We start from the raw sequence: 72,089 nt of genomic DNA on the forward strand, positions 1-72,089 counted from the left end.
ATCTCCCTGTTGTTCAGGTATGTCTCTAACCAGTCTATTGTGAGGGATTGTGTGAGTAACTGCCCAGCTCCAGTTTGGGAGTTCTCTGGACAGATTTTGGAGATGGCCAGTAATTTGGAGGTCATGGTGAGGGCCAGTCACACTGTGTCTGAATTCAGGCATTTCCTCAAAACCATTTCCAACAGCTTTGCTGCCTGCAATATGGTGTGTTCACTGATTCGAACATGAATCGGCTGTTTACTACAGTCACTGAATTGTGTAATATTTAGGTGTGCGCTCTGGTATTTCAATTATTGTTCACTTCAATTGTTTTCAAATGAAAAATATTTATTCTTTGGTTTATTTTAAAATATGTAAGAAATAAAGTGATATTAACTCTTCACTATACAAAATGTAAAATTGACCTGTTGCAAATTTCCCACAGACTAGTCAAACAACAATCAATATTGTCTGTAAAGCAGGATTCTGTGAACAGAACTATGTCCCATGCAACATCAGCACCCTCTCTGGGAGGTTCTGTCCCACTAAAAGAGCACAGCCAGCCAGAAGAGGGCAGGTCCTTGGCATATAGGGCAGCATGGCGGCTCAGCAGTTAGTACTGCTGCCTTACAGCACCAGGGATCCAGGTTTGATTCCAGCCTTGAGCAACTGCCTGTGTGGAGTTGACACATTCTCCCCGTGTCTGTGTGGGTTTCCTCCCACAGTACAAATATGTGCAGCTCAGGTGAATTGGCCATGGTGGTGGGTTGCTCTTTGTAGGGTTAGTGTGGATGGGTTGGGCCGAAGGGTCTGTTCCCACACTGTGGGGAATCTATTCTAATCATAGTGCTCAGCATTGATGCTGGATCCTGTGGCTGCAAGACTGCTCTGCAGCAGGTTTTGCGGGAATCTACAAAAAGGAAACCTATAATTGACCACATTGTCACCATTCTGCCTGCTGCAGATACACCTCTTCATTTCATATCTGTAAGAATGGTCACTACATAGTCCTTACAGGGAGCAAAAGGCTATCTTCACATTTTGCAGAATGGTACAGACTTTAAACCGGTAAAGCAACTAATGATGATGCATCAATGAGGTACAATGGCCCTTTGGCGGCGGCAGCAGCATCGTATTCTGTACAACTCATACAATCTGCAACTTCCTGGAGCGACATACCTCCCACTGTACAGTAACCATCACAGCCCGATATACCTCTCACTGTACAGTAACCATCACGGCCCGACATACCTCCCACTGTACAGTAACCATCACAGCCCGACATACCTCCCACTGTACAGTAACCATCACAGCCCGACATACCTCCCAGTGTACAGTAACCATCACGGCCCGACATACCTCCCATTGTACAGTAACCATCACAGCCCGATATACCTCCCACTGTACAGTAACCATCACGGCCCGACATACCTCCCAATGTACAGTAACCATCACGGACGGACATACCTCCCACTGTACAGTTACCATCACAGCCTGACATACCTCCCACTGTACAGTAACCATCACGGCCCGACATACCTCCCAATGTACAGTAACCATCACAGACCAACATACCTCCCACTGTACAGTAACCATCACGGCCCGACATACCTCCCAATGTACAGTAACCATCACAGCCCGACATACCTCCCACTGTACAGTAACCATGACAGACCAACATACCTCCCACTGTACAGTAACTATCACGGCCCGACATACCTCCCACTGTACAGTAACCATCACGGCCAGACATATCTCCCACTGTACAGTAACCGGCTCGACCCAACATACTTCTCACTGTACAGGCGCAATCAAGAGCGGCATGGTGGCTCAGAGTTTAGTTCTGCTACCTCACAGGGCCAAGGTCCTGGGTTCTAATCCAATCTTGGGAGATAACTGTGTCCAATTTGCACATTCACGCCGTGCCTGCATGGGTTTCCTCTCACAATCCAAAGAGGTGCAGGATTCAAGTGAATTGGCCATACTAAATTGTTAAGTGTCTTATTCAGAGGGAAACGGGTGTGGGTTGGGTTACTCTTCGGAGGGGTGATGTGGACAGGTTAGGCCAGAGGGCCTGTTTCCACACTGTAAGGAATCTAATATATTCTCCATGGTTCATGTCAGGAATATGATGGAATAATCACTTGTCTGAATGAGTGCAGCTCCAACAGTACTCTAGTATGGATTTACTAGCAACAGGCAACACAGTTGCGTGGGGAGGATCATGTCTCACAAACTTGATTGAATGTTTTGAGGAAGTGACAAAATTGATAGATGAGGGCGAGGGGCTGAACCTTAGCAAGGCCTTTGATATGTTTCCTTATGGCAGGCTCATACAGAAGGTGAAGTGAAATGGGATCAGCGGTCAGTTAGTAAGATGGATAGAGAACTGTTTGGCCATAGAAGACAGAGTAGGGGTGGAACAGTGTTTTTGTGACTGGAGATCTGTAAATCGATTGGTGGAGTTGCAGATTGTGAGGATGATTGCCAGAGAATACAGCAGGATATAGGTCAGCTGCAGACTTGGATAGACAAAACACAGATGTAACTTTATTTGGACAATTGTGACGTGATTCATTTTGGAAGGTCGAATGCAGGAGAGCAGTATACAGTGGATGGAAAAATTACTGGCCTCATCAACATCCGAAGGGATCTTGGTGTACAGCTCCATAATTCCCTGAAAGTGGTAACACGGGTGGAGAGGGTGATCAAGAAGACTGACGGCAAACTTGCAGACAGGCATCAGAGCATGCAGTATGAACATTAACAGGTCATATTGCAGCTGTAGAGAAACTTAGTTCGGGCACATTTAGAATATCGCGTACAGTATTGGTTGCCACACGATGTGGAAGTGTTGGAGAGGGTACGGAAAAGTTTTACTAGGATGTTGCCTGGTTTGGAGTGTATTACCCAGAAGGAGAAATTGAACAAACATGGTTTGTGTGCACCTGGGCATCATTGACTATGGGGCTACCTGATAGATATTTACACAATTATCAGAGGCATAGACAGAAGGACAGTTTCCCCCCCCCCAGAGTAGAAATATCAATTACTCAGGACCGTAGGTTTTAGGTAAAAGGGAGAAAGTTCAGGAGATGTGATCGGTAAGGGTTTTTTTTGCTGTTCCAGACAGAATGTGCAAGTGCCTGGAATGCACTGATAGAGGGGAAGAAGCCAATATAGCAAGGTTTCAGAGGGATCTTGACACAAGTATGAGTAAGTAGGGAATAGAATGACATAGAAAGTGTCGGAGTAAAAACTTTTGTTTTAACTTTATAAGGGTATCATGTGTCAGTGTGGGCTTGCTGGGCTGAAGGACCTTTTCCTGTACTGTACTGTTCTCTAAGACCAGATTTGAGCGCGGGAGTGGCAAGATGCTCACTGAATGATTACTGATTACCAACAGCCATATTATTGTGGATCCCTCCCCTCATCAACTTGCAGCTTCATATCCATTCCCACTGTGGGCAAACTCAATATTGAGAATTTGACATGAATGTCAGAGCTGGTACCTGGTGACGCCATCTTGACCCTCGCTCCTGCGGCCTTCTATCTTGGATACCAACGTCTCAGGGGACACTGCACAGACAGATGCTGCATGTACTCCACACCCACCAATGCTGTCATCTGACACATGCCAGCCTCACCATGCCATCCCAGCACATCTCTGACCCACAGACAGTACGCTTCTGTACTTCAATGCTGCAGCTCAGGGTGCACTGACAGCTCTCAATGCAATGCTGCTGCAAGGACACTGTGCTCAGGGACACACACCCAGCTCATGGCCTATCCCTCTAGGCTGCTCACTCCGTACTTGTACATACTCAGTGCTGCTGCAAGGACACTGTGCTCAGGGACACACACCCAGCTCATGGCCTATCCCTCTAGGCTGCTCACTCCGTACTTGTACATACTCAATGCTGCTGCAAGGACACTGTGGTCAGGATCACACACCCAGCTCATGGGCTGTTTCTCTGGTCTGCTCACTTCGTGTTTGTACACACTCACTATGAACTGACTTAAACGCTCACAGAATTATAGCCTTGCCTTACACTGCCTTTAGCAGCGCTTCCCCTAAGCCAGAGCTGCCAGGCTCACCCGCCTGCTGTATTGTCTTGGTGTTTAGCACAGACACAAAACGACGAAGCCTGATATCATTGCCCACAGTCAGTCACTGTGCCCAGCACAGTGAGTCAGGGGGAGACTCAGATCCCAGTCCAGGTGCTTGGACACGGTCTGTCAGCCTCTCGTGGTTGTTAGCTTCAGGGTCCTTCCCTTGTGAGCGGGTGAGGAGATGAATGTTAGGCTGCCCCATATCTCTCTTCGCTCTTTGTACCCTAGTGTGGGATGGTTCCTTTCGGAATGTGAGAATTACCAAGAAAGATTAGGGAAATGGAAGTGGTTAGTACAGCTGTTAGTGCTGGGACAGCTGGGGGAAAGCTGTCGAGGTGTGCTGCGTGAGTGAGTGGGCAGCATAGACACCAGGCAGAGTTGGGCAGAGGGGCAGAGAAGAGATTACACAGAGACTGAGTGAAGGTGCTGCATTCACTGAGGGTGGGAGAACATGAGCCTTGTTGCGACGTGGGTGCTGTAACAGAGATAGAGTGAGGGAGAGGTCACAAATTGCAGATGGTACCACTTACCTGGTGGAGTGGAGAAGGTCACTGACCTCCTTCCTACATTGTTGGGCACTCACCCAGAAGGCTGGCACCACACTGACCCAGGGGTCAGCTTTGGACCAAGCTGGAAGGGTCTGGTGTCATAGCTTCCCCTGCCAGCCCTGGAGGAAGATAATGACCCTCTCATGCACCATGTCATGCACCAGGACCAGGGGCTTGGGCACAAAGTGAGGGATTCTGCCATGTCCAGGCCAAATTTAGATTCACAATCCAAGAGTAAAATGACTTTTTAAAGATGTCTCCTGGAAACAGGGAGGCCGGTGCATTCTGGGATATCCAGGCAGAGGGCAGTTGTTATGACAAAGGGGAAATCATCGTGTTAGTATCAGATGAGAGGAAGACCACACGGGCAGGGAGGGTAATTAATGAGGCAGATTGGGGGATGGTATCAGGAGAAAATGCAATTCACCTTGTGGAGAGTAACCCTCCATGAAACCCGAATAAAATGAGACTTGACCAAATCGTAAGATGGGTTAGGCCTCTGTCTGCCCGAATCAAAATAGGGATGAAATATTGGGAGCAACAAACTTGGAGCGGGGAATTATACAGGAGATTCAAATCCTTAAAACAGGATAATACAATGTTCCAGACTTTTCAAAGGAGCCGGGGAAAAATCTCCAATCCTCACTGGATGCAGGGATGGTGCCGGAGGCCTGGAGAACAGCTAATACCGCAACTTTGTTTAATGTGACGCAAGGGACTGACTGAATAGGTCGAGGCTGGAATTCTGAGACAGTGGATAAACGGTCACTGAGGAAGTCCCAGGGACTCCAGGACAGTCTGTCTGGATTTGTTCAAGGAAGATTGCGTATATTAATCTGACTGTCGGTTTGAGGCAGTAACTTGTAACTTGTAACATGTGAATTACTCGGATTTGACAAGAGATCCCATGGCAGACTGTTTACAAACAGAAACTATGGGGTCCAGGTGAATGGAGCAAACAACCCAGAGAAGTGCAAGGCAAGGCATTTGGGGACACCACCAACAGAGAGGAATGGACAATAAATGAGAATATGGTCAGTGTGGGCAGGTAAATGAAGGTAGCTGGAAACATCATTAATCTCGTTAATGTCGCAAATGGCATCATTTCCTTTGTCAGCCAAAGGGCAGAATTTCAGAGCAGGAAGCTTATGCTGGAACTGTACAAAGAATGAGTTCAGTTGCGGCTTGGTGACTGTGTGCAGTTCTGGTCACCCCATCACATGGAAGGATGGAATTAGCCTGGAGAGGGTCCAGAGGAGATTCTTCACCCTGTGACAGTGGAAGTGTAGTTATGGGGAAAGATTGGAACAGAGGATACTGAGAGGAGATTTGATTGGGGTGCACATATTGTCAGGAGCCTGGGTAGAAAGGGAGAGAATACCTTGTTCCTATTGGAGACCTCAGTTACCAGTGGCAAATATTTAATGTAATTGGTTGAAATATTAGAGAAGTGATGAGGAAAGATATTTCACGCAGTTTAGGGTTGGGAACTGGGAGTCACGCTTGGAAGTGGAGTAGAGGCAGAAACTCTCAAACCATTTTAAAAAGGTGCCGGGATCGGCACCTGAAGGCCTACACTATCTGGGGAGAGAGAACTAGGGCTTTAAAAAACAACATTACATCTTGTCCAATGCAGACAGTAGACAGAGTCATCTCCTCTATACTGTGCTATTTTCTGAAGTTTTCAAATGTTACCAATATCTGATAGGATCAATACACAGGGATGAGGGGTGAGGGCAGGGAGGAGCAGTGTGTACATTGATGAGCATCACAATAATACTGATCTCATCCTTTGTACACAATGCTACTTCACTGTGTTGGCCTGTTTATCCTTCCTGTAGAAATGGGGAAAAGATTTGATTATCCAGGTCTGTTGTGATCACACGACAGCCCCATCTCCATCTGACCTGGTTCACACTATTTAAAGCTACCATTTCACTGGTCTTGTTGAAAAGTTCCCAGCTTCATTCTTGCCCCATTGAAGGCTGCTGTCAGTCAACTAATTGTTTCTCTCTCTCAATTATTGCATGTCATTCTCTACCATCATCCTGAACTTTACAATAAAATGATTGCTGCACCGCAAAACCATCCCCTACTGACACTGGATCCGCTTGCCCCACCTCTTTCCCAAGGACCAGATCCAATAGTACATGCTCTCTTGGGTTGGATACATACTCCTGCAGTGAGCTCTCCTCCATGTAATCCAGGAACACTTGACCCTCGTGACCTTTCACCATCAGTATCCCTGTCTATATCTGGAAACATTAGGTTTCTCAGCATAACTAAATTGTAGTATTGTCATTGCTCTCAAATGATCCTGCATATTTATTCTCCATCATTACTTTGGTTGCTGGCTGACAGACTGCACCTGAAGGTGTAACTGTATACTTGTTCTGTAGCTCCAGCCAAATTCATTCTGTCCTTTGACGGATCCTCTTTCTCTTGGACTCCTTAACTAATGCTAATCTAAACCAATACTTCTACCTTCATCCTTCCCCTTGTCTTCTATCAGTTTGGAATCCTTTATACTCAGCAATATTTAACACCCAGTCCTGCCATTCCTTGAGCCAGCTCTCGGTGATCAGTCCATCAGATTTCCACACACCAAAATGCATCTAGAAATCCCCACACTGAGTATTCACGTCTATGCAGAGTATCTCAGATTAAGGCTTTCTTTCTTACTCCATCTTCCACTGATGAACATGTTGTTGTAAATTAATACCAACTGCATTTCCCATTATTTTGAGAATCCTGGTAGTCTCCTCTACTAATCCTTTTTGTATCCCAACCACACACCAAGTTATGTTCAATCCCTCCCAAACACCCCGTAAGAAAATCAGTCCCAGCTCTGTCACGTTAGCCCATCCAGCTTGTACAGTTGCTGCCTTCCCCAGAACCAGTCTCAATGTCCCAGGAATCTGAAGCCCATCCTGCTGCACCATCGTTTCAGTCACACTCTCATCCACCTAAAACTCAGAGTCCTGCTCTCACTTGGACACGGAACTGGGAGTATTCCAGGGATTGCTGCATTTTCAGACCGGCTTGCTAACCATCCACCGAGCTCCCAAAATTCTGACTCCCAGACCACATCACCCTTCCTACCCAGGTCATTCTAACCAACATGGACATGACCTTTGACTGCTCACTGTCCCCCAGACGAATATCCTCCAGCCACGGTGACATTCTTAACCACACTATCCTGGAATTACATAGACGCTTATACCTTCTTCACTTTCCTGTCTCCCCTGTGACGATTGCTCCTCCTTCCTTCTCCCTCCCCTCCTGTACAGTTAGGCTGCTTGTGGGGTCACAGACATGGCTCTGACTCCCTCCCTTGAGTAGTCTATACCTTCATCAGCTTCCAAACTTGGAAACTGAATTGGGAGGGAGACACCAGGATATTTTTGTATTCCCTGACTGTTTCTCTCCGATTGCTTAGTTCCCCAGACCCTTCCTTCTTCCAGACCGTCATGTCTGCAGGGTGATCTGCTCTGCGTGTGTGCTATCCACCTAACTCTCAGCATCACAGGTCTCCCATAGAGTCTCTAGTCACTGTCTGAGCTCCCTGACCCAGTGTCCATCTAGGACACGAGCAGGGGGCTATGACTTCCCAATGTAACAGAACACATTTTCCATCTGACAAGTATGTCTTACCATGTCTTAAAATACAACATGTCTGGAATAACTTAATTAATTACTTAGAATGAAGTTAACATTCGGGAAATAGCAATATGGTTAAGTCCCTTATTCAACTGTGGCTTACTGAGGGTAATTTATTATATTGGCTCACAATTTCACTTGTCCCTCTTATTTCTGTGTTCAACCCTTATTTCAGAAGTTGAAAAAAATAAATTTGCTGACTTACAACAATTAACTGACAGTCACTAATAACAGTGTATTTATCAGCCAGTGACTTTACAGCCTTTTCTGTGATGGCTCTTGCATTTCTTTCAAACTCGGTGCAGGCAGGTCCCAGCAGCAGAAAGTTATCACTGTGACTCCCAGGTACGTGTAATCCTCCAGCTCCCACTCCACCCTGCTCCCTTCACAGGGTCACCATCTCTGTGACTCCCAGGTACGTGTAATCCTCCAGCTCCTACTCCACCCTGCTCCCTTCTCAGGGTCACCGTCTCTCTGACTCCCAGGTACATGTCCTCCTACAGCTCCCACTCCACTCTGCTCCCTCACAGGGTCACCGTCTCTCTGACTCCCAGGTACGTGTAATCTTCCAGCTCCACCTCCATTCCATTCCCTCACAGGGTCACCGTCTCTGTGACTCCCAGGCACGATAAGGCCATGATCCTCAGTGTTGATTTATATCCTCCCACTTTGCTGCCTCTGTAATTCCCAGGTGTGAGTGAGCCTCATGCTCCTGCTCCAAGTTGCTCCCTCACATGGTCACTCCCTCTGTGACTCGGTGCGGATTTTGAGCCTCCTGCTCTGCTGCTTCTCCAACTCCAAGTCCCAGTCGGCCTCGATCCTCGCTGCTGATTTATATTCACCCACTCTGTGCTGCTCTCTCTCAGGTTCTCTGTCCTTGTGACTCCCAGGTAATGGTAGGCCTTAAGCCTCAGCTGAGATTTATAACATCCCATTCTGTACTGCTGCCTTACAGAATCGCCGTTGTGCCTGGAAAACAGTGGAAAAGAGGAAGATTAGAACGAGCAGAGGGCGTTACAGTGATTGAGCGAGCTGTAGGGGATGGAACAGGTTATCTGGGGAGCTAGGCAGACCTGTAGTAACTAAAGACGTTTATTGAAAGATACAGTGAGAGTTTCAGACACTGAAGAAGGCAAAGGAAACAGAGACCTTGTGGCTTGTTCATGACAGAGCTATGCAGAGTCTAAAGGGGTTTTCTGAACTGGTTACGGTGATGTGCAGACTTCAAAAAAGGAAATTGACATCCAGCAAGTGTTGTCTGGTCCTGGAGACGTGGATGGAGACATGGATGTGACAGACTTGGATGTGACAGAGTGAGAAGACTTGCAGTAACTGGTGGGAATATAAACCTTTAGGGCACTGGTGGTTTTCAACGACCCTCAGAACATGAGGAGGTGCAGAGAATGGGAGCGTTCCAAATAGTGGGATTGTAGGGGCTGGACGTCCTGAGATGGATAAGGAGGATGAAAAGTTCCAATTTAACACACGCAACCATTGTAATTATAGAGATTTAAGGAAGGGAACCTGTTCTATCATTGATTACAGTTATATGGAGAGTAACAGAAACGGAAGGAGTTACAAATTTAAAAAGGGAGAGATTTTGGGTGATCAGAAGTTTCAACAAGAATAAAGAAATTTTAGTGATCTCTAGCACAGGTGGGAATGGAGGAGGTGAGATATTGTGAGGAACTGTCAGATTTATATGGCAGGGAGGATGTCAGATATGAAAGGGAGAGCTGCATTCTCTTGATGCAGTTACAGACATGAGGAGTGTTGTAGCGCCTGCTGGAGGGGACACAGATAACAACAGCAGTGGCTCAGGAAGGCAGCTCCCCACCACCTTCTCAGGGACAACTCAAACTCAACAATAAATGCTGGAACAGCCAACAAAGCTCATGTTCATTAATGAATGAAGCAATAAAAGATCTACAAGTAGCACTGAGGTCACTCAGGAAGGGTCTTTCAACAGCACTTCATAAACCCGGAACCACTATCCCCTGGAAGGACAGGAGCTCCGGGTGCACGGGAACACCAGCATTTCCAAGGTACCCCCCAAGCCATGCTCCATCCTCCCAGCTCTGTGTCTGTCCCTACACCCAAAGGACTGCAGTGGGTCAGGAAGGCAGCTCCCCACCACCTTCTCCAGGGAATTACAGATGGGAAGGTAATGGGGAAACTCTGCTGTTTACAGCCAGACAGAAAAATAAATCCAGCAATGGGTGTGAAATGAAATTTCCCTGTCAGAACAACATGCTGAGCATGGATAGAGGATTTGTCTGATTGGCACAAGGCAGAGAGTGTGAAGAAAGGGGTCTTTTTCACGATGGGAACTGGTGATGGGGGAGCTCCGCAGGGGTCAGTTTTGGGACTACACTCTACACGTTATTCATTAAGAGTCTGAACAAAGGATGTGAAGGGGTACGAGAAATGGGTTTCCAAGAAAGATTTCAGGGATGAAATTCGTGTTTTATGAGGAGCAGGTGAAGTCTCTGGGTCTGCACTTGATGAAGTTTCAGAGGCAGCGGCAGAATCTCATTCAAACTTACAGAATACTGAGGGGCCTGGATGGAGTGGATGTGGGCAAGATGTTTCCACAATCAAGAGAGACTAGGGGCCAAGGGCACAGCTTCAGGGTGAAGGGACGACCTTTTAGAATAGAGATGTGGAGGAATTTATTCAGCCAGAGGGTGATGGATCTGTGGAACTCACTGCCTCATGGGGCTGTGGATGTTAAGTGATTCAGAGATAAGCAGGTTCTGGATGAATAAGGAGATCAAGGGTTACAGGGAGTGAGAGAATGGGGTTGAGAAACAATTCATACACAATCGAATAGTGGAATAGACTTGATGGATTGAATGGTCTAATTCTACCCCTATACATGATGGTCTTATGGACTGCGCTTATTCCATAGGTTTCTAAGTGTGCAGTTAGTATTTCTGACATCTCGTTTAACATACATTCCAGCACTTTCGTGATTATTGCTGTCATCTCTTGGTTTCAGATCAACTGCAGAAAGCTACGCTATGGTATAACGTGGGAACCCTGTTGTATAAATCTCAGAAAGGTAGCATACAGGGCCAGCAGGACATAGAGAAGGTAAATGGAATGCTGGCATTGATTTCAAAGGGAACGGAGAATAAAAATAGGGAAGGCTTGAAATAAATATAGAGGACTCCTGTCAGCCCAACTGAGAATACTGTGAACATGTTTGGTCCCCTATCTGGAGGGAAAATGTCCTTGCATTAGAGGCAGCCCAGAGAAGGTTCACCAGGCTGGTCTTCAAAATGGAGGGATATTGATGAGAAGAGGTGGAGAAGGTTGAACTTGCCGTCATTAAAATTTAGAAAATGAGGCAAATTTATTGATATACCAAAGATTCTTGTGTTCTGAATGATTCGGTAATGAGACATTGTCTCACTGAGCAAGAATCTGTAACCGGAGATGAAGGGGAATACAGACACCAGAGAAGCTAACAGAGAAAAGCTGGGCTGTAGAGACTGGAGGATGTTACAGAGTTCGGTGATTTGAGATCAGGTGGTTGTCGGGCTGAAAGATGTCAAGTAGAGTTACAGGATTATCAGTTCTGAAGGATTTACAGAGATCGGGAGGAATATAGGGACTAGAGATTACACAGTAGTAGTTGGAGCTCCAGGAGGTTATAGAGAAAGGGAGTGTTTTCGGCACTGGAGAGAAGACAGATGGGATGGTATTGGAGCTACAGGAGTTTATAGAGAAAGGGAGGATTGGAGGGACTGGAGACTACACAGGTAGGGGTGGTAGTTGGAGCTGCAGGTGTTAAAAGAGACCGGGAGGATTTTTGGTACTGGGAATTACACTGACATGGACAAGAGTTGGAGCTGCAGGAGTGAGTGAGATAGGGAGGTTTGAAGGGGCTGGATCAGTTCACACAGCCAGGGAGAAGTGTAGGGATTGGAGGAGCCAGAGATACTGAGAGTTGTGGGGCTGCAGAAGTTCAGAGAGTTACTGAGGACTGTGAAGGCAGGTTTACAGCATTCCCATCAGTTACACAGAGATGTAGAGTGCTGTTCTGGAGGGGGTTACAAAAATCAAGAGGGTTGCAGGTACTGGAAGATATTACAAAGACAGTGAGCTGTAGTATTTGAGGAGGTTACAGCGACAGGATGCGTTGAGGAGTTGGAGGCTGCGACTGGTGTTAAACATGCTGCAAGGGATCAAAACCTTACATCGATCGGGGGATTGGAAGCACTGGAGATAAAGAATGAGAATTGCAGTAACTGAAGAATATCACAGAGATGGGAGGTAAAATATGAGTTAGAGGAGTTATAACATGAGATGGGCTGTATTCAACAGAGTCAGGGAAGATATAGGGAGATCTGAAGGGACGAGAGATGATCAAAAGGACGGTGAGGCTTCTCACTGTCGGATTGGGTCAGTTTACGCAGGTATGGGATATTTTATGGAATTGTGCTACTTACAGAGATTAAGAGAGTTGTATAGAATTGAGGAAAGAACAGAGATATGGAAGGTTAATGAAGACTTTTGTTGATGTCAGATGCTGCGGTTCTGGAAAGAATATGGACCGGCAAGCTGTACAATCTGTCAGAGCTTACAGAGACAGGAACAGCAATAGATCCTGGAGACACAAACACAGATAGGGAGTATTGCACACACTGGAGGAGGTTTCTGCTTTCAGGATGGTTGTAGGGAAGTGTAACGTTTACACAGATAGGGGTGTAAGAGCTGGAGAAGGTTATGGAGATGATTAGATTGATGGGGGGACCGGAGGACCTAACATTGACAGGGCTGGTGATAGCGACAGGAGGATGTTACATAGATAGTAAGTCTTGTAGAAACTGATCGGGAGAGTCATAAGCATTGGAGCTGGTTCCACAGATCGAGGGTTTTACAGGGTCCTGAGAGGATTACGCAGATAGGGAGGTTTGTAGGATGTTCACATTTTCAGAGTGTTTCAGGAATGGAAAAGGTTACACAGTTAAGGAGGGATGTTGGAGCTGTGGGAGTTCACAGAGACTCAGAGGTTTGAAGGGGTTGGGGCTGATTATGGATAGATGGATATATTTAGGGGCAGTAATATGGAACGCAGAGGGAGAGTTTAGATTAGATTTCCTACAGCATGAGAATAGGTACTTCGGCCCAACAAGTCCACATCAACTCTCCAAAGAGTAATCCACCCAGACCCATTTCTCTCTGACAATGCACCCAACACTATGGACAATTTAGCATGGCCGATTCACCTGACCTGCACATCTTTGGACTGTGGGAGGAAACTAGAACACCTGGAGGAAACCCACGCAGACACAGGGAGAAGGTGCAAACTCCACACAGACAGACAGTCACCTAACGCTGGAATCGAATCTGCGTCCCTGGCACTGTGAGGCACCATCGCTCACCACTGAGCCACCTTGCTGCCCAAATTGCAGAATTACACAAAGGGAGAGTGTTTGAGGTGCTGGGAGGACTGTCGGGAGTGGACGAGCAAACAGAGATTTGGAGTGCTGCTGTAGCTTGAAAAGGGTCTGGAGGCATTCATATCGGGAAGTAGATCGGTAGGGTTGGGAGAAGGTTACCATGGTCGTGTGGTGCTATAGGCCAGGAGGCAGGAGTGTGATCGGACCTGCAAAAGTTTACAGTGATATCATGTTTTCTTGGGGCTTGAGGAAAGTACACAGGTGGGTATTTTACTCCAGACTGGAGGATTTTACAGAGACGGCGTACTGTCAGTATTGTGCAAAACTACAGAAATGGGAATTATTGTACTGAGTGCAGGATGAGATTACTGAGATTGGGCATGTTATCGACATTGGAGCAATTTACACACAGGGAGAGTCGTCAGCATCGGAGTAGGTTTCAAATATACAGCGGGAATTTGGGAGGGGTGGAGGTTACAGAAATAGGAAAATTTCTGGGAATTACAAGCATTCAAGACATTGGCACAAACAAGTTAGACCGAAAGGCATGTTTCCTTGCTGTATGACTCTATCACATGACAAGACACAGCGTGAGGAGGGAAGATAGAACAGAAAGATCCCAGGTTTCAATACCATCTCCTTGAGGGAGGCCTGCTTTCCCCTCTGTTGAACTGATCCTCACTAAGACAGCACAGGCCTGCATTGATAACTGTCAACTTACTATATTGACATAGGAAGGCTCAGTACAGCGGAGATGAAAATTAACAAGACGGTAGGGTTTGAGCCTGGGACCATCATACTCTGTGTTTACCCTTCAACACTGTATCTGTGCCATGTCTTCTGGACCAAAGTTCGATCCCTTAAATACACTCTGCTCTGTTCACTGTGAGTGATCTTACCTCGCTGCAGGATTTACTGAAGGCTCCAGATCTCACTCTCCATCTCTCTGGCTGACCAACTGTCTTCAGTGTGGTGATGGACGAGACAGGAATTGGGAATTCTGTTGAGTCAGGAGCATCCTGAGTATCTACAGGAGATAGAGAAACAGACAGAATGGGAAATTAGACTGATGCAGTGAGGGTTACACATGGAGAATGGCACTGAGTCCAACAGAGATCTGGAAAATCCCAGTCTCCATCCCTGGTCTGTGTTGCCTCATCTCCCTGGAGTGGAGAATTCTGTTGGCTCAGGATCTGGAGTAGCTGCAAAAGGTGCAGTCACCGGGATCAATTAAACCCTCACAGTGACAGATACCACATGGAGAGAGACTGAGTGATAGCACCAGAGTGCAGGAAGGGATCAGGATCAAATCACGGTCAGGAAGAAGGTGCACTGGGATCAGTACTCAGGGATAAGGGAGCTATCAGTGGACCAGGCAATGGCCTCGTGTTACTCTCACTAGACTGTTCATCCAGAATTTAATGCCAGAGTCAGGGATACCCATCTAACCGCTTAATAATACCCTTTCAGTAAGCAAATCTGTTCTAGGCTGCCAATCTGGCCTACATATGAATCTAGACCCAGGGCAATGGGATTGACCCTCAAATGCCCTCTGTAATGATCTGGGAAGCCACTCAGCTCTAAGGCTGGTCAGGGTGGGCATGCGATGCTGTCTAGCCAGAGACAGCAACATCCCATGAGTGAATTAAACACAACACCGCTGGGAGCAGTGTCCTGGCCAATCATGTCGGTAGGTTTATGGACAGGGCTGTAAACTGACAGAGAGAATGAAGGTGAAAGGAGCTTTCCAAATTCAAAGAGAAAATGTGAAGCCTCCGAACAGCATGGGAATGTGGCTGAAGACAAGCAGAAAAGGAAGGGACAGAGTTTAACTAAAACTGTACATCAATGAATTGGTGTGTGACAGGACATTGTGGGGAAGAGGAAATTATAATGTTGTTTTCATTTGGAATGGACAAAGTATCTACAATACGCTAATAGCCTTGTGACACAGAGATAAATGAGACTTAGTCACCAGACAGACGTGATTACAGGGTGAACAAAAGATGGAACATAAATATTCAACAGTAAACAACCTTACAGGATCTCAGGCAGAATGGAGAAGCAAGATGGGAACCCTGACACTAATGGATAACAAAGGCATTACAGAGAAAGCATTTGGTCTCAAATTATGCAGCTGAATCAGCCTGAATGCAAATTCTGGGTGCTATGTGTCAAAAACACAAGCAGGAGAACAGTTTTTATGCTGGTAAAAACAATGACTGCAGATGCTGGAAACCAGATTCTGGATCAGTGGTGCTGGAAGAGCACAGCAGTTCAGGCAGCATCCAACAAGCAGCGAAATCAACGTTTCGGGCAAAAGCCCTTCATCAGGAATAAAGGCAGTGAGCCTGAAGCATGGAGAGATAAACTAGAGGAGGGTGGGGGTGGGGAGAGAGTAGCATAGAGTACAATGGGTGAGTGGGGGAGGAGATGAAGGTGATAGGTCAAGGAGGAGAGGGTGGAGTGGATAGGTGGAAAAGGAGCTAGGCAGGTCGGACAAGTCCAGACAGGTCAAGGGGACAGTGCTGAGCTGGAAGTTTGAAACTAGGATGAGGTAGGGGAAGGGGAAATGAGGAAGCTGTTGAAGTCCACATTGATGCCCTGTTCCGAGGCGGAAGATGAGGCGTTCTTCCTCCAGGCGTCTGGTGGTGAGGGAGCGGCGGTGAAGGAGGCCCAGGACCTCCATGTCCTCGGCAGAGTGGGAGGGGGAGTTGAAATGTTGGGCCACGGGGCGGTTTGGTTGAGTGGTGCGGGTGTCTCGGAGATGCTGCCTTGCAGTATTTCATTGCTCATCCCTGCATTAAACAGGAATTCATTAGAAATTGTAGCAAAGATGGTGTGATAATTTTTGAAGACTTCAATCTTTGTATAATCTTGGACAGACTCATTGGCAAGAGTGATATTATCAGAGATCCTCCTTGAATGTTTTTGTCAGTGTTTCTTTGAATAACACATTGTGCAAATAGCTAGGGATGTAACTATCTCAGATCAACCTTTGGGTGATGAAGCTGAGTGAATGAGTAATATCACACCGAGATCCTCCAAGAAATTATACCGGAATTCAAAGAGATTATGACATTTTAAAGTGACCATAAAGCACACCCGAGCATCACTAACAAAGCCCATTATATGAGTTTGAGAGAGAACTGACCAAGGTAAACAGGGGAAACAGACTGAAATATCAGGCTGTAAATGAACAGTGGAAACCATTTAGTGCCAGAGAGACCTAGAGACGTACAGCACATAAACGGACCCTTCGGTCCAACTCGTCCACGCCGACCAGATATCCTTTCCTAATCTCGTCCCATCTGCCAACAGTTGGCCCATATCCCAATAAACCCTTTTCATTCATTTACCAATCCAGATGCTTTTTGAATGCTGCAATTGTACCAGCCTCCACCACTTCCTCTGGCAGTACATTCCCTACATAACCACACTCTGCGTGAAAAGGTTGCCCCTTAGGTCCCTTTTAAATCTTTCATCTCTCACCTTAAACCTACTCCCTCCATTTCTGATCTCCACCACCCCAGGGAAAAGACCTTGTATGTTTATCCTATCCATGCCCCTCATGATTTTATAAACCTCAAGAATGTCACCCCTTAGCCTCTGATGCTCCAGGGAAAACAGTCTCAGTCGTTTCAGCCTCTCCCGATTGCTCAAATCCTCGAATCCTGGCAACATCCATGTAAAACTTTTCTGAACACTTTCAAGTTTCACAACATCCTTCCAATAGGAGAAGGACCAGAACTGCATGCAATATCCCAAAAGTGCCCTAACCAGTGTGCTGTACAGCTGCAACATGACCTCCAAACTCCTAAAATCAATGCTCTAACCAATAAAGGAAAGCATACCAAACACCTTCTTCACTATCTGCTTACCTAGGTAACACTTAAGGGGTCATGGGCGTGGACATGGATTGGACAGTGAGTGTGGTGGGCGGGGGGTGGTGTAAAACGGGTTTGGGGACGGGCTGAGGGTGATGTAGGATGTGTCTGGGAGTTGGGGGCAGGCGGCGGGTGGAGGGTGGTGTCAGACGGTTTTGGGGGCAGGATTCGCTGTTGGGTCGGTTTGGGGGGGTGACGTTGAGAGGCGGGTGGGGGCAGTGTTGGATGGGTTTGGAGGTGAGCGGGATGTGTTTTTGGGGTTTGGCAGGGTGTGGGGGCTCACTCATGGCTTGCTGCTGCCTAGTCACCTGAACAGGGAGTAGACTGGACTGAAAACTCCGAGCCCCAGAGGAAAGGTATTGAATCGATTAACCGAATAATCAATTATCCGAACGAAATAGTGCCCGTCCATCTCGTTCAGATAATCGAGGTTCCTCTGTAAACCATCTGGACTATACCCTAGTGTCGTGTGAGTTTTACCTTCACGCAATCAACCCCTGCTCGATCCTGCTCAATGGCCCCAATATTGGCCCAGTTCCAGTTTAAGACCTAAATCTGTCAACCTGTCTGATCTTTTTCCACAACTATGTTAAAACAAAGACAGTTGTGGTGACTAGACGCAATGTGCTCTCCAATTGATACTTCAGTCACTTGCCTGACCTGGTTTTCTGAGGAGAGGTCCAGTGTTGCACCCGCCTGAGCAGCAGAGAGCCCTCGACGTCTTGACTGAGGAAACTTTCTTGGACACATTTTATAAATTCCACCCAGTGCGGCCCTTTTACACTCTGGGTGACCCAGCCAATCCAGGGGAAGTTAAAATCTCCATCCAATACTACTCTATTATTTTTATAGGTACCTGCAAACTCACTATACATTTGCTCCTCTCGTACCCGCTGGCTATTTGAGGGTCTACAACACGATCCCAGCAGACTGATCATCCCCTCTTTGTTTCTAACTTTTTAATTTATGGCCTCATTTGATGACTGCTTAACAGAATTGTCTCGATGCACAGATGTTATGTCCTTTCTAATCAAAAGGACAACTCCCCCTCCTCACTTACTTGCCCTCTGTCACGCCTGTAGTTTCTGTATCCTGGAACACTGAACTGCCAGTCCTGCCCTTCACTCAGCCATGTTTCGGTTATGGCTATAATATCTCAGTCCCCAGAGCTAATCCATGGTCTGAGCCCATCTGCCTTACCAGTCAGGCCGCGTGTGTTGAAATAAATGCCCTTTAAACCAGATATCTTTCCCTCCCTCGACTGTGCCCCTGGATATCCTGAATAGGTAACTTGCTCTTGATGGTTGATATATTTCCCCTGATTTTTCGATGGTCCCTCTCCTCACTCAGAGTCTCAACTCCCTGCCAAACTAGTTTAAATCCTCCTGGGTAACACTAGCAAATCTCCTCCCTGGGATACTTGTGCCCCTTTGCTTCAAGTGCAAACCATCCCCTTTGTACCGGTCCCCTCTACCCCAGAAGAGATCCCAATGACCCAAGAACTGAAAACCCTGCCCCCTATACCAGCTCCTCAGGCACACATCCATCCGGCCGACCTTTCTATTTCTATCCTCACTGGCACTTGGCACTGGGAGTAATCTGAAGATCATTAAGGTCAATATCCTGCTTTTTTAACTTCTCACCTGACTCCCTGTACTCATTTCACAGGACCCCATCCCTTTGTCTACCTCTGTCATGTGGACCGATGTGCACAATGACCTCTGGATGTTCACCCTCCCCCTTCAGAATGTTCAATAACGACTCAGAGACATCCTTGACCCTGGTACCTGGGAGGCAGCACACCATCCTGGGGTCTCTTCTGGATCCACACAGTCTCCTGTCTGTCCCCCTCACAACTGTGCCTCCTATCAGTATCACGATCATTACAGAGGATCTGGCAAACAGAGACAGGGAGGAACTCCCTGCAGTTGGGTGCATGTTAGGAAAGTGGAGTATGTTAAAGTGATGCAGTGAGACCGCAGGGCCAGTGTGCTCCTTGAAGAGTGATTAGTAAAGGCAGCAAGTCCAGGGAATACGGATCAAGTGATACCGGGAGTTTGAGAAAGAAGATACAGTGCAATAAAATCAGGTGAAGCCCTTCACAAGTATAGAGAGTGCAAGGGGATTGTAGAAAATGAGGGACAAACAATGGTCATGAAATATATTTGGCAGATACGATTGCGGAAAAGCCACAGGTATTTTATCAGCATCGTGAGAGTAAGAGGATTCCCAATGAAAGAGGAAGGCCTGTGAGAAACCAAAGGGACAATCTGTGCATGGAGTCAGAGAAAGCAGGTCTTCAATGAATACTTCCCACCTGTATTCACACAGGAGAAAGGCATTGTAGCTGGGGATTTCAGTTGGGATGCTGAGGTTCCAGAACATGTTAAGATCAATAAAGAGGAGGTATTAAATGTTTTCACAGGCAGAAAGGTGGAGAAATCTCAAGTTCCCAATGAAATGTATAGAACATAGATAGAACATAGATCAATACAGCACAGAACAGGCCTTTCGGCCCACAATGTTGTGCCGAACATTTGTCCTAGCTTAAGCACCCATCCATGTACCTATCCAAATGCCGCTTAAAGGTCACCAATGATTCTGACTCTGCCACTCCCACAGGCAGCACATTCCATGCCCCCACCACTCTCTGGGTAAAGAACCTACCCCGGACATCCCCACTGTACCTCCCACCCTTCACCTTAAATTTATGTCCCCTTGTAACACTCTGTTGTACCCGGGGGAAAGGTTTCTGACTGTCAACTCTATCTACTCTTCTAATCATCTTATAAACCTCTATCAAGTCACCCCTCATCCTTCGCCGTTCCAACGAGAAAAGGCCTAGCACTCTCAACCTATCCTCGTACGACCTATTCTCCATTCCAGGCAACATCCTGGTAAATCTTCTCTGCACCCTCTCCAAGGCTTCCACATCTTTCCTAAAGTGAGGCGACCAGAACTGCACACAGTACTCCAAATGTGGGCTAAGCAAGGTCCTGTGCAGCTGCAACATCACTTCACGACTCTTGAATTCAATCCCTCTGCTCATGAACACTAATACACTATAAGCCTTCTTACCAGCTCTATCCACCTGAGTGGCAACTTTCAAAGATCCATGAACATAGACCCCAAGAGCCCTCTGCTTCTCCACCTTACTAAGAACCCTACCGTTAACCCTGTATTCCGCATTCTTATTTGTCCTTCCAAAATGGACCATCTCACACTTGACAGGGTTGAACTCCATCTGCCACGCCTCAGCCCAGCTCTGCATCATATCGAAGTCCCTTTGCAGCCGACAACAGCCCTCCTCACTATCCACAACTCCACCAATCTTCGTATCATCTGCAAATTTACTGACCCACCCTTTGACTCCCTCTTCCAAGTCATTAATAAAAATTACAAACAACAGAGGACCCAGAACTGATCCCTGCGGAACTCCACTTGTAACTGGGCTCCAGGCTGAATATTTACCATCTCCCACCACTCTCTGACTTCGACCGGTTAGCCAGTTTTCTATCCAACTGGCCAAATGTCCCTCTATCTCATGTCTCCTGACTTTCCACATGAGCCTCCCATGGGGAACCTTATCAAATCCATGTTCACTACATCCACTGCTCTACCCTCATCCACATGCTTGGTCACCTCCTCAAAGAATTTAATAAGACTTGTAAGGCAACACCTACCCCTCACAAATCCGTGCTGCCTCTCCCTAATCAAGCAGTGTATTTCCAGATACTCATAAATCCTATCCCTCAGTACCCTTTCCATTACTTTGCCTACCACAGAAGTAAGACTAACTGGCCTGTAATTCCCGGGGTTATCCCTATTCCCTTTTTTGAACAGGGGCACAACATTCGCCACTCTCCAGTCCCCTGGTACCACCCCCGTTGACAGTGAAGATGAAAAGTTCATTGCCAACGGCTCTGCAATTTCCTCTCTTGCTTTCCACATAATCCTAGGATATATCCCGTCAGGCCCAGGGGACTTGTCTATCCTCAAGTTTTTCAAAATGCCCAACACATCTGCCTTCCTAACAAGTATCTCTTCTAGCTTACCAGTCCGTTTCACACTCTCCTCTTCAACAATATGATCCCTCTCGTTTGTAAATACTGAAGAAAAGTACTCATTCAAGACCACTCCTATCTCTTCCGACTCAATACACAGTCTCCCACTACGGTCCTTGATCGGACCTACCCTCGTTCTCGTCATTCTCATGTTTCTCACATACGCATAAAATGCCTTGGGGTTATCCTTGATCCTACCCGCCAAAGATTTTTCATGCCCTCTCTCAGCTCTCCTAATCCCTTTCTTCAGCTCCCTTCTGGCTATCCTGTATCCCCCCAACGCTCTGTCTGAACCTAGTTTCCTCAACCTTATGTAAGCCTCCTTCTTCCTCTTTACAAGACATTCAACCTCCCTCGTCAACTAAGGTTCCCTCACACTACCATCTCTTCACTGCCAGACAGGTGCATACATATCAAGGACACGTCATATCTGTTCCTTGAAAAAGTTCCACATTTCCACGACATCCTTCACTGACAGCCTATGTTCACATCTTATGCTCTTCAGATCCTGTCTTACAGCATCGTATTTACCCTTCCCCCAATTGTAAAACCTACCCTGTTGCACACACCTATCTCTCTCCATAACCAAGGCGAAAGTCACAGAATTGTGGTCCCATCACCAAAATGTTCACACACTAACAAGCCCACCACTTGTCTCGGTTCGTTACCAAGTACCAAATCCAATATGGCCTCCCCTCTGGTTGGACAATCTACATACTGAGTTAGAAAAGCTTCCTGGACACACTGCACAAACACTGCTGCAGGTATCCCAGGCTGCTATGTCATTCAGAGAAGGACATCTGCCTATCCTCACGTGGTCTGCACGACATAGCCACAGCAAAGGATTTGCCTCCCAATTACCATCTTCAAAGGCCAAGCAAGTTACTGAATTCAAGGGCAGCTAGGATTGGGCAAGAAAGGCTGGTCAGCCAGAGACACCCACATCCCATACCTGATTTAATAAATAATCCATTAGGATGGTCCCACTGGAACTGTGCTGGGACCAGGGTCCTGGCTGATCATATCGGTAGGTTTATGGACAGGGCTTTAAACTGACAGAGAGGATGCTGGGACAGGGTTCCGGTGAAAGGAGCTTTCCAAATCCAAAGAGGAAAGGCGAAGCAATGGAACAGCATGGGGATGTGGCTGAAGACAAACAGAAAGGAACAGGAAGGGACAGAGTTTAACTAAAATTGTATATCAGCGAAAAGATTTGTGACAGAAGATTGTGGGAAGGAGTAAGTTATTTTTTTAATGGACAACGTCACTGTAATAACGTAGATGGATTTGTGACACAGAGAAAAAAGAGATTTAGACAGCAGGGAGACAAGGATACAGAGTGAACAAAAATATTCAATGGTTCACAATCTTGTGGAAACTCAGGAAAAATGGGTACACTAAAATTAATGGATAACAAAGGCATTACAGAGAAAGCATTTGGCTGCAGATCATGAAGTAGAGTCAGTCTGAATGTAATTACTACTTGCCAAGGACACAAGCAGCAGAACAGTTTTAGCCACTGAACAGTATTCCATTGCTCATCATTGCATGACAAAGGGACTCATTGGAATTACTTAACAAAGGCATTGTGATAATTTTGGAAAACTTCAATATTCGTATAATCTGGGACAACACACGGTCAACATTGATATTGGAAGAGGACTTCGGTTAATTTTTTTTCAGTGTTTCTTTGAAAAACACATTGTGCAACTGGCTAGGGACATAACTATCGCAGAGCGACCGTGTAATGAAACTTCGTGAATGAGTCATGTCACCTGCAGAGATCCTTCGGGAAATTGTGATGAAGTGCAGTTTAAAGAAATACAAAGTTTTAAAGTGATTCACAGAGGACAAGCTACAACTGGAAACAAAAATAGCCAATTACATGTGTGTGAGAGGAGAACTGACCAAGGTAAACAGGCTAAACAGACTGAGACATGTATCTGTAAATGGACAGCAGAAAACATTTGAAGGAACAGTGTAAAACACTCAACAGAAGGACATTCCATTGAAATGTTATAAACCTCAGCAAGAAATCCCCACCGGTCCCTCACTCAGGACAAAAAGGATCATACTGATTATGAGGCTGAGAAGATCCCCAAAAAGTACTTAAAATCCTGAAGTGAGGGTGTGTTTTAGGAGTAAATGTTAAATAGATTCCAAAGGGTATGCCAGCAGGAGGAGGGCAGTGGGAAGAGGACCCATGATCAGGGTTTATTGACACAATAGGAACAGGGAGAGGTGAAGGTGCTGGAGGTGGTGAGAGTGTTACAGGGAGTGGTCAGGGTCTGAACGATGTTACAAAGCCAGTACGGATTGCTGCAGCTGGAGGGGTTTGCAGAGGTAGGGAGGGACATATGTATTTGTATTTATTCATTCATGGGATGTGGGTGTCACTGATTGGACTAACATTCTTTGACCCAACTGATAATTACCCAGAGGGTAGCTCAGAGTCAGCCATATTGCTGTGGGTCTGGAGTCAAATGTTGGCCAGACCAGGTTAGAATATTTAAAGGAAGTAAGTGAACGAGAGGAGTTCTTCCTACTGATCAAGAATGTTTTAATGGTGGCCCCACCAATGTCTTTTACAGATACAACATGACATCCCATCTCTTACTCTTAATGCTCTCCCCAATGAAGGTAACCATCCCAAACGCCTGCTTCACCAGCCTGTCTACCTGTGACACCACATTCAAAGAACTGTGTACCTGCACCCCTGGGTCACTGACTGACAACACTACCCAGGGCCCGAACATTAACTGTACAAGTTCGCACCCTGGTTTGTTTCACTAAAATTGAACACTTCACATTTATCTAATTAAACTCCATCTGCTATTCTTCAGCCCACTATCCCAGCAGTACTGGGATAGTGGGCTGAAGCATAGATAACCTTCTTCACAGTCCACTTTACAAACAACTTCAGTGTCACCCAAAACAATTACTTCCCAGGAAACCAATATTCCCATCCAAACCATTTATCCAAATGACAAATAACAAGGGAACCCACTTCACCGCTGGTCACATGCCTCCAGTCAGAAAAACAACGTCTCCCATCACCCTCTGTCTCCGACCATCAAGACCAATTTTGTATCCAGTTCACCAGCTCCTCCTGAATGCCATATCCTTTTTTACACTGATCTGAGCTTATTACCCAGTTTACCAGACAGAACACACAACACAGAACAGTTCAGCCCAAGACCCTTTGGCCATGATGCTGTGCCAACCTTTTATCCGACTGTAAGATCAAACTAACCTTCAGACCCTTCATTTTACTAATATCCATGTGTCTGTCCATGATTCTATTAAATGTCTCAGATGTCTCTAATTTTACTACCACCGACCATCCGACAGTCCATCCGACCACCTACCATCTCTATCCTCTCATCCATCTTCCAATCACCTTAAAATTATGCCGCTTTGTAATAGCCATTTATGCCATAGGAGAAAAAGTCTCTGACTATTCACTCTCTCTGTTTCTCTCATCACCTTGTTCACCTCTACCAAGTCACCCCACCCCCTTCTTCACTCCAATGAGAAAAGCCTTAGCTCCCTCAAACTTTCTCCATAAGAAATGTCCTCCATTCCAGGCAGCATCCTGGTACATCTCCTGTGTACGCTCTCTAAAACTTGCACATCCTTCCTGTAAAGATGGGATGAGAACTGAACACAATATTCCAAGTGTGGTCTCACCAGGTCGCTATAAAGATGCAGTAAAACCTCACGGCTCTTGAAATCAATCCCCTTGCTAAGGAAAGCCAACACAACATATGACTTTTTAACAACCCTATCAACATACATGGCAGCTTTGAGGGATCTATAGACATGGACGCCATGATCTCTCTGTTCCTCCACAATGCCAAGTATTTTGCCTTTTAACGCTGTATTCTATATTCAGGTTCGACCTACCAGAATGAATCACTTCACACTTTTCCAGATTGAACTCCATCTGCCACTTCCAGCCCAGCTCTGCGTCCTGTCAATGTCCCATTGCAACCTCCAACAGCCCTCCACATTGCCCACCACTCCACCAACCTTCATGTTATTGACAAACTTACTAACCCACTCTCCAACATCCACATCCAAGTCATTTACAAAAATCACAAAGAGCAGAGTCCCAGAGCCGATTGTTACAGAACCCCACTGGTCACTGAGCTCCAGGCTCAATACTGTCCATCTGCTGCCATACTCTGTCTTCTCTCGGCCATCCAATCCTGTATCCAGACAGACAGATTTCCCTGTATCCCAATCATCCTTCTTTTCTGAATGAGCCATCAACGTATTCTGTCATATCCTCGAAAAATTCAATAAGGTTTGTGAGGCATGACCTGACCCCTCACAAACCCATGCTGACTGTCTTTAATTTAACTATGGTTTTCCAAGTAGTCATAAATCTGTCTTTAGAGTCCTCGCCAATAATCTGCACACCACAGACATTCGACCAAATCTGTAATTCCCAGAATTCTACCTCCGTAATATGGTCCAGACATGACAAATCTTCTCTCCTCTGCCATGTTCCCCAGAAGGGCACTGGAAGGTGGTGGGGGTTTCCAAGATAGAGAGGCCTATCAGGAGAGGAGGATTTTGCAGACATTAGGAGGGTTGCAGTTCCAAAAGGAGGCTTCAGTAATTGTGAGGTTTCATGGTGATGAAGGCATTTGAGGAGGGAGGGAGGGAGGATTGTAGGGAAATGAGAGGTTTCACAGTTTAGTTGCTTTGTTAGGACTGCAAAAGGTTACTGAGTCGGGGAGGTTTAAGCACTGGTGGCTGTTTCATAAACATGGTTTTGGTTGCAATGGCAGAAAGAGGATTCAGGAAGCTGGAGAGTATGGGGTCTGAACGAAGTTACACAAATGGGAAGAGTTGTCAGGATTGGAGGTATTTACAGATACAGCAATGGTCTGATCTGGAGCAGAGGACCCAGATTGGGAGGAATGCGGGGACTGGAGGTGTTTTCACAGGGAAGGAGGACCACACAGCCACAGGAGGTTACAGAAATGTGGAGAGCTGTAGGGCTGACGGGTTCATGGAGATGGGAATGTTGGAAGGCAAAGAGAAGTTTACAGGGATAAGGATGTTTGTAGGACAGGGCTGGATTACAGACAGGGACTGTTTTAGGGAGCTGAGCAGATTACAGAGATAAAGAGATTTGTATCATCTGGCAGAACAAACAGAGATATGGAGGGTCATCGTGACTGAAGATGTTTATAGATATAGGAAGGCTTAGGTTCTGGAGGTTATTTAGACATGGAGGCTGTGGAATCTGGATTCTTTTTTGAGAGATTGGGTAGCAAGTTTGGTTGGAGACAGTTTCACAGATAAGGGAGCATACCACAAACAGAAGGAAGTTCCTGCGGTCGGGAGGGTTCGAGTGGAGAGTGATGTTTACACAGATGGGGGTAAGAGCTGGAGAAGGTGATGGAGATGGGTAAATGGATGGAGGTACAGGAGGAGCTTACACTGAAAGGGTGGGTGATAGTGACGGGAGGATGTTACATTGTTAATGAGTCTTGTAGGAACAGGATCGGGAGAGGCACAGGCATTGGAGTGGGATCTACAGATTGGGAGTGTTGCAAGGACCTGAGAAGATAACACAGAGAGGGATGGTATTAGGGTCTCCACAGACTGATGGTGTTTTTGGGACTGGAAGAGGTTTGGTCGATAGGGAGGGCTGGAAGAGCTGCAGGAGCTTTTGGAGAGTTGAAGAGTTGGAGCAGTTCACAGAGGGAGGGTTCTCCGACAAGAGTAGGTCACAGATAGTGAGGGCTGTGTGGTCTGAGAAAGTTAGAGAGGGGAGTTTTCGGGACTGGAAGATATTACACTGACAGGGACAGATGAAGAGACTGTAGCAAAAATGCATGGAGAAGGTTACACAGAGAGGGAGGTGTGTAGGGACTGAAGGTGAATACACAGACATGGAGGGTTGTATTGTTAGACGGAGCTGAGAGGGACAGGGACTGGTGTAGGGATTTACACAGATACGGAAGGTTGTGTTTTTGGAGAAGGTTACACTGATACAGACAGTTTTCGGGAGTGTTTAATGGACGACAGAGGAGCTCAGAGAGAATGTATTATGGGGAGTGGAGGAGATTACAAACACAGAAATGGCTGTCGGTTTGAAAAGAGCTTCTCAGTGCTGTAACGCTGGAGGGAGATTACAATAACAAGGGTTACCTACACTTAATGACTTTTTTGATATAGAGAAATTCTCAGAACGGGATTGTCAAAAGGAAGTATCGACAGTCCAGATGAGTTTGCAGAGATATAAATGTTTTTGGTGGTTTCAGGATGGAACAGTGATTGGGAGTGCTGTAACGAATGGCAATAGTTATAGGGATTGTTCTAAAAGCAGGAAGAGGTGACAGTCATATCGATCGTGGTAAGGACTGGAGAAGCTTACATCGCCGAGGAGTGTTTTCGAAACTGTTGAAGATTACACATATAAGGAGAGTATTGGGGATGAGGCAAGGTTCAAGATGCAGGGATGGTTGACAGCACTGGACAATAACCTGAATAGAATCTCCACAGGCCAATAAGTCCACACCAACCCTCTAAAGAGCATCCTAACCAGACCCATCCCTCTCCCTGTCCAATAAACCCTGCATTCCTCATGATGAACTCACCTAAACCACACTTGCCTGAATACTACAGTCAATTTATGATGGCCAATCACGTATCTTGCAAATGTTGGACTATGGCAGGAAACCAGAGCACCCAGAAGAAACCCACACAGTCGGGGGGAGAACATGCAAATTTCACACAGAGAGTTGGCCAAGGCTGGAATTGAAGCCAGGTTCCAGGTACAGTGAGGCTGATTATACAGAGCACTGCAGAGATTAGACTAGGTCACAAAGTTCACAAGGGTTTATTGGAACAGGAGGAAAATATAGTCAGGAACAGGAGAAGCTTACATAGATGGTGTCCATGAGAGGGACTGGAGGAGGTTAACGCAATAGGGAGGGTTGTGCATTCTCTCGACAATTAGAGGTAGGGGCAGTTGGGGAGACTGGATGAAGTTAGTCATACTCAGAATTGTACAAACTCTGAGTAATGGCAGATGGAGTTTGCTTCTGATCACTGTGAGATAATGCACTGTGGGAAGTCTCCTAAGCGAAGGATATACATCATGAAGGGTAGGTCCTCCTGGAGAACTGAGTAACACCAGGACCTTGGTGGGCAAGTCCCTGGACGTCTGAAGGTGGCAGCACAGGTAGACAGGGAGGGGAAGGCACCTGAACTGGGAGCAGGAGGGGGACCCACCTCCCGATGGGGCGAATTGTTAGAGCTGCTTGAGAGGAGAAAATCTAATCTGGCAGGGTGTTGCACCTTAAACAGTCATAAGGCCAGAAAGAAGATTGAGGTTGGTGCACAAGTTAAAGACAGCAATTTCAGCAGACAAGGCAGGCAAGAGCATAACAGGAAATGGGGGAGGGGGAACTGATGATTAAACTGCATTTATTTCAATGCAAGGGGCCTGACAGCTAAGGAAGATGAACTCAGGGCATGGATTAGAACATGGGACTGGGATATTATAGTTATTACAGAAACACAGCTGAGGGAGGGACAGGGCTGGCAGTTCATTGTTTCAAGGTGGAGATGCTACAGGAAGCATCGAAGGGGAGGCAAGAGAGGACGTGTGGTGGTGGGTTTTGATTGCATGAATCATCACAGCCGTACTTAGAGAGGATATTCCTGTGGGATCGCCCAGTGACACAATGTTAGTGGAACTGAGAAATAAGAATGGGTCATCACTCTGACACGATTGTCTTACTGACCCCGAATAATCAGTGGCAGACTGAGGAACAAACATATCAGGAGATCTCAAATATCAATCATAATAATAGGGCTGTTATCTTTGGGGTTTTTAAACTTTCTAATCCTAGACTGGGACTGTCAGTGTTCAGTGTTTGCAAGGGAGGAATTTGCTAATTGTGTTCCAGAAAACTCCCAACCAATACGTAAATGGCCTGAAAAGAGAAAGGGGCAAAACCTGACCTCCCCTTGGGAAACAAGGTAGGGAAAGGGACTGAGGTGTGAGTGGGAAAGCATTTTGCCAAAGTGACTCAAGTCTATTAGTTTGAAAATAGCGATGGAAAAGGACAGGGCTGGTCCACAGGTTCAAGTTATAAAATGGGGCCAGACTAATCTTGATAATATTAGCCAGGAACTTTCAAAAGGTGATTGGGGAGACTACTTGCAGGGAAAGGGAAGTCTGGCAAGTGAGAATATTTAAAAGTGAGATAAATTGAGCAATCACCACCAGCATGTTCCTGTTTGTGTGCATGTCAATGCTGACAACATTCGGAAACACTGGCTGTCTGTTGAGGGTCTGGTCAAGGAAAAGGGGGCACATGTCAGGGATAGCCAGCTGGATCAAGGGAATCCCTGAGGATCACAGGGGCTGTAGGAATACACTTTGGGTAGAAATCAGAATTGCAGAAATTGTACATGCAGAGAATGATAAGGAGAATCCAAAAGTGATTGTATAAATATATTGAGTAAAAGAGTAACTCGAGACAAAATGCTATCCCTTAAAGATCAATGCGACCACTGATGTGTGGAAAAGCAGGATATGTCTAAGACCTTAAACACATTTTTTACTCCAGACCTTACTGTGGACAAAGACTGGGGAACTCATGGAACAAGAGCAAAACGTTAGACCACATTTGGAGTTCTCTGCAATTCCAGTATCCCCGCTATAGGAATGATGCTGTGAAATGTGAAAGTGTTCAGAAAAGATTGACAAGATGTTGCCAGGGTTGTTGCTGAATAAGTTGGGGTTATATTCTCTGGAGCATCAGAGACTGAGGGGTGACCTGAAAGAGGTTTATATAAACATGAGGGGTATGGATTGGGTAAGCATTCAAGGTCTTTTCCCAGGGGTTGGAGAGTCCAAAACGAGAGGGCATAGGTTTAAGGTTAAAGGGGAAAGGTTTAAATGGCACTGCAGGGACAGCTTTTTTATGCACATGGTGGTGTGTGTATGGAATGAGCTGAGAGAGAAAGTAGCAGATACTGATACTTTGACAACATTTAAGAGATATTTGGATGGGTATATGAATAATAAGGGTTTAAAAGTACATGGGCCAAATGCTGGCAAATGGGATGGATTTATTTACATCTTTTGGTCAGCATCGACGAGTTGGACTGAAGGGTCTATTTCCATGCTGCACATCTCTTTGACTTGAAAAGAGTGCATGTTATAGAAGGTTTTAAAACACAAAGCTATGGAAAGCCCCAGGAGCTGATTAAGTGTATCACATAACATTGTGGAGCCCCGAGCAAAGATATTTGTACCATTGATAGCCATGTGTGATGTGCTGGAAAGGCGGGAGGGTGGCATAGTGGACAGTGAAGACGTTGTAATCGAGGATAAAGCGGATGGCCCTCAGGAGAACTCCATACAACCCTGTCACGGTGGACGCTGCAAGACGTGTCAGATTGTGGATATAGATACCACCATTACACGTGGGGACACCTCCCACCTTGTACACGGCAGGTACTCATGTAACTCAGCCAACGTTGTCTATCTTATACATTGCAGGCAAGGATGCCCGGAAGCATGGTACATTGGGGAAACCGAGCAAAGGCTATGACAATGGATAAATGGGCACCGCACAACAATCAACAGACAGGAGGGTTCCCTCCCAGTTGGGGAACACTTCAGTGGTCCAGGATATTCAGCCTCAGGCCTTCAGGTGATCATCCTCCAAGGTGGACTTCGGGACAGGCAGCAGAGAAAAAAGTGGCCGAGCAGAGGCTGATAGCTAAGTCCGGTCCCCATAGGGAGGGCCTCAACCGGGACCTTGGGTTCATGTCACATTACAGGTGAACACCATTGCACTACACACACACACACACAGATATTCCTACACACACACACACACTCTCACATACACACGGACACAGGCACACACAGACACCCACACACACCCTTATAGCCACACACACACTCCGACACACACCCCCTCACAGACTTAACACACTCTGCACTCACTACACACACGCTTTCTCACACTCACAACCCCCACCCCAGACAGACACACACAGACAAAGACCCACAGACACACATATTTTGTGGGGTGAATTTGTATTTGCAGAGTTACATTGTACTTTGCTCAAAACTGCATGCATTCATGTAGAATTCTGAGCTCAAAAACTGCATGAATTTATGAAAAATGCTGTTATCTCACTTTTTAGATTTGAATCAATCTAAACATCTGGGCACAGACAGAGAACACAGGGGGCTAACACCTTCAGCATATTGTCTAGCTATCACCATTGTTAACAGCTAAACTGAGAATGCAACTTTAAAAAAAATGTTTTGTGATTTACACATGAAAGAAGTGAAACTATCACTTTATCACTGTATTCTAATAGACGAAAGGCTTAACAGACAATCAATTTTTCAATGTATAATTTCAGTTACATCACACTGTAAATTTTTGTTATAAATTCTGTGTTACGATTGAGCTCCCCACTATCACCTGATGAAGGAGCGTCGCTCCGAAAGCTAGTGTGCTTCCAATTAAACCTGTTGGACTATAACCTGGTGTTGTGTGATTTTTAACTCTCTTCAGTAAGGTATATTGATTTGTGACACAGAGATAAAAGAAATTTAGACACCAGAGAGACGTGGTTACAGGGCGAACAAAAGGTGGACATAAATATTCAAAGGATCACAACCTTGTGGAAACTCAGGCAAAATGGGTAACGCTAACAATAATGGATAAGAAAGGCAGTACAGAGAAATAATTTGATCTCAGATCATGAAGTAGAGTCAGTCTGAATGTAAATTCTGGCTACTACTTGCCAAGGACACAAGGAGCAGAACAGTTTTAGTCACTGAACAGCTTTCCATTGCTCATCACTGCATTAAACAGGAACTCATTGGAATTTTTTCACAAACACTGTGATAATTTTGGGAAACTTCAATATTCCCATAATCTGGGACAGTCACACTGATATTGGAAGAGTAGTTCCGAGAATTTTTTTTCAGTGTTTCTTTGAATTACAAATTGTGCAACTGGCGAGGGACATAACTATCTCAGAGCGATCGTTGTGTGATCACACTGAGTGAATGAGTAATGTCACCTGGAGAGATCCTCTGGGAAATTGTGATAAAGTGCAGTTTAAAGAAATATAAAGTTTTAAAGTGAATCACAGAAAGGACATGCTACAACTAGAAACAAAATCAGCCAATGACATGGGTTTGAGATGAGAACTGACCAAGGTAAAGAGGCGAAACAAACTGAAATATGTGCCTGTATAAGAACAGTGGAAAACATTTGAAAGGACAGTGTAAATCATTCAACAAAAGAACATTCCACTGAAACAGACAAAACCTCAGCAAGAAATTCCCACCGGCCCCTCACGCAGGACAAAATGTATCATAATAGATTATGAGGCTTAGACGATCACCAAAAAGGACTTAAAATCCTGAATGAGAGATTGTTTTAGGAGTAAGTGTTAAAGGGATTGCAAAGGGTCTGCTAGCAGGAGTTGGGCAGTGGGAAGGGGAATCAGTGTAAGGGTTTAATGTCACAAAAGGAACAGGGAGAGGTGAAGGTGCTGGAGGTGGTAAGAGTGTTACTGAGAGTGGTCAGGGCCTGAACGGTGTTACAAAGCCAGTACGGATTGCTGCAGCTGGAGGGGTTTACAGAGGTGGGGAGGGACATATGTATTTTTATTTATTCATTCATGGGATGTGGGTGTCACTGCCTGGACCAGCATTCTTTGACCCCATGCAAATTACCCAGAGATTGTTGGGGCCCTGGTGGATATATATAATACTTTGCTGGCCACAGGTGAAATGCTGAATGACTGGAGGATCGCTAATGTGGTTCCATTGTTCAAGAAGGGCAGCAGGGATAGGTCAGGTAATTACAGAGCAGATAGTTCGACAGCAGTGGGGAGGGAAATTATTAGGAACAATTGTGAGGATGAATCAACCCTCGCAAAGCTAAGGATCAACTCGGTTTTGTCATCACGGATTAGGCAGAGGGAGATACTGTCTGAGGAATTCAGTTCAGTTTTTTTGAAACGGTGCTTTAGTATATTGATGAGGGCTGCGCAGATGATGTGGTTTACACGGACTTAAATAAGTCCTTAAACAAGATCCAACATGGAAGGCTGGTCCAAAAGGACTGGGTTCCAAGGCAAGTTGGCAAATTGGATGCAAAATTGGTGGATAGAGTATTTTCACCAGCGGGTGTACCACAGGGATCTGTGCAGCAACCATTGAACATTAATAACTCGGATGTGAAAGCAGAATGTATCATTAGTCGGTTTGCAGATAACCTGAAAGGTGAGGGTGTTGTTCACAGTGAGGAGGATGGTCTCCCTCTGCAGTCTGATGTCGATCGGATGATAATCTAAGGAGAGTTTAGTTCTGATTGAAGTGAGGTAATACTCTGTGGGAGGTACGATAAGCGAAGGACAGACATAATAAATGGTAGGTCCTTGCGGAGTACTGAGGAATACAGGGACCTTGATGGACAAGTCCATAGATCCCCGAAGGTGTCAGCACAGGGAGACAGGGTGGGAAAGGCACCTCAACTGGGAGCGGGAGATGGACTCATATCCTGGTGGGGTGAATTGCTAGAGCTGCTTGAGAGGATATAACCCAGTCTGGCAGGATGTTGGACCTTAAATAAACGTAAGGCCAGAAAGAAGATTGAGGCAGGTACACAAGTTAAAGACAGGAATTTCAGCAGACAAAGCAGGCAAGAACATAGCAGGGAATGGGGGAAAACTGATTATTAAACTACATTTATTTCAATGCAAGGGGCCAGACAGCTAAGGAAGATGAACTCAGGGCATGGATTGGAACAGGGGACTGGGATATTATAGTTATTACAGAAACACAGCTGAGGGAGGGACAGGACTGACAGTTCATTGTTTCAAGGTAGAGATGCGACAGGAAGGGGAGGCAAGAGAGGACGTGTGGTGGTGGGTTTTGATTGCATGAATCATCCCAGCAGTACTTAGAGAGGATATTCCTGTAGGATCGCCCAGTGAAGCTATGTTAGTGGAACAGAGGAATAAGAATGGGTCATCACTTGAAGACGATCAGACTGCTGACCACGAATAATCCGTGGCAGACTGAGGAACAAATATGTCGGGACATCTTAAATATCAACCATAATAATAGGGCTGTTATGGTAGGGTTTTTGAACTTTCCAAACCTAGACTGGGACTGCCAGTGTTCAGCGTTTGCAAGGGAGGAATTTGGTAATGGTGTTCCAGAAAACTCCCAATCAATATGTAAATGGCCTGAAAAGAGAAACCTGACCTCCCCTTGGGAAACAAGGTCGGGAAAGGGACTGAGATGTGAGTGGGAAAGCGTTTTGCCAAAGGGACCACAGTTCTAGTGGTTTGAAAACAGCTTTGGAAAAGGACAGGCCTGGTCTACAAGTGCAAGTTATAAAATGGAGCCTGACCAATCTTGATCGTATGAGCCAGGAACTTTCAAAATGTGATTGGGGAAGGGAATTATTTACAGGGAAAGGGAAGTTTGGCAAGTGAGAATATTTTAAAAGAGAGATAAACTGATCGATCAGCGCCAACATTTTCCTGTTTGTGTGTAGGTCAATGCTGACAGCATTCGGAAACACTGGCTGTCTATTAAGGGTCTGGCCAAGGAAAAGTGGGCACAAGTCATGTACAGCCAACTGGATCAAGGGAATCCCTGAGGATACACAGGGACTGTTGGAATACACTTTGAGGAGAAAACAGGAATGGAGAAAGGCTAAATGAAATAGCCTCAGCAGAGAAGGAAAGGGGAATCCAAAAGTGATTGTATCAGTATATTAAGAGTGCATAAGTAACTCAGGACAAAATAGTGTCCATTAAAGATCAATGAGGCCATCGATGTGTGGAACTGCAGGATATTTGCTAAGATCCTAAACAATTTTTTCACTCCAGAAATTACTATGGAGAAAGTCTGGGGAACTCAGGGAACAAGAGTAATACATTAGACCACAATTGGAGTTCTCTGCAATTCCAGTCTCTCTGCTACAGGAAGGATGTTGTGAAACTTGAAAGGGCTCAGAAAAGATTAACAAGATATTGCCCGGGTTGTTGCTGAATAAGCTGGGGTTACTGTCACTGGAGAATCGGAGACTGAGGGATGACCTTACAGAGGTCCTGATAGGAACATGAGGGGCATGGATAGGGTAAGCATTCAAGGCCTTTTCCCAGAAGTTGGGGAGTCCAAAACTAGAGGGTGAAGGTTAGAGGTGAATGGTTGACAGAGGGACTGAAGGGACAGCTTCTTCACACACATGGTGATGTGTGTATGGAATGAGCTGAGAGAGAAAGTAATGGACACTGATACCTTTTAAATGTTGTAATTGTATCTGGATGGGCATCTGAATAGTAAGGGTGTAGACGTAATTGGGCCAAATGCTGGAAAAGGGAATGGATTTATTTAGATCTTCTGGTAAGCCTGGACGAGTTGGGGACTGAAGGGTCTGTTTCTATGCTGTATATCTCTATGACCTGAACAGAGTGCATGTTATAAAAGAGGTGGTGCTGGAGGTTTTAAAACACAAGGCTATGGCAAGTCCCAGAACCTGATTAAGTGTATCACAGGACACTGTGGGATGCTGGGGAAGAAATTGTGGAGCCCCGAGCAAAGGTATGTGTACTACTGACAGCCATGTGTGATGGGCTGGCAGGCTGGAGGGTGGCATCATGGACAGTGAAGGAGGTTTTCTGAGATTACAAAGGGATCTTGATGGAGGGAGTGAATGGGCTGAAAAACTAGAGATGGAATTCAATCTGAATAAATACGAGGTAATGCATTTGGTAAAACAAACAAGGGTAGAGCTTATACAATTAATGTTCTGGCCTCGGTAAGTGTTTTAGTGCAGAGGGACCTCTGGGTTCAGGTACATAATTCTTGAAGTTTGCATCACAGGATGGATAAGACAGTGCTTGGCATGCCTGACTATTGCTCAGTCCATTGAGTGGAGGATTTGGGACGTCATGTTGAGATTGCACATATTTGTGAGGCCTGTTCTGCAATACTCTGTCCAGTTCTGTTCGCCCAGTTAACAGGGAGGATATTATTAAGCTGCAGAGGGTTCAGAAGAGATTTACCAGGATATTGCTGGGTATGGAAGGCTTGAGTTCGGAAAAATGGCTGGATAGGCTGAGTCTTTTTTCACTGGAGCCTGGAGGTTGAGACATGATGCTATAAAGGTTTATGAAATAAATGAGGTATATAGATCAATTTAATGGTAGTTGCCTTTTCCTCAGAATGGGGGAGTCTCAAGAGGAGGGGCCACATTTTTAAGGTTAGAGGAGAGAGATGTTCAAAAAAAAGATATGGGGCAATTTGCTACACAGAGGGTGGTTTGAGTGTGGAATGTACCTCCTGAGAAAGGGTTGATGTGGGTACAATTACAACATTTAAAAGATATTTGGATAAACAGGTGAATAGGGAAGGGTTGGAGTGATATGGGCCAGCAACAGGCAGCTGGGAAGAGTTCAGTTTTAGATGATGGTGGGTATCAACTGAAGGGTCAGTTTCCATGCTGTATGGCTCTATGGCAAGAATATGGTTTGATTCCATTATTGAAGAAAGGATCAGGGCTGGGTCCACTGATGGGCATCATCGACATAAACGATTTGGTTGAAAATATAGGAGTGATTGTGGGAAAGTTTGTTGATGATCAAATGAATCGTGTAGTGGGCAGTAAATATGGTTATCAAAGGGGATCTTGACCAACTGGGCCAGTGGGCCAAGGAATGAAAGATGGAGTTTAATTCAGGTGTTGGATTTTGTTAAGACAAATCAGGGAGGACTAATACAGTTAATGGAAGGGTTCTGGGCAGGGTTGTTGAACAGAGAGAGAGAGAGAGAGACCAGGGGGTGCAAGTTACATTGTTCCTCGGAAGTGGCATCACAGGAGGACAGGGTGGGGAAAGCGACATTTGGCACATTTGCTGACATTGGCCAGCACTTTGTTACATACGTTGGAGATATTTGTAACATTGTCCTAAATATTTCCCTTGGGCAGAGGAGGCCACGGGGTGACCCTAAGAATGGTGAATAACCAAGGGTAGGTGAGTCCAAAACTAGAGGGTATAAACAGGAGTTGAGAGAGCAAGGATTTAAAGAGGGAGCTGAGGGGGAACATTATCCACAGAGGATGGTGCATAGACGGAACAGCCTGCCTCAGGCACATGGGAGAAACAAGAATAATGACAACACGGAAAAGAATTTGGGCATGTAGATGGAGAGGAGAAGGTTTGAAGAGATAAGGGCCAAATGCAGGCAAATGAGACTCATTCAGTTTAGGTAACATGGGCAGCATTGAGGAGTTGGACCACAGGTTCTGTTTCCGTGCTGTATCACTCTATATCCAGCTAAAGCGGATTAGTGTACCAAAATAAGACATGTTGTAGACACTGAAGCAAGTTACAGCAATGGGGATGGTAGTCTAGAATGCAGTACATTTCAAATCTGTGGAGGGACTATCAGGAAGGGAGGAAGTTCCAGGGACAGGGACTATTGTAGGAGTTAAAAATGACTGAAGACACTGGTGCACAAGCCATGCCACAGATACAGTGTTGCAGAGTAGTGAGTCTTAGTACAGTGTTGGAGGGAGAACACAGAACAGAAAGATCCCAGGCAGCATTCCCAACTCTCGTTGGAGGCCTACTCTCCCCTCTGTTGTACTGATGCTCACTAAGACAGCACAGGACTGGATTGATAACTATGAACTCCCGATGCTGTCTCAGTGCAACAAAAGTTAAAGTAGATGTGGTGATTGAGTCTGGGGTGCGTCTATACTGTGCTCCCCATCCAGCACTGTATCTATGTCATGTCTTGTTAGCGATGTTTGGAGCCCTCTCATTGCTCCCTGCTCTGTGCACTATCTTACCTCACTGCAGGATTTATTGGAGGCTCCAGATCTCCCTTCCCTTTGTCTCTCTGGCTGACCAACCATCTTCAATGGGGTGATGGATGAGACACACAGCAGTTGGGAAGTCGATTAAGTCAGCAGCTTCCTGAGTACCTACAGGAGACAGAGAGATAGACATAATGGGAAATTAGACTGATGCAGTGAGGGTTACACAAGGAGAATGGAAATGAACCCCACAGACATCTGGAAAATCCCAAACTCCATCCCTGGCCTGTGCTGTTGTGTCTCTCTGGAGTGGAGAATTCTGTTAGCTCAGGATCTGGAGTAACTGCAAGAGTGAGAGACGCTGACAGAGGCAGCAATTAGATCCACACAGTGAGGGATAACACATGGAGAGAGACTGAGTGATATCACTGGAGTGCTGGAAGACTTCAGGATCACACAGTCATGTTGGAAGAACGGGTTTAGCTTCATGTATCCGTGCTCAGGGATGAGCAACCAGTGAGCAGGCGAAGTGATGGCCTAGTAACATTATTGTTAGGGCATTTATCCAAAACCTCAGCTAATGTTCAGGGGAGGCAGGCTTGAATCCCATCATAAGATATGGTGGAATTTAAAATCAATAATTTTAAAAATAGCAATTAACAATCCATAGACAAATATGAAACCATTGCTGGTGTACAAATATCACAATCCCTTAGACTAGATTCCATAGAGTTTGGAAACAGGCCTTTCGGCCCAACCAGTCCACGTCAACACTCCGAAGAGTAACCCACTCAGACCCATCGCCCTTGACCTAATACACCTAACATTATGAGCAATTTAGCATGGCCAATTCACCTGACCTACGTGTCTTTGGACTTTGGGAGGAAACCGGAGCATCTGGAGGCAACTCACGCAGACACGTGGAGAATGTGCAAACTCCACACAGTCGCCCGCGGCTGGAATCGAACCTGGGACTCTGGTGCTGTGAGGCAGGAGTGCTAATCACTGAGCCACCGTGCCGCCCACTTGTCGTTTCGACAACGAGATCTGATCATCCTCATGTGGTCTGCACGACATACCCACAGCAAAGTGTTTACCTCTCAATTACCCTCTGAAATGGCCAAGCACGTTACTCAGCTTATGGGCAGCTAGGGCTGGGCAATAAAGGCTGGTCAGCCAGAGACACCCACATCCCCTACCTGATTTATAAAAAAACAAATTCATTAGGATGGTCCCACTGGAACTGCGCTGGGACCAGTATCCTGGCTAATCATGTCAGTAGGTTTAAGGACAGGGCTTTAAACTGACAGAGAGGATGCAGGGACAGGGTTCAGGTCAAAGGAGCTTTCCAAATCCAAAGAGAAAAGGTGGAGCATCGGAACAGCACGGGGATGTGGCCATAGACAAGCAGGAAGGAACAGAATGGGACAGCGATTCACCAAAACTGTGCATCAGTGAATCGGATTGTGACAGGAAATTCTGGGAAAGAGTAAGTTATGTTTTTTTTGAATGGACGAAGTCTCAACAATAAGGCAGATGGATTTCTGACACAGAGATAGAAGAAATTTAGACACCAGAGAGATATGGTTACAGGATGAACAAGAGTTGGACATAAATATTTTGCAGAAACTCAGGCAAAATGGACGACGCTAACAATATTGGGGAACAAAGGCATTACAGAGAAAGCATTTGGCCTCAGATCATGAAGTAGAGTCAGTCTGAATATAAATTCTGGCTACTACTTGCCAAGGACACAAGCAGCAGAACAGTTTTAGTCACTGAACAGCATTCCATTGCTCATCACTGCATTACACAGGAACTCATTGGAATTTTTTGACAAACACATTGTGATAATTTTGGAAAACTTCAATATTTGTATAATCTGGGACAATCACACAGTCAACAGTGATATTGGAAGAGGAGTTCAGAGATTTTTTTTTTTCAGCGTTTCTTTGAAAAACACATTGTGCAACTGGCTAGGGACATAACTCTCGCAGAGCGACCATGTGATGAAACTTAGTGAATGAGTAATGTCACCTGGAGAGATCCTTTGGGAAATTGTGATAAAGTGCAGTTTAAAGAATTTTAAAGTTGTAAAGTGAATCAAAGAAAGGACAAGCTACAACTAGAAACAAAAATATCCAATTACATGTGTGTGAGAGGAGAACTGACCAAGGTAAACAGGCTAAACAGACTGAGACATGTGTCTGTAAATGAACAGTGGAAAACATTTGAAGGAACAGTGTAAAACACTCAACAAAAGGACACTCCATTGAAACAGTAAACACCTCAGCAAGAAATTCCCACTGATCCCTCACTCAGGACAAAATTGATCATATTCGATTATGAGGCTGAGAAGATCACTACAAAATGCTTAAAATCCTGAAGTGAGAGTATGCTTTAGGAGTAAATGTTAATGGATTGGAATGGGTCTGCTCGCAGGAGGAGGGCTGTGGGAAGGGGAACCACGGTCAGGGTTCATTGACACAATAGGAACAGGGAGAGGTGAAGTTGCTGGAGGTGGTGAGAGTGATACAGAGAGTGGTCAGGGCCTGAACGGTGTTACAAAGCCAGTACGGATTGCTGCAGCTGGAGGGGTTTGCAGAGGTTGGGAGGGACATATGTATTTGTATTTATTCATTCATGGGATGTGGGTGTCACTGATTGGACTAACATTCTTTGACCCCTGTGCTAATTACCCAGAGCGTAGCTCAGAGTCAGCCATATTGCTGTGGGTCTGGAGTCACATGTCGGCCAGACCAGGTTAGAATATTGGATGTCCTTCCCTAAAGGAGGTTAGTGAACTAGATGAGTTCTTCCTACTGATCAACAATGTTTTATGGTGGCCCCACCAATGTATTTTACAGCCACAACATGACATCCCAACTCTTGCTCTTAATGCTCTCTCCAATGAAGGTAACCATCCCAAACGCCTGCTTCACCAGCCTGTCTACCTGGGACACCACTTTCAAAGAACTGTGTACCTGCATCCCTGGGTCACTGACTGATAACACTACCCAGTGCCCGAACATAAACTGTACAAGTCCCACCCTGGTTTGTTTAACCAAAATGGAACACTTCACCTTTATCTAATTAAACTCCATCTGCTATTCTTCAGCCCACTATCCCAGCAGTAGTGTTCATCTTGTTGTATTATATATAATATTCTCCACTAACCACTTTACCACGAATGTCAGTGTCACCCATGAAGCTTACTTACCAGGAAACCAATATTCCCATCCAAACCATTTATCCAAATAACAAACAACAGTGGACCCACTACACCGCTGGTCACATACCTCCAGTCAGAAAAACATGTCCCCCTTCACCCACTTGGCTCCTACCATCAAGTCAGAAAAACCACATGTCTCCCATCAGCCTCTGTCTACAGCCATCAAGCAAACTTTGTATCCAGTTCACTAGCTCCTCCTGAATGCCATATTCTTTTTGCACTAATCTGAGCTTATTACCCAGTTTACCAGAGAGAACATAGAACACAGACCAGTTCAGCCCAAGACCCTTCGGCCATGATTTCATGCAAACCTTTTATCCAACTGTAAGATCAAACTAACCTACATACCCTTCAATTTACTATTATCCATGTATCTGTCCAAGAGTCTATTAAATGTCCCGGATGTATCTAATTTTACTACCACCACTGGCAGTGCATTCCAACCACCTACCATTCTCTATCCTCTTATCCATCCTCCAATCACCTTAAAATTACACCCCCTTGTAATGGACATTTATGCCATCTGAGGAAAGGTCTCTGACTATTCACTCTCTCTGTTTCTCTCATCACCTTGTTCACCTCTACCAAGTCGCCCCACCCCCTTCTTCACTCCAATGAGAAAAGCCTTAGCTCCCTCAAACTTTCTCCATAAGAAATGCCCTCCAGGACAGGCAGCATCCTGGTAAATCTCCTGTGTACGCTCTCTAAAACTTGCACATCCTTCCTGTAAAGAGGGGACCAGAATTGAACACAATATTCCACGTGTGGTCTCACCAGGTCGCTATAAAGATGCAGTAAAAGCTCACGGCTCTTAAAATCGATCCCCTTGCGAAGGAAAGCCAACGCAACATATACCTTTTTAACAAACCTACCAACGTGCGTGGTGATTTTGACATGGACATGGACCCCACGATCTCTCTGTCGCTCCGCACTGCCAGGTATTCTGCCTTTCACCCCATATTCTGTATTCAAATTCAACCTTCCAGAATGAATTACTTCACACATTTCCATATTGAAATCCATCTGCCACTTCCAGCCCAGCTCTGCGTCCTGTCAATGTCCCATTGCAACCTACAACAGCCCTCCACATTACCCACGGCTCCACCAACCTTAGTGTGATTGGCAAACTTACTAACCCACTCTCGAACATCCACATCCAAGTCATTTATAAAAATCACAAAGAACAGAGTCCCAGAGCTGATTGTTACAGAACCCCACTGGTCACTGAGCTCCAGGCTCAATACTGTCCATCTGCTGCCATACTCTGTCTTCTCTGGGCCATCCAATCCTGTATCTAGACAGACAGATTTCCCTGCATTCAAAATCATCCTTCTTTTCTGAATGAGCCATCAATGTATTCTACCATATCCTCAAAGAATTCAATAAGGTTTGTGAGGCATGACCTACCCCTCACAAACCCATGCTATCTCTAATTTAACTATGTCTTTCCAAGTAGTCTTAAATCCTGTCTTTAGAGTCCTCACCAATAATCTGCCCAACACAGACATACGACCAAATCTGTAATTCCCAGAATTCTACCTCCGTAATATGGTCCAGACTCTACAAATCTTCCCTCCTCTGCCATGTTCCCCAGAAGGGCACTGGAGGATGGTGGGGGTTACAGAGATAGGGAGGAATATCAGGACAGGAGGATTTTGCAGACATTAGGAGGTTTGCAGTGCCAAAAGGAGGCTTCAGTAATTGTGAGGTTTCATGGTGATGAAGGCATTTGAGGAGGGAGGGAGGATTGTAGGGAAATGAGAGGTTTCACAGTTTAGGTGCTTTGTTAGGACTGTAATAGGTTACTGAGTTGGGGGGGGTGTAAGCACTGGTGGATATTACAGAAACATGTGGCTTTGGTTACAATGGCAGGAAGAGGATTCAGGAAGCTGGAGAGTATGGGGTCTGAACGAGGTCACACAGAGAAGACGGACCATAGAGCCACAGGAGGTTACAGAAATGTGGAGAGCTATAGGACCTGCAGGAGTTCATGGAGTGGGAATGTTGGGAGGGATGGAGAAGCTTACAGCGAGGGAAGGACACACACACGCAAATCGAGGGAGGGGACTCACACAGCAAGGAAGGGACACGCATACAGCGAGGGAGGGACACGGACACACACAGCAAAGGGGGGCATGCATACGCACACACACACAGACACAGCGAGGGAAGGACACGCACACACAGTGAGGGGAGGACATGCACACACAGAGTGAGGGACTCACACATGAGGGAGGGACACACGCACACAGTGAGGGAGGGACACACACACACAGCGAGGGAAGGACGCGCACACACAGACACACACACAGTGAGTGAGGGACACGCACAGACACACAGCGAAGGGGAACACAGACACAGCAAGGGAGAGACATGCACACACACAGCAAGAAAGGGATACGCACACACAACGAGGAAGAGACACACGCACACAGCAAGCAAGAAAGGGATACGCACACACGAGGAAGAGACGTGCACAAACACAGTGAGGGAGAGACACGCACACACAACGAGGAAAAGGCACGCATACATCGAGTGAGGGGCACACACACATCGAGTGAGGGATACACACAGCGAGGGAGACACACACACAGAGCGAGGGAGGGACACACAAACACACACACACACAAACACACACAGCGAGGGAGGGACACGCACAGACACGCAGTGAAGGGACACACACAGCGAGGAAGGGACACGCACAGACGCAGTGAGGGAAGGACATGCACACACAAAGTGTAGGAGGGACACGCAAACACAGAGAGGGAGGGACACGCAAATACAGAGAGAGGGAGGGACATGCTCACACACAGCGAGGGAGGGAAACGCATACACACACCGCGAGGGGGAGGGAATGTACACACAAATTGAGAGGGGGCACACACACGCAAAGCGAGGGGGGGACACGCACAAATACACACAGTGAGGGGGATACATGCGACACACAGCGAGGGAGGGATACACACGCAAAGCGAAGGAGGGACATGCAAACACACAGTGAGGGGAATACAGGCAGACACTCAGCAAGAGAGGGACACACACACACACACACACTGTGAGGGACGGGGACACACACACACAGCGAGGGAGGGACACACACACAGCGAGGGAGGGACACACACACACACTGAGGGATGGGGACACACACACAGCGAGGGAGGGACGCGAACATACACACAGTGAGGGGGATACACGCAGTCACACAGCGAGGGAGGGACACACACACACACACATACAGCAAGGGACGGGGACACACACATGCAAAGCGAAGGAGGGACAGGCACACATATACACACACACACACATAGAGCAAGGGAGAGACGCGCACACACAGGAGGAAGGGACAAACACAATGCAGATACACAATGATGGGCATATGCACAAAGAGCAAGGGAGGGACACACACACACACACACACACACACACACACACACACACACACACAAGGGACGGACACACACTCACAGAGCAAGGGAGTGACACGCGCACACACAGCTAGAGGCAAACACACACACACAGCAAGGGAGGCACACGCGCGCGCGCGCACACACACACACACAGTGGGAGTGACTCGCAGTAAGGGAGGGACACACACACATACACAGCGCGAGGGAAGGACACTCACATACACTGCAAGAGGGACACACATACTCACAGCAAGAGGGGGACACGTACACACAGCGAGGGAAGAACACGCATATGCGCAAGCATAAAATTACAGACACACAGCAAGAGAGGGGCACGCACACACACAGCCAGTGAGGGACATGGACAAACACACACACACACACACACACACACACAGAGCAAGAGAGGGACACACGCACATACATCGAGGAGGATACACATGCACACATAGCGAGGGAGGGCCACACACACACATGCACAGCAAAAGACACACACACACAGAGCAAGGGGGTAACTCACACATACACAGTGAGGGAAGAACACGCGCACACACACAGCAAGGGAGGGACACACACACACACACACACACACACCGACAGCGAGAGAGCAAAATGTGCATTAGGAAGCACACAATCACAGACACACACAGCGAGGGAGGGAGGGACAAACACACGCGCGCACACACACAGCAGGGGAGGGACACGCGCATGAGGAAGCAAACAAACACAGACACACACAGCGAGAGAGGGAGACACACACACAGTCAGGGGGAACATGCATACACAGCGAGGGAGGGACACACACAGAGAGCAAGAGAGGGACATGCGCACACAAAGCTAGGGGGGAGACATGCTCACACAACGAGGGAGGGCCAAGTACACATGCACGCACGCGCGCGCGCGCACGCACACACACACACACACACACACACACAGCGCGGGGGAAGGGACACACACACAGAGAGGGAGGTACACGCAGCGAAGGGACACACACACAGACACAGTGAGGGAAGGATATGCACGCGCACATACACAGAGAGCGAGGGATATACACACACAGTGAGGGAGGGACACACACAGAGCGAGGGAGGGACACGCTGAGACACACAGCGAGGGAGGCAGCATGGACACACACAGCGTGGGAGGGACATACACACACACAGCAAGGGAGCGACATGCGCACACATAGCGAGGGAGGGACACACAGCGAAGGAGGGACAAGCACACACACACCGTGAGGGGGAGGGCATGTGCACACAAATTGAGAGGGGACACACACACACGCAAAGCGAGGCAGGGACATGCACAAATACACACACATACACAGCGATAGAGGGACACGCACATACACACAGTGACGGGATTACATGCAGACACACGGTGAGGGAGGGACACACACAGCGAGGGACAGGGATACACACATGCAAAGCGAAGGAGGGACACGCACGCATACACAAACACAGAGCAAGGGAGGGACATACACACACACACGCACACACACAGCGAAGAAGGGACACGCAGAGATACACTCATCACACACACACACACACACACACACACACACACACACACACACACACGGAGCAAGAGAGGGACACGCACACGCACAGTGAGGGAGGGACACACGCACACAGCAAGGGGGGACATGCACTCACACAGCGAGGGGGATACACACAAAGAGCAAGGGAGGGGGACACATACAAACACACACAGCGTGGGGAGAAGCGCACACACAGTGAGGGGGATATACACAAAGTGCAATGGAGGGACACACATACACACACACAGAGACAAGGGACGCGCACACACACACACACAAAGAGCGAGGGAGTGACACGCGCACACACTGCAAGAGGGACACACATACTCACAGCAAGAGGGACACACACAAAGAGCAAGAGAGGGACACTCACAAACACAGCAATGGGGAGACACATGCACACATAGCAAGGGAGGGCCATGCACGCATGCGCACAGCAAGATGGACACACACACACACACACAGCAAGGGAGGGATACGCGCACACACAGCCAGGGCGGGATATGCACACACAGTGAGGGAGGGTCACACGCAAACACACACACACACACACACACGGCGAGGTGGAGACACATGCACACACAAAGCGATGGAGGGACACGCACACAGCGAGGGACTGGGACACACACGCAAAGCAAAGGAGGGACACGCAAACACACACACAGTGAGGGGGATACATGCAGACAGACAGCGAGGGAGGGGCACACACTGCGAGGGACAGAGACACACATGCAAAGCGAAGGAGGGACACACACAGACACACACACACAAACACAGAGCAAGGGAGAGACGCGCACACACAGTGAGGAAGGGACAAACACACACACTTATAATGAGGGGAATACACTCAGACACATAGTGAGGGAAGGACACGCACACACCGCAAAGGGGTGACAAGCACACACATGTCGAGGGGGAGGGCATGTACACAGAAATTGAGAGGGGGCACGCACACACAGCGAGAGAGGGCATACACAGCGAGAGGGGACACACACAGACACGGCAAAGGTGGGACACGCGCACACAGCAAGCTGGTCACACACACACACACACACACACACACACACACACACACACACACACAAGGGATGGACACATACACGCAAAGCGAGAAAGTGACACGCACAGATACATACACACACAAACACAGAGCAAGGGAGGGACATGCACACAAGGGACAGACACACACACGCAAAGCGAGGGAGGGACACGCACAGATACACACACACAAACACAGAAACATAGAGCAAGGGACAGACGTGTGCACACACAGCGAGGGAGGGACACAAACACACAGCGAGGGAGCGACATACAAACATACACAGTGAGGGGGTTACCAGCAGACACACAGCGAGGGAGGGATACACACACACAAACACACACATATATAGCGAAGGAAGGGACACACACATTACAAGGGGGTGGGCATGTGCACAGAAATTGAGAGGGGACACACACACACAGCGAGAGGGGACATGCACAGACATGGCAAGGGAGGGACACGCGCACACAGCAAGGGGGGACACGCACTCACACACACAAGGGTCGGACACACAAAGCGAGAGGGGTTCACGCACACACATACACACACAGAAACACAGCGCAAGGGAGGGACGTGCACACACAAACACAAGGGATGGACACACACGCGCAAAGCGAGGGAGGGACACGCACACATACACAAACACAGAGCAAGGGATGGAGATGCACACACGCACACAAGGGATGGAAACACACACGCAAAGCGAGGAAGGGACACGCACAGCGAGGGAGGCATACGCGCTCACATAGCGAGGGGGGGACACGCGCGCGCACACACACAAGCACACAGACACACACACATACAAACACACACAACGAGGGAGGGACAAGGCACACACACGGCGAGGGGCAGGGCATGTGTACAGGAATTGAGAGGGGGCACGCACACACAGCGAGAGGGGACATGCACAGACACAGCGAGGGAGGGACACGCACACACAGTGAGGGGAGACCATGCACTCACACAGCGAGTGGAGAAGTGCACACACAGTGAGGGGGATATACACAAAGTGCAATGGAGGGACATACACACACAAAGAGCGAGGGAGTGACACGTGCACACATAGCTGGAGGGACACACACACAAAAAGCAAGAGTGGGACACGCACATACACTGCAAGAGGGACACACATACTCACAACAAGAGGGACACGCGCATGCACAAGCACACACACAGAAACACACACAGCGAGAGAGAGAGAGAGACACACACACACAGCGAGAGAGGGACAGGCGCACACACAGCCAGGGAGGGACATGGACACACAGCGAGGGAGGGTCACACACAAACACACACACACACACACAGCAAGAGAGGGATTCGCGCACACACGAGGTGGAGACACATGCACACGCAGCAAGGGAGGGCCACGCACACACACGCACAGCAAGAGGGACACACACCCATACACACACACAGAGCAAGTAGGGGAAACTCACACATACACAGCGAGAGAGGGACACACACACACACACACACACACACACAGATACAGCGAACGGGGATACGCGCGCGCACACACACACACACAGAGGAGGACCCGCACACTCACAGCGTGGGAGAGAAACACATTTACACACACACACACACACAGAGGGAGGGACATGCACGTAAACACAGGCCCAGAGCGAGGGAGGGATGCGTACACACACACAGCGAGGGAGGGACACACACGCAGCGAGGGAGGGAAACACACATACACAGCAAGGGAGGGATACGCACACACAGGGAAGGAGGGACAAGCAGACACACAGCAAGGGGAAGGGCATGTGCACAGAAATTAAGAGGGACACACGCACACACAGCGAGATAGGACATGCACAGGCACAGCGAAGGAGGGACACACGCACACACAGTGAGGGGGGACATGCACTCACACACCGAGGGGAGATGCACACACACAGTGAGGGGGATATACACAAAGAGCAAGGGAGGGACACACACACACAGCAAGGGAGTGACACGTGCACACACAGTGAGAGAGGGACATGCGCACACAGCGAGGGAGGGACATGCACATACACATGACACACACATACATAGCAAAAGGAAGGACACGCGCACATACACACAGCGAGGGGGGACATGCATACTCACAGCAAGGAAGGGAGACGCACACACAGAGCGAGAGAGAGACACATACACACAACGCGAGGGAGTGACACACACGCAACCAGCAAGTGAGGGACACACACAAACACATACCGTGAGTGTGTGACATACACACACACACTGAGCAAGGGACACACGCAACAAGGGAGGGACTTGCTGAAACATGCAGAGGGAGGAACATGCACACGCAGAGCGAGGGAGGGACACGCGCACACACAGCGAGAGGGGGACACGCGCACACACAGTGAGGGGGACACGCGCACAGACAGCGAGGGAGGAACATGCGCACACACAGCGAGGGGGACACGCGCACACACAGCGAGGGGGACACGCGCACACACAGCGAGGGGGACACGCGCACACACAGCGAGGCGGACACGCGCACACACAGCGAGGGGGACACGCGCACACACAGCGAGGGGGACACGCGCACACACAGCGAGGGGGACACGCGCACACACAGCGAGGGGGACACGCGCACACACAGCGAGGGGGACACGCGCACACACAGCGAGGGGGACACGCGCACACACAGCGAGGGGGACACGCGCACACACAGCGAGGGGGACACGCGCACACACAGCGAGGGAGGGATACGAACACACAAGCACAGCAACAAGGACACACACACAGAGCAAGGGGGAAAACTCACACACACACAAAGCGAAGGAGAGACACGCACACATACAAAAAGTGAGGGTGGGACCACACACACACACACACACCGACAGTGAGGGAGCAACATGTGTATGAGAAAGCACACAAACACAGACACACACAGCAAGAGAGGAACATGCACACACACAGCTAGGGAGGGACACACACACACACACACAGACAGCTAGGGAGGGACACACAGATACAGTAGGGGAGCGACATGCGCATGAAGAAGCACACAAACACAGACATATACAGCGAGAGGGAGACACACACACACACAGCCAGGGAGGGACACACACAGACACACACACAGCGAGGGAGGGACACACACACTCACAGCGAGGGAGGGACACACACACTCACAGCGAGGGAGGGACACACAGACACTCACAGCGAGGGAGGGACACACAGACACACAGACACACACACACACACTCGAGGGAGGGACACACGCGCACATACACACTGCATGAGGGACACACACATCAAAAGCGACAAGCACACAGTGAGAGAGTGACACGCGCACACACGCACACACACACTCACACAGCAAGGGAGGGACACACAGACACATACTGAATGAGAGATACGCATACACACACATTCAGAGTGAGGGGAGGACACCCTCACACACAGCAAGAGTGAGGGGACACACACACACACAAAGTGAGGGAGGGAGACACGCAGACATACGCACAAACACACACACACAGTGAGGGAGGGACACGCACACACAGTGAGGAGAGTTACACACACACACACAGAGTGAGGGAAGGGGACACACATGCATACACACACACAAACACAGAACAATGGAGGGACACGCGCACACACAGTGATCTGTCTCCTCGGACGTGTAATCGTCCAGCTCTCACTCCAGTCTGCTCCCTCACAGGGTCACCGTCTCTGTGACTCCCAGGTACAACTAGGCCTCGATCCTCAGTGCGGATTTATATTCTCCCAGGTGTGAGTCAGCCTCAAGCTCCTGCTCCAAGTTGCTCCCTCACATGGTCCCTCCCTCTGTGACTCGGTGCTGATTTCGAGCCTCCTGCTCTGCTTTTTATCCAAATCCAAGTCCCAGTCGGCCTTGACCCTCGCTGCTGATTTATATTCTCCCGGTTTGTGCTGCACTCGCTCAGGTTCTCTCCCCTTGTGACTCCCAGGGAATGGTAGGCCTCAAGCCTCAGCTGAGATTTATAGCATCCCATTCCGCACTGCTCTCTTACAGGATCGCCGTTGTACCTGGAAGACAGTGGGAAAGAGGAGGATTAGACAGAGCAGAGGGTGTTACAGTGATTGAGGGAGCTGTAGGGGATGGAACAGGTTATCTGGGGAGCTAGGCTGACCTACAGTAACTAAAGAACGTTACTGGAAGATACAGCGAGAGTTGCAGACATTGAAGAAGGCAAGGGAAATAGAGAGATAGTGGCTTGTTCATGACGGAGCTTTGTAGAGTCCAAAGGGCTTCAAAGTTTGTGAGAAGATTTGTAGCACGGGTGCTCGTTGTTGTGGTTCTGTTCGCCGAGTTGGGAATTTGTGTTGCAGACGTTTCGTCTGTCTAGGTGACATTCTCAGGGAGCCTCCTGTGAAGCGCTTCTGTGACGTTTCCTCCAGCATTTATAGTGATTTGTATCTGCCACTTCTGGTTGTCAGTTCCAGCTGTCCGCTGCAGTGGCCGGTATATTGGGTCCAGGTCGATGAGCTTATTGATTGAATCTGTGGTTGAGTGCCATGCCTCGAGGAATTCCCTGGCTGTCCTCTATTTGGCTTGTCCGATAATAGTAGTGTTGTCCCAGTCGAAATCACGTTGCTTGTCATCTGCGTGTGTGGCTACTAAGGATAGCTGGTCGTATCGTTTCGTGGCTCGTTGGTGTTCATGGATGCGGATTGTTAGCTGTCTTCCTGTTTGTCCGATGTAGTGTTTTGTGCAGTCCTTGCATGGGATTTTGTACACTACATTGGTTTTGCTCATGCTGGGTATCGGTCCTTCATCCTGATGAGTTGTTGTCTGAGAGTGGCTGTTGGTTTGTGTGCTGTTATGAGTCCTAGTGATCGCAGTAGTCTGGCTGTCAGTTCCGAAATGTTCTTGATGTATGGTAGTGTGGCTAGTCCTTTGGGTCGTGGCATGTCTTCATTCCGTTGTCTTTCCCTGAGGCATCTGTGGATGAAATTGCGTGGAGTTTGACCCCACCCCACAGCTCACCAATAGGATAAACAACACACTGAGAAACCTACAAAAAAAAACGGACAGATAACCAGGTTTGACCTACAGAGAATGAAACCTGAAAGCAACAACACCCCCAGATTCTATGGACTACCTAAAGTGCACAAACCAGACATCCCACTCAGACCCATAGTATCACTCCCAGGGACACCATCACACAAACTGGCTAAAGAACTACAGCAGAAACTGAAACACCTGATCAGCAGATCCAGACACTCTGTACAATCAACACAGGAATTCTTGGACATCATCAGAAATATACACATGACAAGGAAGAAACTATGGTCTCATTCGATGTAACGGCACTGTTCACCTCTATCGACCAAACCCTAGCCAGAGAAACAATAGCCAACTTGCTGGACATACAGAACAGACAACAGGACGGTGAACCTATCAACAAAGACGGCATACTCAAATGACTGGACCTGTGCCTCACAACACACTTTACATTCAACAACAAAATATATGAACAAATCAACGGCACCCCCATGGGCTCACCCATCTCTGGACTCATAGCAGAAGCGGTAATGCAAAGGTTAGAACAAACAGTCTTACCACAAATTCACCCCAAACTCTGGGTCAGATATGTGGATGACACCTTTGTAATCATTAAAAACACAGAAATAGAGAACACACACTGGATCATCAACGCCACACTCACAGGAATCCGATTCACTAGAGAAGAAGAAAAGGACAACCAACTCCCATTCCTAGACGTGATGATACAGAGAACACCGAACGGAGAATTCACCACAAAGGTTTACAGGAAAGCCACACACACAGATCAAGTCCTAAACTAGGAAAGCAACCACCCCAACACACACAATAGAAGTTGCATCAAGACACTGTTCAAAAGGACCACAACACGCTGCAGTACACCAGAACTGCAAAAAAGAGGAAGAAGAACACCTATACAATGTATTCGCCAAAAACGGATACCCCCACAATTTCATTAGGGATTGTCTGTATGGATTTGCTTGACGACTGTCCTCTGATATTGATGAGGGCAGTGCAGATGATGTGGTTTATATGGAGTTCATTACATTTTGACAAGGTCCCACACGGAAGGCTGGTCCAAAAGGGAAGATCCCATGGGATCCAAGGTAAGTTGGTAAATTGGCTCCTCAATTGGTGGAGGGTTGGTTTTGTGATTGAAAGCCTTTATCCAGCGGGTGTACCACAGGGATCTGTGCAGGAGCCATTGCTGTTCCTTATGGGCATTAATCACTCGGATGTGAAAGCAGAAGGTAACATTAGTAGGTTTGCAGATAACATGAAAGGTGAGGGTGTTGTCCACAGTGAGGGAGATGGACTCAGGCTGCAGTCTGATATCGATCAGATGATAAACTGAGAAGAGTAATGGCAGATGGAGTTTACTTCTGACCACTGTGAGGTAATGCACTGTGGGAAGTCTAATCTGTGAATGATATACATCATGAATGGTCGGTCCTCCTGGAGTACTGAGGAATACAGGGACCTTGGTGGGCAAGTCCCTGGATGTCTGAAGGTGTCAGCACAGGTAGACAGGGTGGGGAATACACCTGAACTGGGAGCAGGAGGGGGACCCACATCCTGGTGGGGAACATTGCTGGAGCTGCTCGAGAGGATTTAAACCCCAAAGAGTCGTAAGGCCAGAAAGAAAGTTAAAGCTGGTACAAATGTTCAAGAGAGCAATATAAGTCGACAAGGCAGGCAAGAACATAGCAGACAATTAGGGAAAACTGGTGGATTAAACTACAGTTATTTCAATGCAAAGGGCCAGACAGATAAGGCAGATGAACCCAGAGTATGGATGGGAACATGGGATTGGGATACCATAGATATTACAGAAACACAGCTGAGGGAGCAACAGGAGCAGCAGCTCAATGTTCCGGAGACAGATACTACAGGAAGGATAGAACAGGAGGGAGAACAGGAGAAGAGCTGGTGGGTTTGATTGGGGGAAACATCCCAGCAGTACCTCGAGGGAGGATTCATGTAGGATCGCCCAGTTAAACGATATTCGTGGAACTGAGAAATAAAAATTGGTCATTAGTTTTCTACGGTCGGACTATAGTGATAGGCAATGGGAGATGAAGGAGCAAATATGTCAGGAGATTTCAGATAACTCTTAGAATAATAGGGTTGTAATGATAGGGGATCTTAACCGTCCCAATCCTGGACTGGGATTGCTACTAAGTTAAGCATTTGGTTAGAAGGAATTTGTTAAGTGTGTTCCGAAAACTCCCAGTCATTATGTAAGTGGCCCAACTGGAGAATGGGGCTCAACCTGACCTCCCCTTGGGAAAGAAGGTAGGGAACAGGACTGAGGTGTTAGTGGGGGAGCACTTTGGAAAGTTACCAGAATTGTATTCATTTGAAAATAGCGATGGAAAAGGACAGGCCTGGTCCACAAGTTAAAGTTATTCAATGGAGCAAGATAGTATTAGACAGGAATTTTTAAAGTAGATCTGGGGAGGCTATTTGCAGATAAAGTGAAGTCTGGCAAGTAGGAATATTTTAAAACCGAGATAAAAGGAGCGTTCAGCGCCAGCGTGTTCCTGTTAGTGTGCAGCACAATGCTGACTGAATTAGGAAACACTGGCTGAGTTTCGAGGCTGTGGTCAAGAAAAAGGGGGTCACATGTCAGATATAACTGGCTGGCTCAAGGGAATCCCTTCAGGAGCATCAGGGCTGTAGAAATACACTTAGGATGGAAATCAGGAATGTAAAAAGGGGACACGAGATAGCTTTGGCAGAGAAAGTTAAGGAGAATCCAAAGAGACTCTACAAGTGTATTAAGAGCAAAAGAAGAGCTCGGGACAAACCCGGTCTCCTTAATGAACAATGAAGGCAACAATGTGTGAAACTACAAGATCCAAAACAAATATTTCACTTTGGAACTTACTGTGGATAAAGACTGGGGGGGCTCAGGGAACTAAACAGTGTTTGGCCTGACCACTATTGGAATACTGTGTGCAATTCTGGTCTAAATGTCATCGGAAGGGTTCAGAAGAAATGACCAAAGACATTGCCAGGGTTGGAGGGTTTGTGCTTCAGGGAAAAGCCTGAATAGGTTGGGGCTGTTTTTACTTGAACATGGGAGGCTGAGGAGTTAAACGATAAAACGTATTTAAAATAATGATGGTCATCGACAGGGTCAATAGACAAGGTCATTTCCCCAGGCGAGGGAAACTTTTCAAAGGGATCTAAAGGACAACTGGCTCCCGCAGAGTGGATGGAATAAGCTGCCAGAGCAAATAGTGGAGGCTGATAGAAATACATTTAAAAGGCATGAGGATGGGTGTCTGAATCGCAAGGGTTCAGAGGGATATTGGCAAAACTGTGGCAAATGTGACTAGAAACATCATACAGGAGTTGGTCCGAAGGGCCTGATTCTGTGCTGTACATCTCTATGACTCAATGTCTTGAAATGAGTCCACATTATAGAAAAGGAGGTACTGGAGGTTTTAAAACACAAAGGTAGATAAATCCCCAGGACCTGATCAAATGGATCTCAGGACATTGTGGGAAGCTGGTGAAGAAATTGTAGGGCCCCTAGCAGAGATATTTGTACCATAGAGTGCTATGTGTGATAGGCTGTTAGACTGGAGGGTGGCATTGTGGACAGTGAAGAAGGTTTTCTGAGATTACAAAGGGATCCTGATGAAATGTGTGAACGGCTGAAAAACTGTAGATGGAGTTCAATCTGAATAAATGCGACATAATGCATTTGGTAAACAAACACGGGCAGGGCTTATACAATTAATGGTAGGACCTTCAGGAGTGTTGTAGAACAGAGGGACCTCAGGGTTCAGCTATATAATTCTTTGAAGGTTGCAACATGGAGAGACAGGATTGTTTAAAAAAATGTGCTTGCCTCACTTGCTTTCATTGCTCAGTCCTTTGGATATAGGAGTTGGGAAGTCATATTGAGATTATACAGGCCATTGGTGAGTCCTCTTCTGGAATACTGTGTCCAGTTCTGGTCGCCCAGTTATACGAAGGATGTTATTCAGCTGGAAAGGGTTGGGAGGAGATTTACTGGGATGTGGCTGGGTACGAAAGGCGTCAGTATAAAGAAAGTCTGAATAGGTTGGTATTTTTCACTGAAACCTGAATGTTGACAGATGACCTCATAGAAGTTTATAAAATCATGAGGGGGATAGATAGAGTTAATGGGAGTTGTCTTTTCCCATGGACAGGGGAGTTTCAGGACAAGGCACTACATTTTTATGTTTAGTGGAGAGACATCTTTAAAAAAAAAACATGAGGCACATTGTAACACAGAGGGTGGGTTGTGTGTGAAATGAACCTCCCAAGGAAGGGGTGAACATGGGGACAATTACAATGTTCAAAAGACATTTGGATTAGTACAGGAATAGGAAACGTTTGAAGGGATATGATCCAGGAACAGGCAGGTGGGACGAGATCAGTTTTCGAGTATGGTTAGCGTTAACTGAACAGTGCAGTATGACTCTCTGACTATGATTATAATGTTGTGTCATTAATTAAGAAAAACTGCAAGAGAAAGCCAGGGAACGACTGACTGATGAGCGAGACATCAGCGTGGGTCAGTTGTTGGAGGTCATTCTGAGAGGTAGGCCTTACATGCATTTGGAAAGATAAGGCCTGATTACGGACAGCCAGCATGGCTTTGTGCATGGGAAAACATGTCCCACAAACTTGACTGGAGTTTGCTCAAGATGTGACCAAAAAGATAGACGAAGGCAGAGCAACAGACGTTGTTTCTGGTTTCCGCAAACTCTTGTTCAGGGTGTAGCATGATACATTGGTTAGTAAGGGTAGATCACAAGGGATCAGGGAGAGCTAGCCAACTGGATACATAATGGGATGACAGTGGGAGACAGAGGGTGGTGGGAGAGGGTTGTTGTTCAGACTGGAGGCCTCTGACCAGTAGTGTGCTGTAAGGATTGGTGCTGGGACCACTGTTGTGCGCCACTTACATAAACAATCTGAGTGAAAATATAGGAGTCCCTGTTAGTATGTTTATGGATACCAAGATTAGTGGAAGAGTAGGCAGGGAATATAGTTATCGAAGGGGATGTTAATCAACTGGGCCAGTGGGCCAAGGAATGAAAGATGGAGTTTAATTCAAATTGTGGATTTAGTTCAGACAAGGCAGGGAGGACGAACACGGGTAATGGTTGGGCCCTGGACAGTGTTGTAGAAAAGAGAGAGACCAAGGGGTGCAGTTACATTGTTCCTTGGACTGGCATCACAGGGTAACAGGGTGTTGAAAGCGGTAATTGGCACACTTGTCTTCATTGGTCAGAGCATTGAGTATATGAGTTGGAGATATTGGTAACACTGTCGTCAATATTTCTCCTGGGCAGAGGAGGCCACGGGGTGACCTTATAAAGGTTTATGAAACCATGTAGGGTCTAAGTAAGGTGAATTGCCAAGGGTAGGTGAGTCCAAAGCTAGAGGCATAAACGTGAGGTAAGAGAGCAAGGATTTAAAGAGGGAGCTGAGGGGCAACATTATCCACAGAGGATGGTACAGAGACGGAATGCACTGCCAGAGGAAATGGTAAAAACAAGTACAATTACAACATGGAAAAGACATTCAGGCAGGTACATGGAGAGGAGAAGATTTGAAGGGATATGAGCCAAACACAGGCAAACACAAATAATTCCATTTAGGGAACCTCGGCCGAATGGTCATGCCGCACAGAAACAGACCCCATGTCTCCAGTTATTGGAGGAGGAGACTATCGAGACAAGGCATGTTGTAGAGACTGAAGCAAGTTACAGCGATACGGATGGTCATCTGGACTGGAGGTTTCAAATATGTGAAATAATTGGTGAGAGGGGAGGAGATGACAGAGATAGGAACTGTTATAGGAGTTAGAATGATTGAAGGCACTGGTCCTCAATACAAGCCATAGATACAGTGTTGGAGAGGGAATAGGGAACAGAAAGGTCCCAGGCAGCATTACCACCCTCTCGTAGGAGGCCTGCTTTCCCCTCAGTTGTTCTGATGCTCCCTAAGAAAGCACAGGCCTGGACTGATAACTGGGAACTCCCGATGCTGTCTCATTACAATAAAACGTGCAGCAGGCGTGGTGATTGAGCCTCGGGTGTCTGTACTGTGCTCCCCCTCCAGCATTTTCTCTATGTCATGTCTTGTTGGGTGATGTTTGGATCCCCTTTATTACTTTCTGCTCTGTGCACTGGAATGATCTTACCTGGCAGCAGGATTTATTGAAGACTCCCGAAATCCCTAACGTTGTCTTTCTGGCTGACAAACCATCGTCCCAACCAGCAGTTGGCAAGTCTATTGAGTCAGGAATTCCATGAGAACCTGTAGAGGACACAGAAATAGGCAGAATGGGAAATTAGACTAATGCTTTGAAGGTTACACATATAGAATGGCACTGAGCCCACAGAGATCTGGAAAATCCCAGTCTCCATTCCTGACCTGTGCTGCCTCATCTCTCTGGAGTGGAGAACTCTGTTGGCTCATGATCTGGAGTAGCTTCAAAAGTGAGAGACGCTAACAGAGGCAGCAATTAGACCCACACAGTGAGGGATACCACATGGAGAGTCACATCACCAGAGTGCCGGATCAAACAATTGTGCAGGAAGAAAGGGTTTTGATTCATGTTGCACTGGGATATACAAACTGTGAGCAGGCGAAGTGATGGCCTAGTGGCATTATTGGGTGACAATTTGTGCAGAAACTCAGCAAATGTTCTCTGGACACAAATTCAAATCCCATCATTGCAAATGATTGAATGTGAAGTAAATCCTTCAAAAACGATGTAATTAAAAACCTGTAAGTGAGTATTAAACAATTGCTGATGTTAAGAAAAATCCATCGGGTGCATTCCTGTCTTTAGTGAAGTAATCTAAGATGGGTCTGGGATATCACAGGTATTACAGAAATACAGTTGAGGGAGGGACAGGACAGGCAGCTCAATGTTCCAGGGGTCAGATGCTGCAGGAAGGACAGAAGGGGAGCTGAGAGAGGGGGAGAGCTGCTGGTTCTGATTGGGTGAAACATCCCAGCAGGACTGAGAGAGGATATTCCTGCAGGATCGCCCAGTGAAGCTGTGTTCGTGGAATGAATCAAGAACAATGGGTCTTCCCTTTCCTCTGATTGTTCTACAGACCCCGATAGCCCCGCCCTCCTGCACCTTGACCTTCTCAAAATGGCGGCCCTGAGGCCCGCGCTCCCTCTTCCCTCAAACAAATGGCGGCCGTGACCCTGGGCCACTTCCCTGATCAGAGACGGCGCCTCCTTACACGGGCCTGGAGGGTCTTTTCCAAGTTATTTTTAACCTGAATCCAGGACTTGTGAAATCTCTCCGCTCCTTTCTCCCAGCGAGGCTCCCACACACCCTCTCTGCGCCGCTCTCTGAAGCTGATCGCAGCCGCTGCCGGAGAAATCAGCTCCATGTCTGTCTTTCTCCGTGACCTGATCAATGTGACACTGCGCATGCTCTGTATGGAAACAAAACTGCGCGTGCGCCTGAAGTTACGGTGAGTTGAAAGAGAATATTCATATCTGCACAGGATCATGGGTGAAATGTTAATCATTAACAATTGCTCTGCGGAGTTACAGTCATTGAGATGATTAGTATGCAAATAGATTGTTTGGTCCAATTTCACCATACCAACCAGGTATGTGAATTACCAATCGTTCTGGGAGTTTGAAAATAAGTTTCTTACTCGAGTTGTGTAAACCGACCTGTGAATTATTCACGCCGACCTATGAATTATTCTCAGCTCGTCCCCCTACACTATTGCAAAATCACCCATGTGTTTATCTTAGGATTGTTTAAATCTCCCTAATGTACGTTATCAGATTTACATCTCAACTATTTCTTAAAAATCTCACATTAAGCCTCTCCCATGATTCAATGCTCCAAATTGTAGTGAGAATGATCAATCCTGAAGCGTTCACTCCCCGAGAATGCTTTGGCCCCGCTCCTCACTCACTCTGCTTAGATGACCGGGCGCTGCACGGTCCTCCTGTTCCGCCCCTTCCTCCTAATTGTGGAGTTTGATACAGGCGCGACTCAGCAGGCTAAGGGACAAGGGAAGTTAGAGTCGATGCCTTGTGATGTGGTGAAAATATCCCGATTCTTGGATCGAGAGGCCTGAGTTCATTTCACAGCTTGTGCAGGTGTGTGTAATAACGACTTTATTAAGAAAAAACAAGGGAAGGCAGGAACAGAGTAAAAACAATAGAACATGTAAACAATGTGGTGGGGCTCTCAATGCTCTGGTGATTTTAGTCTTTACCATGTGTTTCAGGGCCCCAGTGCATCCCAGTACAGACTGTGCCACTCCTCTTTGTGCACAGCCAGATACCACGATTGTGGGGCAAAGTGATGTGGTGAGGTACAGATTCTGGATTAGTGGTGCTGGAAGAGCACAGCAGTTCAGGAACCATCCGAGGAGCAGTAAAATCGACGTTTCGGGCACAAACCCTTCATCATGAATAAAGGCAGAGAGCCTGAAGCGTGGAGAGATAAGCTAGAGGAGGGTGGGTTTGGGGAGAACATAGCATAGAGTACAATAGGTGAGTGGGGGAGGGGGTGAAGGTGATAGGTCGGGAGCAGTCGGAGGATGGAGTGGATAGGTGGAAAAGAAGATAGGCAGGTAGGACAAGTCAGAACAAGTCACTGGACAGTGCTGAGCTGGAAGTTTGGAACTGGAATGAGGTGGGGGAAGGGGATATGAGGAAACTGTTGAAGTCCACATTGATGCCCTGTTCTGAGGTGGAAGATGAGGCGTTCTTCCTCCATGCGTCTGCTGGTGAGGGAGCGGCGGTGAAGGAGGCCAGGACCTCCATGTCCTTGGCAGAGTGGGAGAGAGAGTTGAAATGTTGGGCCACGGCAGTGGGGTTGATTGGTGTAGGTGTCCCAGAGATGTTCCCTAAAGTGCTCTGCTCGGAGGTGTCCAGTGTCCCCACTGTAGAGGAGACCGCATCGGGAGCAACGGACACAATAAATGATATTACTGGATGTGCAGGTAAAACTTTGATGGAATTGGAAGGCTCCTTTAGGGCTTTGGATAGAGGTGAGAGAGGAGGTGTGGGCGCAGGTTTTGCAATTCCTGCAGTGGCAGGGGAAGGCGCCAGGTTGGGAGGGTGGGTTGTGGGAGGCGTGGACCTGACCAGGTAGTCATGGAGGGAATGGTCTTTGCGGAAGTCAGAAAGGGGTGGGGAGGGAAATATATCCCTGGTGGTGGAGTCTGTTTGGAGGTGGCGGAAATGTCAGTGGATGATTTGGGTTATGCGAAGGTTAGTGGGGTGGAAGGTGAACACCAGGGGCGTTCTGTCCTTGTTAAGTTTGGAGGAGTGGGGTCTGAGCGCGGAGGTGCGGGTTGTGCATGAGATGCATTGGAGGGCATCTTTAACCACGTGGGAAGGGAAATTGCGGTCTCCAAAGAAGGAGGCCACCTGGTGTGTTCTATGGTGGAACTGATCCTCCTGGGAGCAGATACGGTGGAGGCGGAGGAATTGGGAATACGGGATGGCATTTTTGCAAGAGGTAGGGTGGGAAGAGGTGTAATCCAGGTAGCTGTGGGAGTCGGTGGGTTTGTAAAAAATATCAGTGTCAAGTCGATCATCATTAATGGAGATGGAGAGGTCCACGAAGGGGAGGGTGGTGTCAGAGATGATCCAGGTAAATTTAAGGTCAGGGTGGAATGTGTTGGTGAAGTTGATGAATTGCTCAACCTCCTCGCGGGAGCACAAGGTGGCACCAATGCAGTCATCAATGTCGTGGAGGAAGAGGTGGGGAGTGGTGCCGGTGTAATTACAGAAGATCAACTGTTCTACGTAGCCAACAAAGAGACAGTCATAGCTGGGGCCCATACGTGTGCCCATGGCTACCCCTTTGGTCTGGAGGAAGTGGGAGGATTCAAAGGAGAAATTGTTACGGGTGAGGACCAGTTCGGCCAAATGAATGAGTGTCGGTGGAAGGGTACTTTTGGTGACGTTGGGAGAGGAAAAAGTGTAGGTCTTGGAGGCCCTGGTCATGGCAGATGGAGGTGTAGAGGGATTGAATATCCATGGTGAAGATGAGGCGTTGGGGGCCCGGGTAACGGATGTCTTGGAGGAGGTGGAGGGCGTGGGTGGTGTCTTGAACGTATGTGGGGAGTTCCTGGACTGGGGGGATAGGACAGTGTCGTGGTAGGTAGAGATGAGTTCAGTGGGGCAGGAGCATGTTGAGACAATGTGTCGGCCAGGGTGATCAGGCTTATGGATCTTGGGAAGGAGGTAGAACCGGGCAGTGCGGGGTTCCTGAACTGTGAGGTTGGAAGCTGTTGGTGGGAGATCTCCTGAGGTGATGAGGTTCTGTATGGTCTGGGAGATGATGGTTTGGTGATGGGGGGTGGGGTCATGGTCGAGGGGGCAGGAGGAAGAGGTGTCGTTTGGCTTCAGCGGTGTAAAGGTTAGTGTGCCAGACTACCACTGCGCCCCCTTTATCTGCTGGTTTGATGGTGAGGTTGGGATTAGAGCAGAGGGATTGGAGGGCTGCGTGTTGTGAGGGTGAGAGGTTGGAGTGGGGGAGGGGGGTAGACAGGTTGAGGCGGTTAATGTCCCGCCGGCAGTTGGAAATGAAGAGGTCGAGGGCAAGTAATAGGCCAGCGCGGGGTGTCCAGGTGGATGCAGTGTGTTGGACGTGGGCGAAGGGGTCCTCAGAAGGTGGGCAGGAGTCCTGATTGTGAAAGTAAGCTCGGAGACGGAGGCAACAGAAGAATTGTTGGACGTCACGGCGTGTATTAAATTCATTGATGCGTGGACGGAGGGGGATGAAGGTGAGGCCTTTGCTGAGAACTGATCGTTCGTCCTCAGTGAGGGGAAGGTCTGGAGGGATGGTGAAAACTCGGCAGGGCTGGGATCTGGTGTGGGTGTGGAGCTGGGAGTGGGGGCGGAGCCTATAACTGGAGTGGGGGGAATGGAGGTGGAGTCATTAGCAGGGTTCCACCCCCATTTCCCCCACGCTGACGTCATCATCCTAGGAAAAATACTTCCATTGTCTACCTTTCTAATCCTCTAATCATCTTGTATGTCTCTATCAAATCCCCTCTCGCCTTATTCTTGCCAATGAGAAGAGTTTCAAGTCTCTCTCAGCCTTTCCTCACAAGACCTTCTCTCCAGACCAGGCAATGTTCTGGTAAACCTCCTCTGCACCTTTTCCAATGTTTCCGGAAATATGGGCACCAGAATTGAACACAATATTCCAAGTGTGGCTGCACCAGCGTTTTGTATAGTTGCAGTATGGTATTTCAACTTCGGAACTCAATCCCTCCACGAATGAAACCTAACACACCGTTTGCCTTCTTAACAGCACTATCAACCTGGGTGGCAACTTTCAGAGATCTATGTACATGGACTCAAGGATTCCTCTGCACACCACACTACCAAGATTTTTTCCATTGACCCAGTATTCAGCCTTCTTGTTATTCTTCTCAAAGTGCATCACCTCACATTTAGTTGCATTGAACTCTATTTGCCACCTCTCAGCCCAATTCTGCAGTTTATCCAAGTCCCCTTGCAACCTGTAACATTCTTCCACACTGTCCACTACTACACTGACTTTAGTGTCATCTGCAAATTTCCGAATCCATTCACCTATACCTGCAGTGGTCCCAAAACAGATCCTGGTGGCACATGACTAGTAACTGGACTCATCATGTTCGCCTCATACGCGAAAGGTCCCCAGTTTGAAACTGGGGAGAAACTGCTTTGTTCTTCAACTGCAGCCTTTTACATGGACAAGAACAAAGCTTTCTTGCTTGCTTTCCCATCTGCAAATCCGCCTTCGAATTTGCTTGAACAAATCTGCTCTCGTCGTGAGGCTTGCTTCTATGCCTCTGCATTTTCTCCAACAGCCTACCATGTGGAACCTTGTCAAAGGCTTTACTTTTGTCCATGTATACCACGTCAAATGTCCTACTCTCATCTACAAGCTTGGTGACCTTCTCAAAAAACTCAATGAGGTTTGTGAGACATGACGTGCCCTTGACAAAACCAAGTTGACTATCTGAAATCAAATTGTTGTTTGCCAGATGATTATAAATCTTATCTCTTATAATCCTTTCCTAAACCTTTCCTACAACAGAAGTAAGGCTCACTGGTCTATAATTACCTGGGTCATCTCTACTGCCCTTCTTGAACAAGGACACAACAGTTGCAATCTTCCAGTACTCTGGTACCAAATCTGCAGACAATGACAACTCAAATATCCAAGCCACAGGCGATGCTACCTTCTCCCTAGCTTCCCAGAGAATCCTCGGATAAATCCCATCCAGCCCAGGGGACTTGTCTATTTTCACTCCTTCCAGCATTGATAATACCTGTTCGTAACGAACCTTGATAATTTCTAGTCTAATATCTCATACCTCATTCTCCTCCTCTCCAATATTCTCCTGTTCCTGAGTGAAAACCGATGAGAAATGTTCATTTAGCATCTCTCCGATCTCCACAGGGTCAACACTCATCTTCCCATTCTGTCTGTGATTGGCCCTATTCCGACGATAATCATCTTTTTGTTCCTCACATACCTATAAAAAGCTTTAGGGTTCTCCTTTATTCTATGTGTTAAAGACTGGTCATGTCCTCTCTTTGCTCTTTTTAACTCTCTCTTTAAATCCTTCTTAGCTGATCTGTAATTCTCCATCTCCTCATCTGAACCATCTTGCCTCATCAACACCTAAGCCTCCTTCTTCTTCGTAACAAGAGATGCAGTTTCTGCAGTAAATCAAGGTTCCCTTACCTTATCACTTCCTCCCTGCCTGACAGGGACATACCCATCAAGGACACGCAATATCTGTTCCTTAAACCAGCTCCACATTTCCATTGTCTGAATCCCCTGCATTTTGCTACCCCATTCTGTGCATCTAATTCTTGCCTAATAGCACTATAATTGCCCTTGCCCCATCAATAACTCTTGAACCGTGGCATGTACTTGTTCCTTTCCATCGCTAAGCTAAACTTAACTGAATTATGATCACTCTTTCCAAAGTGCTCACCTACAACTAAATCAAATACCTCGTCCGGTTCATGACCAAGCAACAGATCCAATGTGACCTCCCCTCTTGTCGGCCCTTCAACATACTGTGTCAGGAAACCATCCTGTACACGTTGGAAAAAAACCGATTCATCCAACGTATTAGAGTTATAGCATTTCCAGTCAATTTTGGGGAAGTTAAAGTCCCCCATAATGACCACCCTGTTACTTTCACTCCTATCCAGAATAATTTTGCTAATCCTCTCTTCCACCTCCCTGGATTTCTGCAGAGGCCTATTTAAAAAAAAAACTCCAAGCAGTGTGACCTCTTCTCTTCTGTTTCTAACCTCAGCCCACACTACCTCAGGAGACTAGTCCTCATCAAAAGTTCTCTCAGCCACCGTTATACACTCCTCGACTAACGTGACATGCAGAGCTTCAAACTCCATGAGACAGCCATACTCTCTGACAGACAGACTCAGTCTGGAACCTTCTCTGTCCTTAAGACCTTATGCACTGCCTGTGCTCCTCCATTTCCCCTTTGCACGTTCCCTTTCCAACCCATCCCACCTGCATCACTCCACGAATGGCGCTCTCAAGTGCAGAAGTCTGTGGAATACCCTCGCTAACCTTCTCTATCCTCCTTTAAGATGTATTTCAACATCATTCTCTTTAATCAACGTTTTGATCATCCATGAAGCACCTTAGGAGATTTGCCATTGTAAAAGATTCCATACAATGCAAGTAGTTGTTATTGCTGTACATTAGGTGAAACAGGAATGATGCATTCTAAAATTCTAACAAGAAAGTCACTGACAGGTGTGGCGTGCAGGCTACTAAATAATTACATCAAATTGGGATGGGCAATAAACAAAGAAATAACTATTGCCTGTAAAAATGTATGGCTATTATCATGGGTGATTTTAATCTACATGTAGTTTGGTCGAACCAGCTCAGTCAGGGTAGCCTTGAGTTTATTAAGTGTATCCATGATAGTTTTCTTGAACAGTATGAAATGGAACTGACAAGGGAGCAATCTATCCAGCATCTGGCCCTGTGCAATAAGACAGGGATAATGAATGACCTCAGAGTTAGGGATCTTCGTGAAAGAAGTGATCACTGTATGGTTGAATTTAGAATACATATGGAGAGTGTGAAGATAAAATCTAATACCTGGGTCCTGTGCTTCAACACAGGGAACTACAATGGAATAAAGGAGAACCTGGATAAAGTAGACTGGAAACAAAGATTTTATGGTGGGACAGTTGATGAGCAGTGGAAGATTTTCAAAGGCACTTTACAAAGTGCTCAACAATGACATATTTCAGTGAAAAGGAAGGACTGGAAGAAAAGGCATACTCTGTGATGGGTATCTAAGGAAAATGATCAAATTGAAAGAGAAGGCATGCAAAGTGGCCAAAAACAGCCTGATACTAGAACTGGGAAAACTTTAAAAGTCAACAGAAAGCCACAGAAGGGCTATAAAGAAATGTAAGATAGAACATGAGAAAAATAAACTAGCACAGACTATAAAGACAGATAGCAAACTTTTATATTGAATGAGAAAAGAGTGGCTAAAGTAAATGTTGGTCCTTTGGAAAATGAGAAGGAACATTTAATTATGGGATATCACAGTGGAGGAAACTAATATCTTGCCAATAATTAGCAAAGAGACAAAGATAGGTGAGGATTTGGTAACCATCATTATTACGGAACAGCTAGTGTTGGACTGTTGGAGTTAATTGAGCTAATGACATAAAAGTCTTCTGACCCTGATGGAATACATCCCAGGGTACTAAAGGAGATGCCAGGAGAAATGGCAAATACACTGGCAGTAATTTTCCAAAATTCACTGGACTCTGTGGCAGTCCCAGCAGATTGGAAAGCAGCAAAAGTGATGCCACGTTTTTAAAAAGGAGGTGGGCAAAAGGTGAGGAATTATACACAAGTTAGCTTATTCTCTGTAGTGGGAATGATGCTTGGGTCTATTATCAAGGAAGAAATAGCAGGGAATCTTAATAGAAATTGTCCCATTGGACAGACAGCATGGGTTCATGGAGGGCAGGTCTTGCTTCACAAATCTTTCGGAATTCTATGAAGCCATTTCGAGCAAGGTGGACAACGGGGACCCAGTGGATGCAGTGTACCTGGATTTCCAAAAGGCCTTCAACAAGGTGCTGTGCAAGAGGCTGTGGCATAATATAAAGTGGCATTGCTTTCGGAGTAGAGTATTAGCATGGACAGAAGATTGGCTGACTAACAGGAAGCAAAGTGTGGGGATAAATCAGTACTATTCTGGCTGGCAATCAGTGGCTAATAGTGTGCCTCAGGGATCAGTGTTGGGACTGCGATTATTTAGAATTGATACAGATGATTTGGAGTTGGGGACCACATGTAGGGTGTCAAAGTTTGTATATGAGACTAAGATGAGTAGCAGAACAAAGTGTGTGGAGGACTGTGAAACTTTGCAGAGGAACAGAGAGACATTGAGTGAGTGGGCAATGGGCTGGCATTTGGAATAGAATGTCCATAAATGTAAAGTCATACTGTTTGGTTGGAGTAACATTAAAAAAGAGATTATTACTTGAATTTTAAAAAGTTGCATCATTTGCTATGTAGAGGCACCTGAGTATCCTTGTGCATGAAGGTTGGTCACCAGGTACAACAAACAATTCAGAAAGCAAATGGAATTTGCTGAAGGGACCGTGTTTAAAAGCAGAAGTTATGTTCCAGCTGTATTGGGTGCTGGTGAGGCCACACCTGGAGTACTGCATGCAGTTTCTGTCTCCTTACTTGCTCAAGGATGTACCGGCACTAGAGGGGGTGCAGAGGAGTTTAACTAGGTTGATTCCGGAGTTGTGGGGGTTGGCTTAACAGAGACTGAGTAGATTGGGATTATATTCATTGGAAATCAGAAGAATGGGAAACATATAAAATAATGAATGGAGTGGATAAAATAGAAGTAGAGAGAGTGTTTCCACTGGTAGATGAAGCCAGGACAAGAGGGCATCACCATAGGATTAGAGGAAGCAAATTTAGGACTGAATTGAGAAGGAACTTCTTGATCTCGATGGAATTCATTGCCCAGGGAAGTAGTTGATGCTAGTTCAATAAACGTTTTTAAAACTAAGGTAACTTTTTTTTAAAGAAATAACGAATTAATTAAGGGATATAGTGAGAACGTTGGTAAATGGTTCTGTGTCCACAAAATGATCAGCCATGATCTTAATGAATGGCAGAGCAAGCTCAAAGGGCAGGACGGCCTTCTCCTGTTCCTAGTTCTTTTGTTATTATATTTTGCATTCCTCCCACACTCTTGACTTTCAGGTGCTGGTGTTGGATTAGGATGGACAAAATTAAAATTCACAGAACACCAGGTTTATTTGGAAGCACTCGCTTTGCAGCTTCTTCATCAGATGGTTGTGTGATTTTTAACTTTGTGTCTCACTCTTGGAACTGATTTAACAGCAAGAAAAGCCACGAAGCAGTGCGCATGCTCCAGGCAACAATGGGCCCATGGTGGTTGATGTCAGCGGAAGACCAATGGAAAGGCAGGGGCACAACTGGAGGACTTGGCGGGGCATTTGGTCCTCCAACCAATCAGAGTAAATGAGGGACGGGACTAGACTATACCACGTGATCATCCTCACAGTGGGCGTGGATGTACGGGACGTGTGGATGGAGAACTGTTGGTAAGGAAAGAAATAAACATCAGGATGTTGGACGGAAATGGTGTTGGTATGGGCTGAGAGGTTTTACAAACATTTGGTGCACATCGAAAATACAAATTTGAAACTTACAGTTCCGTTTTTGCAGTAAACTGGAAAATAACCTCATTGTGTGATCGCCGCCATCTTTATTCGGGGCAAAGATTCACTGGACACGTGCGCAGCCGCCAGCTTTGTCGGGGGCAAAGTTCAGAGGGATGCATGAACAGCCTTCCCTGGTAAAAAGAGTCATAGGGCAAGATTTACACAGCGCACATTCAAACCCAGAGAAATGGATGTTTTTTTTTCTGGATTTGTTTCTTCATCCATTTAAATGATTTGGATGTAAATAGAGCCGGTACGGTTTGTAAGTTTGCAGATGACACCAAAATTGGAGGTATTGTGGACAGTGATAAAGGTAGTCTCAGAATACAATGGGATATTGATCAGATGGGCCAATGGGCTGCAGAGTGGCAGGTAGGGTTTAATTTAGATAACTGTGAGGTGCTGCACTTTAGAAAAGCAAATCAGAGCAGGACTCATACTGAATTGTAAGATCTTTGAGAGTCTTGCTGAACAAAGAGACCTTGGAATGCATGTTCATAGTTCCTTGAAAGTCGAGTCACAGGTTGATAGGATAGTGAAGAAATTGTTTGTGATTCTTCCCTTTGTTGGTCAGAGCATTGAGGAAAGGAGCTGTACAGGACATTGGTTAGGCCACTTTTGGAATATTGTGTGCAATTCTGGTCTCCATCTTATCAGAAAGAGGCACTGAAACATGGAAAGTTTAAGAATTAATTTTTAAGGATGTTGCCAGGGTTGGAGGATTTGAGTTGCAGGGAGAGGCATAATAGCCTGGGGCCATTTTCCCTGGAGTGTCATAGGCTGAGGTGTGATGTTGAAGAGGTTTATAAAATCGTGAGGGGCATGGATAGCGTAAATAGACAAGGTGTTTACCCTGGGGTGGTGGAGACCAGAACTAGAGGATTTAGATTTAGGGCGAGAGGGGAAAATTCAAAAGGAGCCTAAAGGGCAACCAAAATTGTAACATTTAAAAGGCATTTGAATAGGAAGGGTTCAGAGGGATGTCGGTCAAGTGCTGGCAAATGGGAATAGTTTAGGTTACAATATCTGGTTTGCATAAATGGGTTGGACTGAAGAGTCTGTTTTTGTGCTAGACATCTCTGACTGTGGGATCATAAAAGTGAACACTACTCTGATTCACCTCTGGGCTCCTTGATGTCCACTTGTTCGTTATCTAGCTTCCTCAGTCTCACATGAGTGTCTTTTTGCCATATTTAATATTTTACTACTACGTTCACAGACCTTTTTGTAAATGGATTGTCCACTGCTGCCCAACTCCTGACCGAGTGCTGCTCCATTATCAAATCCTTATTTTTTCCACAATATCTTTGACAGTCACGAATTCTTTTTTCCAATAGTGAGTGGATTTTTCTTCCATTTCTGACAGTCAAATTCTGCACCATTTTCATTCCCTATAATTCATATTGCACTTCCTGAAACATCAAGTGTATTTCTCCTTCCACAGATACCAGTGATCATTGCCAAAGCCCTGTTGCCTGTGGAGAGGATGATGTTTGACTTCCTTGTACAGCTGCAGTTTGAATGGTGAAAGCGCTCCCCAACTTGGTTGGGTAAGATACATTACAGGTTCTTCACTCAGCGATATCTGTACAAATCAACATGTTTTTAATTTCACAAAAATATTGAGAACTTTTGACATAAGGCCACAGCTGGAGAATATTATGTCCAGTGACCAAAACCATTGCCAAATAAGCAATTTTTCTGGAATGCCTTAAAGGAAGAAAGCAGATCTTAGAGGGTGGGAATTCCAGACCATGTTGCCTTGGAATCTATAGAAACAGTCACACAGCTGAACTCAAAAATAAACACATCATTGGGAGTCTATACTAAAATGAGTTATTGATATATGAAAGGGTGTGTGGTGCAGGAAGATAGGAATGATTACAACCAGGAATTCAGTCAAGGGTGTGAAAGTAAATTGTTGTCGCTTATAAATGGGAGCCTTCTGATGGATCAGCAAGTTCTGGTACAAGTGAGCAATTGGGCGGTAGAGTTTTCAATATTCTGGAGATTATAGGGAGGGTGATTGTGGGATGCTGACCAGGAGTGGGTTTAGATAATGAAATCTAGAGTTAATAAAATGAATGAATGAGAGTTTCATTAAATGAGCTGAGACTGTGGTGAGGTCAGGTCATATCACTGAAGTCGAAATAGTGGTCTTGGAGTGGGACTGGGCTGTCACCCTCACCTCACCTCTGGCATTCAGCTGTTTGTCAGTTTGTGAATCAAGTCTGGAACAAGATCAGGAACTGAGTGGCCCTGGCAGAACCCAAACTGGGTGTCACAGAAGGTTATTGCTGAGCAGCTGCTTGACAGCACTGTTGATGACACCTTCCATCACTTCACTGCTGAGCGAGTGTCGACTGATGGAGGGAAATTGGCTGGGTTGGCTCTGTCCTGCGTTTTTGTGTTGAACATCCCTGGGAAATGTTCCACAATGTCAGTAGGTGCCAGTGCTGGTGCAGTAATTGTCTTGGTGGGCAGCAATTTCTGGAGCACAGCCATCAGTATTATTGCCACAATGTTGGTAGGGCTGACAGCCTTTACACTACTTCTCCATTTCTTG

The 72,089-nt window shown here is 46.8% G+C and overlaps 1 long non-coding RNA gene across 1 annotated transcript; it reads right to left on the reverse strand.

Annotated features, from left to right (window-relative positions):
• Nucleotides 1–8,708: 8,708 nt before the first annotated feature.
• LOC140456816 (uncharacterized) lies at nucleotides 8,709–60,143 on the reverse strand. Its single transcript, XR_011953152.1, has 5 exons — nucleotides 60,025–60,143; nucleotides 58,929–59,044; nucleotides 38,555–38,689; nucleotides 14,611–14,738; nucleotides 8,709–9,269 (listed from the first exon to the last, which is right to left on the reverse strand). It is a non-coding gene; the product is annotated as an uncharacterized lncRNA (long non-coding RNA).
• Between the last annotated feature and the right edge of the window lie 11,946 nt (nucleotides 60,144–72,089).

This window comes from Chiloscyllium punctatum, chromosome 31 (genome assembly GCF_047496795.1).
Source record: "Chiloscyllium punctatum isolate Juve2018m chromosome 31, sChiPun1.3, whole genome shotgun sequence".
Taxonomy (NCBI): Eukaryota; Metazoa; Chordata; class Chondrichthyes; order Orectolobiformes; family Hemiscylliidae; genus Chiloscyllium; species Chiloscyllium punctatum.